General features: G+C 31.6%; 8 protein-coding genes and 4 long non-coding RNA genes across 19 annotated transcripts; 5 read left to right on the top strand and 7 right to left on the bottom strand.

Annotated features, from left to right (window-relative positions):
• Positions 1 to 4,711: 4,711 nt before the first annotated feature.
• On the bottom strand, positions 4,712 to 8,437 carry LOC121124705 (protein regulator of cytokinesis 1). 2 transcript variants are annotated; one of them, XM_040719883.2, is made up of 7 exons: positions 6,948 to 8,437; positions 6,518 to 6,886; positions 6,102 to 6,422; positions 5,886 to 6,044; positions 5,784 to 5,828; positions 5,565 to 5,599; positions 4,712 to 5,386 (listed from the first exon to the last, which is right to left on the bottom strand). In XM_040719883.2, exons 1-6 carry the CDS (start codon positions 7,824 to 7,826, stop codon positions 5,591 to 5,593), a joined length of 1,782 nt encoding a protein of 593 aa, XP_040575817.1. In that variant the 5' UTR covers positions 7,827 to 8,437; the 3' UTR covers positions 4,712 to 5,386; positions 5,565 to 5,590. The 2 variants fall into 2 exon arrangements, with proteins under 2 accessions (XP_040575817.1, XP_040575816.1); XM_040719882.2 differs by lacking the exon at positions 5,565 to 5,599.
• A 720-nt stretch (positions 8,438 to 9,157) lies between these two features.
• On the top strand, positions 9,158 to 12,307 carry LOC121124707 (peroxiredoxin-like 2A). The gene is made up of 6 exons (XM_040719887.2): positions 9,158 to 9,297; positions 9,891 to 10,061; positions 11,058 to 11,220; positions 11,270 to 11,455; positions 11,512 to 11,764; positions 11,822 to 12,307. Exons 2-6 carry the CDS (start codon positions 10,030 to 10,032, stop codon positions 12,241 to 12,243), a joined length of 1,056 nt encoding a protein of 351 aa, XP_040575821.1. The 5' UTR covers positions 9,158 to 9,297; positions 9,891 to 10,029; the 3' UTR covers positions 12,244 to 12,307.
• On the bottom strand, positions 12,272 to 14,476 carry LOC121124706 (uncharacterized). 3 transcript variants are annotated; one of them, XM_071891145.1, is made up of 5 exons: positions 14,347 to 14,467; positions 14,102 to 14,161; positions 13,583 to 14,031; positions 13,419 to 13,521; positions 12,272 to 13,304 (listed from the first exon to the last, which is right to left on the bottom strand). In XM_071891145.1, exons 2-5 carry the CDS (start codon positions 14,109 to 14,111, stop codon positions 12,748 to 12,750), a joined length of 1,119 nt encoding a protein of 372 aa, XP_071747246.1. In that variant the 5' UTR covers positions 14,112 to 14,161; positions 14,347 to 14,467; the 3' UTR covers positions 12,272 to 12,747. The 3 variants fall into 3 exon arrangements, with proteins under 3 accessions (XP_071747246.1, XP_040575818.1, XP_071747245.1); XM_040719884.2 differs by having other exon boundaries at positions 12,272 to 13,521; positions 14,347 to 14,476; XM_071891144.1 differs by having other exon boundaries at positions 12,272 to 13,521; positions 14,355 to 14,432.
• A 1,006-nt stretch (positions 14,477 to 15,482) lies between these two features.
• bor (ATPase family AAA domain containing bor) lies at positions 15,483 to 17,785 on the bottom strand. The gene is made up of 4 exons (XM_040719175.2): positions 17,460 to 17,785; positions 17,185 to 17,394; positions 16,335 to 17,120; positions 15,483 to 16,274 (listed from the first exon to the last, which is right to left on the bottom strand). Exons 1-4 carry the CDS (start codon positions 17,616 to 17,618, stop codon positions 15,675 to 15,677), a joined length of 1,755 nt encoding a protein of 584 aa, XP_040575109.1. The 5' UTR covers positions 17,619 to 17,785; the 3' UTR covers positions 15,483 to 15,674.
• Positions 17,786 to 18,223: 438 nt separating this feature from the next.
• LOC121124522 (uncharacterized) lies at positions 18,224 to 21,289 on the top strand. Of its 2 annotated transcripts, XR_005866324.2 has the most exons (4): positions 18,226 to 18,457; positions 18,526 to 19,653; positions 19,711 to 20,434; positions 20,503 to 21,289. It is a non-coding gene; the product is annotated as an uncharacterized lncRNA (long non-coding RNA). The 2 variants fall into 2 exon arrangements; XR_011781812.1 differs by having other exon boundaries at positions 18,224 to 19,653.
• A 94-nt stretch (positions 21,290 to 21,383) lies between these two features.
• LOC121124521 (uncharacterized) lies at positions 21,384 to 22,668 on the bottom strand. The gene is made up of 3 exons (XR_005866323.2): positions 22,510 to 22,668; positions 22,088 to 22,444; positions 21,384 to 21,941 (listed from the first exon to the last, which is right to left on the bottom strand). It is a non-coding gene; the product is annotated as an uncharacterized lncRNA (long non-coding RNA).
• A 1,388-nt stretch (positions 22,669 to 24,056) lies between these two features.
• LOC121124517 (uncharacterized) lies at positions 24,057 to 26,353 on the top strand. Its single transcript, XM_040719681.2, has one exon. It carries the CDS (start codon positions 24,313 to 24,315, stop codon positions 26,209 to 26,211), a length of 1,899 nt encoding a protein of 632 aa, XP_040575615.1. The 5' UTR covers positions 24,057 to 24,312; the 3' UTR covers positions 26,212 to 26,353.
• A 1,614-nt stretch (positions 26,354 to 27,967) lies between these two features.
• On the top strand, positions 27,968 to 29,590 carry HINT1 (histidine triad nucleotide binding protein 1). Its single transcript, XM_040719684.2, has 3 exons — positions 27,968 to 28,125; positions 28,189 to 28,356; positions 29,277 to 29,590. Exons 1-3 carry the CDS (start codon positions 28,033 to 28,035, stop codon positions 29,439 to 29,441), a joined length of 426 nt encoding a protein of 141 aa, XP_040575618.1. The 5' UTR covers positions 27,968 to 28,032; the 3' UTR covers positions 29,442 to 29,590.
• On the bottom strand, positions 29,494 to 31,272 carry LOC139906339 (uncharacterized). The gene is made up of 2 exons (XR_011781813.1): positions 29,977 to 31,272; positions 29,494 to 29,889 (listed from the first exon to the last, which is right to left on the bottom strand). It is a non-coding gene; the product is annotated as an uncharacterized lncRNA (long non-coding RNA).
• Positions 31,273 to 31,964: 692 nt separating this feature from the next.
• On the bottom strand, positions 31,965 to 35,469 carry LOC121124518 (major facilitator superfamily domain-containing protein 12). Its single transcript, XM_040719682.2, has one exon. It carries the CDS (start codon positions 33,702 to 33,704, stop codon positions 32,247 to 32,249), a length of 1,458 nt encoding a protein of 485 aa, XP_040575616.1. The 5' UTR covers positions 33,705 to 35,469; the 3' UTR covers positions 31,965 to 32,246.
• Positions 35,470 to 37,844: 2,375 nt separating this feature from the next.
• LOC121124768 (uncharacterized) lies at positions 37,845 to 48,774 on the top strand. 4 transcript variants are annotated; one of them, XR_011781663.1, is made up of 6 exons: positions 37,845 to 38,883; positions 39,551 to 39,681; positions 44,714 to 46,003; positions 46,123 to 46,225; positions 46,484 to 46,866; positions 46,925 to 48,774. It is a non-coding gene; the product is annotated as an uncharacterized lncRNA (long non-coding RNA). The 4 variants fall into 4 exon arrangements; XR_011781664.1 differs by having other exon boundaries at positions 44,714 to 44,860; positions 44,957 to 46,003; positions 46,484 to 48,774; XR_011781665.1 differs by having other exon boundaries at positions 44,714 to 44,860; positions 45,819 to 46,003; positions 46,484 to 48,774.
• Positions 48,775 to 51,492: 2,718 nt separating this feature from the next.
• Positions 51,493 to 59,487, bottom strand: Tat (Tyrosine aminotransferase). The gene has a single exon (XM_071890889.1). It carries the CDS (start codon positions 53,157 to 53,159, stop codon positions 51,690 to 51,692), a length of 1,470 nt encoding a protein of 489 aa, XP_071746990.1. The 5' UTR covers positions 53,160 to 59,487; the 3' UTR covers positions 51,493 to 51,689.
• Between the last annotated feature and the right edge of the window lie 11,430 nt (positions 59,488 to 70,917).

Consider the following 70,917-nt stretch of genomic DNA (forward strand, 5'->3'; position numbering starts at 1 on the left):
AATTTTTTTATTCGAGTTCAAGGATGATGATGTTAATTAATGTAAAAATATATACGAGTATTTTATAATTAAACTATGGAGTCCAAGTCAAGTCTCAACTCCAAGTTCCCATTTTTTACAATAATTGACCATTGCGTCTTAAATCATTCATTTATTCTTATACTATTAATTATTATAATTAATAACAATCGATAAATGATAATTTTATTATTGAAAACTTCTCTTTTCTTTGGTGGGATATTCAAAAAAAGGATAAATCAAAGAATAAAATAATTTATTCATTCCCTACAAGAATTTTAGACTCTGAGCCCTATGAGGCGTGCTTCATCATAAATCATAATTAATTCATAATCATCAATCATTCTCTTTATAATATACCAGACTACGTCAGTAAGAAAAATAACAGAGTTGACGTCATATGAAAAGTGAAACCTTGCGAAAAAGTGTTAAAACGCTCCACGATTATATCTCTTCAGGATAATGGTCACTTTCCGTTACTTTGTTTAAAACTAAGTAAATTAATTTTAACCAAATCTGGATAACCATAAGAACTATGAATCCAATACCCAATAACCAAATATAATAAAGCCTTAAAAAAGCGTGAAAAATTAAGTGACTAAAAGCTAACTGAACCCTCTCAAACCTTATAATCCATAATATAATGGCTTCAAGTAGATAAAGCTACTATTTTTTTAATATCCCTCCCAAATATGGCTGCATAACTAGCTATTACTCTTGTTGAGATCCTAACTAACAACCTAAATCTAAATATAGTAACTAATCTATCATAAAACCGAATCAGTAAGTACACCCCTGCGGTAACCAGAGGAGAGGAGTGAACTAAAGAAGGCACGGGGGGTAGTACCAGCTATTGCCCCAGGAAGACAAAAGCTAAATGACAGCTGGGTCCTTTTAGTGCGAGCCAAAAATAATAGTAAGCCAATCCCTCACCGTGCGAGTTTTATATTATGACAATACTATTTGTATCATACAAAAAAATTATAACTAACATTAAGACATTTTCTTGGTGTCTTTAGTTTGATTGAACCAAGTTACAGCTATCTTTTAGTGAAGGAAAGCTTCTATTTGAATTAATTTTTTAGATAAGTTGTAATGATAAAAAAATTATAATTGAGATATGTTACACGTATGTTCGAAAATACCCATCGGCCATCAGATGTACAGATTTACATTAAAAATGTAGAACTACACTTTCAATAAAATAGGACATTAATACAGTAGACTTAGTTAATGTTAAAGGACTCTAGGTCAAGGTTAATAGAAATACAAAGTTATACCAAAATGCGTGTACGACTGATGTTTGACTTCCACCACGCTTTTATTAGTGACGTCATAGTGTATTAGTGCTTGCGTGTTTTCTCAAAATCTGTCATTCTTGCACAGCAGACGGTAGGATAAATTAAATTGAAAATTCTAGCAATAGTGACGTCATAGACTCTGAGTGGTTGCGTGTTTTGTCAATCTACCTATCTTGCCCAGCAGTCGGTACGATACATCAAATTGAAAATTTGAGCAAGCCCGATTACATGACGAGCTAACCTTGTATTTCTACTAACCTTGCTCTAGGCAAAGAGTGGATACTCGAGGCAAGAAAGGTAGGATTTATTAGTTTTCAATTCTGATTGGATTAAAATAATTGGAAACTGCTACATGTTGCTCCAGCTAGGCACGCACCCAGCATGGGGGTGAAGTATTGAGTCTCCCCCTGGTGAAAAGAGAAGAATAGGGGGACTACGTTAGGAACATATTCTTACCTGTGTTTTAGATTGAATTGTTTATTTTTCCCTTGACCGCTATTTGCCTAAAGTCCTTTAGTTAATTTACGAATAAAGGTTTATTTTTGTCCAAAAGAAAACAGAGGAACCAGACACTTGAAGTTGTATTTGCGGGCGCGCTTGTGCAAAGCACGATTCCTCAACCCTAGGTATTGACTATTGTACAAAATACTGAGAGAAAAAAAAACTTGCAGGAGGCGTGCACGAAGTCTTACAGTGTTTTGGGGGATCCCCATAGAAATGTTACATTTTAAATTCCTTAAATGGGATAAATCAATTTGACGTCATTTATATTTAATGTAGATAAATTCTTAATCTTTCAAAAAGTTTTTTGTTTTTTTTTCAATCCGTTGCTTCAGCTAATGGTACCATTCGCTGGAAAATAAGTCATCTCAAGATAGCCTTCAAAATCAAAGATACCGTATAATGGATCGAATAAAAGGTATAATGGACGTTATATCGCTTTCCTTGTAGGAAGTACATAAATTCTAACCCAACATTAGTACCTTCAATCTTTATTATTGGGCAATATGAAAATACTTTGTCTTAATTTTTAACTTCTCTTTTTTTTTCAATAATAATTATCATTTATTGTCTGGAGAGCGTGAGAATATATTTATATACTCGAATTTCATATTATACAATTCTATTGCAGGTATTTAAAAGGGGCATATTTGACACAATACTGTATTTTATAATTCCTGAAAATTTCATTCAATTACGTTGAGGTGAAAGTTGTGTTGTTTTATTGGAATATCATATTTTATTAGATCATTTGTGTTTATATTTATATATTAAACACTTGAAAACGAACTAAAAGGTTATTTCTCAAATTAATTTAACAAACTTATCAAAATAAAAATGTCAAAATAACAAATACGAAACAAAATTTATTTGTGGAAAAATACAATTAAATTTATAGGAAATTAAAATAATAGATTAATAAATCTACTCAATATAACATAAAATTATTTTATTTAAACCACTGCAAGTTTCAGGATTTCACTCCCTCCAAGGCCTCAAAAAGATCCTAAAAGTTCTCAATTATCCAAAATTTTCTTGGTGAAGCTTACAACTCCCCCAGCTGTTATGCTTACATTGCTCGCCAACCACTTATCCTTTTTTTATGTAGCAGCACCCCCATGAATGATCACCATCCGCCACTGAATTAGACTATTCCCATTTTGAATTGGACTAATCAAAATTTTGAATTTCAAAATTCCGAGTTGATTTGAACTATTCTCATTTTAAATTGGAAATAGTAAAGTCACAATGGAAATTTTTAATTTAAAAAATCAAAAGAACGAGGACTTTTTCTCTCAATTAATATCCTCAAATCTATATAATTATAGACCGATACTACACCAGAGAAAACAACAGAGTTCCAATCAATCACAGAAGGAACAAAAAGGGAAAATTCAAGATTTTCAAATGTTGAAATATAAACTTTTATAAACTGATGAAAAAAGAACCAAGTAAAAGAAAAATATCAGTTAGAACCTTAAAAAAACCAAAGCTTATTTAACTGGGGTTAAAACCTGTCAGGGCGGTCCAATCTTTGACGTTCCGCTGCCAAAACCTTAAATGAGTCCCTCATGGTCCTGACTACCATGATATTTCTTTCCCACTACTGAGTCACTTTTGTCATTGGAAAACAAGTGGAAGATGATTCTAGACTCGTAAAGATAATACGCTTCTCTTTTCTCGATATGTTGGTCTGCAAAGCATGTTCTATTCTGATATTACATATAAATAGTTATTTGGAGCTGTTATGTGTTTTACAAATTATTTAGGAAATCTTTTAATTTCTGTTGTCATTTCATCTGAATGTCATTGAAATTTCTAAGCTTATTGAGTCGGGAGTCTTTTTCTAAACAGCTAAATTGATTGTCACCATATTGGAATATTATTCTCGCGAAGATCTAGGATCTCCACACAAATAAATAAATAATTAAATGTTTGCCATACTAGCTGATTATTAGTTGTTATACTGAAAACAATAGTTAAAATGTAACAAAATAATAATACAATTGCTTGAATATTGATTGAAAAAATAATAAGGTATCAATGATATTCCTCAAAATTTACATTCCCTATATATGAGTTCTCTGTTATTTTTGGTTTTTTTTTGTGTTTTATTATAAAAGTCGTGAGTGACTCATCTTGATTAAATCAAAGTAATATGTTCTATAATATTAATATTATTAATCAAGTAATCATCATTCGATCAACCCTTGAATCATCCTCTCTTTCTTTCTTAATTATCTACTAAATATTTACGTTATATATATTTTATACCCTTCACCAAAAAGATGACTCCTTACTTTTACGGATAAAATGTTCGATCTAAACTTTACTTTAGGTTTTTTTTTGTAGTTGACTTGCAGAAAAATGTTAAGGGTAATAATATCTGTATCACTCTCAGATAAAAAACTTACTCTACGCAAGTTTTTTTAATCAAAAGTATTTTTTTATTTTAGTTCAAAAATGTTTTCTTGGTGGAAGATATATTAATTGTAGCATGTGACTTGACATGGATAATATCTGATGCTGTTGAAATAAAAATGGAGTAATATTGTAAGAAGTTAATTATCTTTTGCCATTTGATTTTTCACCATAGAAAATACACATACCCCTACATTATGTTAAGGGATTGAACCTTGATTCACTCCAGATATTATTAGTACCCATTGGTTTTATCGACAGAATATAATTTAAATTGCAATGAAATTGCACACTCATATTGTTTACAATAATGTTGCTTCACGATGATATTATCCACAACGATTTTACCACTATCATTTCTCAGTGAAACCTCTACAGACTTACCATTGTAGTTCAATTTGTGTTGTTATACTTTTGTCATAACGCCTTATTTCCAAAAAAATCTCAAAATAAATCAAAGTACAATCAAGTTAAACCAATAGCTGTATATATTTCATTGAAGGTGCCTTAGCTAACATGAAGACAAATAGTATTGATTATTAAGAATCATATTTTTACGACTTTTCGTCCTCTTAGATTCAACTTAAATCTAATCAGAAGAGCAGGTAATTATTCCAATTTACTTTAACCATATGTATTATTATGTGTCTTTTAAAACATTGCTGAACACTGCCGAAATGATCATATTTTATGTACAATTTTGTGAAACCAGTACATTCCTCCATTTACTATATCCAATTAACCACAGTAATTGCTCTAATTACACTTAGTTATTCTTTTAAAATTAATATTTATATTTGTAAATTCGTACTGAGACGCAACTAGTATATTTTATCTAAATTGTAGATAGTAGGATGAAGCATAATGGAAAGCGTTTTTAAAGTCTTTTCTTTCTATTTACGATTATATCACAGATACATTTAGAGCTTCTTTCTGGCTCTCAGAGTTGAGCTTTTAATTGCTGAGTTAATGGGTGTTAAAACTCTTTTTGAAGATGGAGTTTTAAATAAACTTTTCTTAGCAGTGACGTTGAGTACAGGAGATTTTTTAGAGCTGAGCTGAACAGCAGATCTAGAACGACGATTAAAAGCTCTTCCTCCAGTTGTAAGAGCAGTCCTTGGCGTTTTTTTGATATTATGGGGTGTCTGAAATAATAATAACAAATAATAATCATTTTATTACGGTTGTCAGAGGTAAAATATTAGATAAATAGCTGTCTAAATACTCTACAAGATAAAATAAAGAATTAAACTAATGTAATAATCTGAATTAGGAGTTTTAAAAAATGAGTACTCTACAAAAAATAGACAGATGGATATTCACCACGTATTTTATGTAATTTGTCCAAGTTAACGTATCTAAAAAAACAAAAAAGTTATGTATAAAATAGACTCTCCTAAGTCAATAAATGGCATTTTGAGTACAAACAACGAAAACAAATATATATATTTGTATTGTCTAAAAAAAAAAACACATGAATGAATATTGTAATATAAGAGAACAGCCAATTTGAAAATAACTTTAATTTAACATTTGTCTCACCATCTCTGTTTGTAGGGTGCTGTTAGCATTTATTGCGCGTGGATTCTATTGAAGAATAAGAATTAATATATGAAATGGATAGTTCATTTGAAATACACTTACAAGGAATGGATCTTTATCTCCCAACGAACGCAGCGTCATCTTGAATTCACTAGATCCAACGACAAAAGACGATTGTGGAATATTTAGACGTCTTGATACATTAGACCGCGTAGAATTAGAACGAGCAGATGTTGATCTAGTTAATGTAGACCGTGTAGACTAGAAAGTGTAATTTAATTATGTGTATAATCATTTTATAGAGACAAAACAACTTACAGATCTAGTAGAATTGACGGTACCACGAGTTACATCAGATTTATATTTTTTAGTGACATTATTATCAACAGTATTTGGTGCTTTTCTTTTCGTTGAGTTGAGCTTAGCTGGAGTAGATCCATACCTTGACTCTTGAATCAAAAGTTGTTTCTTAGCGTTTGCTTTTTTAACTTTTTCCCTTTGTATACTATCCTCATGTTCCTTAATTTGAATTTCCATATATGTTTGATAAGGCAATCCTCCAATTAAGAATTCGATTCCATTTTCTAATTTATAATCTTCCATGGCATCTTCTAAACTCTTTTCAATTTTAGGAAGTTGCTGTAAGTTTAATGTATATTATTATTATTAGAAGTATAAATAAAATTATAATACGCTACATCTACTTAATTATTATTATTATTTTGTCTACAAACCTTCTCCACCCGTTTTCGATCTTTTTCCTCTTTAAGAAATTCTGTACTCTTGCAATTAAATCTATTAGGATCTTTAGCTTTTTTCTCCAATTCCAATTTCTTCTCCCACAAGGCGTGTCTCTGCTCAACCATATGAAATAAAGACTCATTATTGTAATAGTATGTTTTAATTTTTTCAATTTCTTCCTCATGTTCCGATAGCAGTTCCTCGGAATAAATAGTGGAATAAAATGGCGAAAAAAGGGACTGTTGTTTTTCATTATAGAAACACTTATTCCACCATTCCCGTAATTCCTTTCGGGAGGAAACAATAAAGCGTTCCATATGCTGCATTTTGAGAAGCTCCAGCTCATCCAATCGAAATTGTAACTAATTGAAAAAGAAAAAAAGAAAGATATCGCTCAATGACTCAATGACATCCTCAACTTACTTCTTTGAGCTCGTTCGGAGAAAAGCCAGCGTATTCGTGCAGAAAGTCTGAAATTTCTCTTTCGTCCAATTCGAGCTTTGTAGCAATATCTCTTATTCTACACCTCAATCTCTCCGCCTCCCTCATGTTTTGTTGGACTTGAGATTCCAGCCTTTGGATCGTGTTAGCCACAGAGGCAAGTCTGGCCAAAGAGAGAGGCAGAAAAGACTCGTCCGTCTCACAGAAGATGGCTCGCTCTAAGGAATTGGCGGGCTCGCTGTCTAATTGCACCATTAAGTGAGCAAAGGACTTTTTGTAGGCCTTGAGGCTGGAGAGACGCTGTTGCTTGAGCTGCGTGAGGTGGAGCACATGCTCCTTCAGAGACACTTCCTCTTCCTTGGAGGGAATGTTTTGGAGCGTCATGGAGTGGGGCTCTTCGGCCAACATGCCAGACAGTTTCACGTCTTGCTTGAGGATGGACGCCAATTGGCTCAGACGCTCCTTCTTCTTCTTCACCAACTTCTCCACTTTGTCCCGCAAGTCCTTTTCCAGGAAAATGATGGACAGATCCGCTGGAGGCTCTTCCAAGGAAATGCCCAACTCCTTGGAGAGGGAATAGAGCTTCTTGTAGTGCTCTTCAATGTTCTTGAACAGTGCGGATCGGTGGCCCTCCTCCTCCTGCATCATGGCTTTGAACTTCTCCTCCAGGCAGTTGTGCACCACCTCCACTCGGTAAGCCCCAGAACTACCACTGCTGCACCCCATCTGCACCCAAAGGTCCCAAAGACTCCCTCCATACTTGAGGCTCAGGGCACTCAAAGAATCCAAGAAACTCTCTTTACTTAGGGAGGAAAAAGAATCACTCAAATCCAGGTTGGACCTTTTTTCCTTCTCGTCCATTCTTCTTCTTCTTCGACTTCTTTTCCTAACTAGATGCAACGCCGCACAACTCACCAAGTACTCCTACTCACTGATTCAAGTCCGCACTTGGCCTCTATACTCTATTCAATCTAGTCATCTACTAGATCACTTGGCCGGCAAGTCACTTCAACCAAGTTTTTCTTTCTTCTTCTCCCCGCCCCTTTTCAAAATTTCAAATTCCATATATCAGCAGAAAAAGAATTAAGAAAAGAAAAAAAGTATAGCAGAATCCAAGGTTGCCATATACTGCTCTAACGGTCTCAACATAGCCTGATAAACTCACGTCAGAATATTATTGTTGACCATATTGGGGGATCTCAAACTTACATCTCCATCTCCACTTCATAATTAATAGTAAACATTGATCGAACGCACAACATCATTTTACATTATAATTACATTTATATTATATCAAAATGTCACTCATATATTTTATTCAATAATATATTGTATATAATTTCAATTTGTTTTGCTCGTTAAATATCCTGTAAGGACACAAAAAGAACTGAACTTGATAGTGGTATGTCGTAAGTCAATAATTTTTGTTTGTCAATCAGAGTTGCGCGATATTAGATGTATTTGTAATCTATGATTCATATTTATTAATATAGGATGACGTCATTCTTTGTCGACATTTAATACCTAGTTACATAAGTCCACTAATATCTGGAGTGGACCGAGAATCAATCACTTAACCTCATGTAGAGGGAAGTGTATTTTCCATGCTTAAAAATCAAATAGCAAAACCTAATTGACTTCATACAATTTTAATCCCATTATATTCCATCAGCATCCGAGAATCTATGTGAAGTCAGGTGCTACAATTGAGATTCTTCCACGAAGACAACATTTTTAACCTGGAATAAAAAAGTTTTTTATTAAAAAAAAAACTTGCGTAGAGAAAATCTGGGATTGCTAAAGATATCACAATTTATTATTGTATTTGTTTAAGATTTACGTTATGCATATTGTACATCTTTTCCAAAGAGATTATTCTTAATTCTAACGGATAAAATGTTCAATCTAAAACTTCATTTTTTGTAATTTTATTGTAATTGACTTGTAGAAAAATGTTAAAAGTAATATCTGTAACAATATCAGGTTGAAAAAATGTTGTTTTCGTGAAAGAATATCAATTGTAGCACGTGACTTCATATAGATTCTCCGATACTGATGAAATAAAAAAGGAGTAATATTGTGCAAAGTCAATTGGGTTTTGCCATTTGATTTTTAAGTAAAAAAGTACAGTTCCCTCTACATCCAGGTTCATAGAAATACACGAGGTTAAGTGATTGACCCTTCATCCACTCCAGATATTGGTCAAACTCATTGGTTGTTTCTTGTACTTGTAAATAAAATCCAAAAACTAAACTGTGGACATCGCCATATTTTCTAATGTGCTCCGAAGCAATGTTACTCCGAAGTTCATTTTAAATTTATTTGTTTGGAGGTAATTTAAATGACTTTTTTGTTTAATGTGATATGCTTTATTAAGATGACCAAAATCATCGTTTCTCTGGATTTTTTCCTTTTTTTACGTTTTGTCTGGGGCGTCCAGGGACTGTTTTATAAAGTTTTATTTAGTTTAGAGGGGGTTATCTGAAAATCAGTTAAAAATCTAAATATTAGAACAACATCTTAATTTTTTATATTAAAAAAACAAACAAGATCCAAAATATTTATATTCAAAATTTATTCATTTCAAAATATTAACACCTAAACCCCACACCCATTGGACAACTCTACATAAATTGGTTATGTTAATTGTACTTCCTTCCCTATTTTTACAGACAAATTAGATAAAAAACTCTTTAATAAATCCATTAAATTCAGTACATCTTACTCTCAAACTTTAAATTGTAGGCCTAATATTAATGAGTGTATTTGAGCCCCACAATTATTAAAATAAATTGTAGATGATTGAACTGCAGGCCTTACGGAGATTAGTAACGAAATGAAAAGCTTAAAAAAACTGTTGTTTTTATATCAAATAGCGTATATTGTGATGTTTTTTTAAACTACATGTTATTACAATCATTTCAGTTTATCCATCACCAGCCTAAATTGGATGTTTAAAGGAATTCCTACAAAATTAAAGTACCATCTCTGTCCCGAAAACTTGACCGACCAATTTTCAATCACTAAAATAAATGTTCTTTGAGAAACTTTTGATGATAACCTAATGTTTCTGGACATTTTAATCAAACTTGTAAGGTATGAGCGTTTTTCTAAAAGAATAGGTATTATATTTGGTTATATTTATTGAAGCTGTAAATTAAATACTTTGTATGAATAGTTTCAGTCAAATTGTATCAAATGCTGTCAAACTAAAAGTAGTCACAACTCACGGTTAACGAACATGAGGAACATAAAAAAAAATATTTTATTCACGGTATGGATTGTTGGGTGTATGTCGGTAACTTCAATTTGAATTCTCCTTAGAATGGCTATAAACACCTTAGAAGTTATAATTATTACTAAGTTATTGGTTAGGGTAATTAGTAATTACATACTTGAATTTTTCCAATATTTATTTATGCGCTAGCAAATTATTAGCGCAAAGGTAAATACTGGAAATAATTCAAGTATATAATCAATAATGCTGACATCCCATGAAAGCCCTCTAAAGTTACAAAGCAAATTTTTAATTTTATTTTGATAAAATGTGTCTTACACAATACACATAGAGGATAATGTAAATTTGTTTTAATATTTAAATATCGGTGATAATTAGAAAATGTTGATTGATTAGTGATTCATCTTAGGTTTTTATCTCTACTTACACATTATTTAAAATCTGCCCTTTTCTTCCAATTTTTCTACTTGGAAAACTATTATTATATAATTCATATGTGTATGAGTGTGCAGGTTATTATTATTATTTTATTTTTTTGAGAGGGCATTGAATAGAGCATGAGTGATTGAAAATATGAACATAATAGGCCTAGATAATTTTTATCTGTTAGTACCTGTACAACTGACATTTTTTTTACTGTGTATGAGGAAGGTATATAAATAGCTCAGCTTACATAGTTACTAATGCTTACAATTACATTTATCTCCTGTGAAGGTAGCTCACTTTTCTTCAGATTTCTTCATTTTAAAAATTTTATTTATTTGTTTTGTCAAAACAATACGTGTTGAGCTGAAGTAGTTTTTAAACAATAACTTAATTATTATCTTTTTTTTCATATAATACTTACTATTTAGGCATAAGTTCCCTAAAACTCCCGTAATTTCTACTCAGAAGCTCCTGTACAAATTAGACGGCAAGGAAAAAATATTTTTGATTGATTGTAGATCAAAAGACGAGTTTGCTGTTTCTCGTATTCCTGGTGCTATTCATTTGGAATTCAACGCTCCGTTCCATAAGGTGAATACAATTTTAACAACATAAATTTTCAGTTAACATATTTATTTAGATCAAGGCGCTCCTTACTTCTCATGAGACTAAATCCTTCATAGTTCCTTATTGTTCAATCGGGTATCGTTCATCCATTCTCACTAACAGAATTAACTCTTATAATTCAAATCGAGCCTTAAATTTAGAAGGCAGTATATTCAAGTGGGTTAAAGAAGATAAACCATTAGTTGATTCCAAGAATCAAGTAACTAATTTCGTTCACCCATTTAATATATTTTTTGGGTTGGGTGTTACTTTTAGGAATTGGAAGTGGGATCCATAGATATGTTTAATTTAACTTGGTTTGTTGGTGGAGCCATCACAGCTTTTCTAGTGTATTGTAATTTACCTCCAGAATGGCTATTACCGCCTAAAAATGCATCCCTTAAGTACCTCAAAGATACTCAACTTCGCAAACTTACAGATAGCTTGTATGGGAAAAAAGGGACTATAGTAAAAGCGGAGGACTTGTGGGCAAAAAAAGGAGCCGTAATAATGGTAGTTCGAAGACCAGGTGAGATAAATGTAATGTCAAAATAAACCTTGATTCTAGTTATATTTCTTTGAACAGGTTGCATTCTTTGTCGAGAGGAAGCTTTGGAATTCATGAAGATTAAGTCAGATCTTTCAGCGTTAGACATACCACTAGTAGGGATTGTTCATGAAGAAGAAGGTGCTGAAGAATTTGCTAGTAATTTTTTCACCAGCTCAGATGTCTACTTTGACATTAATAAAAAATTCTTTGGGCCCAAAGAGCGAAGAATTATGCTGACTGGATTACTCAATTTTAGATTCATCTTAAAAACATTTGGCGCCTGGAAAAAGGGTGTATCTGGTAACTTGGAAGGAGATGGATCCCTCCTTGGTGGGACTTTTGTAATGGGACCTGGTAGCGAGGGTGTTTTGTATGAACATAGAGAAACTTACTTCGGAGATCATGTCAACATGACAGAGGTTCTATCCATCGCTAAATCGCTAAAGAAAACTCAGTAAAAATAGATTTATACTTGACACACTGTTATAAAAATTCAGAAATATATTTATTGGAACAATGTAACTTTTTAACCTTGTCTTAGGTTCGAAGATCCATTATAGACATATTTTTATGCATATAATTACAAATAATAAGTCATAGCCGATCTTTTTTCGACTTTAGCACAATTTTTCATATTTAATAAGTCAGACCTGAGCAAATCATATTCATAAATAGATTGTATCTACAAATACTTATTATTTTTTATCGTTTTTTCTGGTAAGCTAAATACTGTAAAATAGAAAGTTCATTCGGTACAAGACTTACGATAGAGTACCTCAAAACTGAAATACAGATATCCATAATAATATATAATAAATATCCACTTAAAGCAGGTTACTATAATTATAAAGAGACATATAACCAATCGGTTAATATGTACGTAGATTCAGCATTTGAATATTTTTTGTTAACATTCAAAAAGATAAATAATTTTTATTGAACGGAAACGGCTCAATGGCGCTTCATCTTTTACTATAAGAAACTCCTGCAGCAATAATGAACTCATGGAAGCGCTCCTCAATTTTAGGCAACTTCTTTTCATACAGATTGTAAATTAATTTTTCGGGTGAGTACAACTTTTTTCCCATAAATAGTTGGCGCAAAGTATTACAGTCACTTGTATCAAAGTCTATCGTTTCTGAACTACACGAACTATTTTCGGATTCTAAAACGAACCCATGTTCTTCAAAATCTATTTGAGGATTAAATGAATCAGATATTATCTGAGTGCCTCGATTAATCCAAGAAGCCATAATTTGAAATAAGAACTTCTTAGTTAGGTTCGAAACTGTAACCATGAAAGAACGCTTAGATTGTACTTCAATTCCTCCAATAACCCATAATTTATTGGAAGCACTTATGTGTACTTTTGTGACAATCATTTCAACTGTGATACCAGATCCACCAATACGCTGACTTGATCGTTTAAAGAAATCAATGACGACATTCTGACAAGCTTCATACCAATCGCAATTATTATGTATCTTGACTCGTTGCTTCACCTGGATGGATGGAACTCCTGACACATATAAAAAACATATCAATATGATTTTTTTCGCCTTATTTGTGCCGCAATCAAACCACGAATCTTTAAATGCGGTTTGTGAAAAGCAGACAATTTGACGTTTTTTACTTTTTATTGAATTTTGTTTTCGACAAAAAAATCTTCCATATTTTATTTTTAATTGATCCCCACAATTTGGGCATACCTTCTCCCTCGAAAAGTGTCCGTGAACCTATCAACAAGTATTTTATGAATCATCTTAATAAATCAAATAATAGTTCCTAAATACTCACTTCAAAAAAGTTATACAAAGAGTCAAGAGAAATAGCGGGAAGTTGTTGAACAACCCGTATGCAATCTAAATTACATTTATTATTGTGATCAAAAGAAATATTATTGTATGGAACTTGGAATTCTTGATCTTGCTCAATAATATTGTTTTTTTCCAACATCTCATCCTCGATATCATCGTTGGGGAAAGCCTCAAGGATCGTAGCAATATCATCAGATGTAACTTTTGATGGAAAGGAATGTTTATAAGAATAAAATGATAATAGATTTTCTTTGGCTTTGATGTTCACTGCAGAGTTCCCTTCGAATGTAATGACTATTTTTGTATCTGTAACCTCGACATATTCAGTATTAGAAATACTGATGGTGGATTCCAAAGGTTTCTTAAATTTAAGACACATTCGATCCTCATGATTGGATTGAGAAACAGATGGCGGAAGATCCAAGTACACTGAAAAAGATAGTAGAATGGCATCATAGGAATCACTATTCAAGGATCTTCGTCAGAGTGATGGACATACCTTTCGTCATGTCGAATCACTCATCCATTGGAATTAATCAGATTTGAGACAGAGTTAATGCTAGAGTAAGGGATCATATATCAATGATTCAATAGTTTTGGCGGGTGCGTATTAATAACAAATAGTTCTAACAACTAATAACTTAAATAATTAGTAATCAAAGACAATAAGACAGGTGCTCTTCCTCCTTTAACCAAAAATATCTTTGAGTCTCTTAGAAAACAAGAAAAATAATCCCTTCTCACTTGTTAACCTTAATCAGCGGAAAGTTCCTTCGGGACAAGTAAGCAGTGTAGCCAGGACCCCTGCTACTCTTAAGAGATCCTCGATTAATTTGATTTTAGTCGCACTGTGACGTCATGATATACGCTAACCGAGCGGGCAGCTGTAATGTATTTATTATTTATTATGCAATGATGAGTTATTAAAATATAATATTTTTTATCTCTTGATATGGATCTATGCAATCATCTAATACTTAATTTGAGTTGATATTTGAAAGACGAAATTATAATTTTTGAACAATTACGTTAGAAAATATGCAATCAGTCCATCGTTTTTGATAAGAGAATAATTTTTAGGGATTTCAAATATTATCCTAAATTGAAAAGAGTTAATTAAAATACCATGTGATGTTCATATAAACATATAGCTAAAAGAACTAGTTTTAAGCTATAATGCTCATTTATGTAAAAACAACACAATTCCTTCTAGCAATTTCATATTATAATATTTTATGTTTTGTATGTTAAAACTTTTTTTTAAAACTCATTGACATTGGAATATTCTTATATTAAGTAATAAGGAACTCACTAAATCAACATGAACCTGGCATATTCAATTGGTACAAATACAGAATTGAGAATACCTCATTTTTTTTTTTTTTTTATAAATAATATGTTTAAGCAAGAGATAAAATACATTTTTACATAAGATAGAAGAACAAATTAGCATGATGTATTTCCTATTTAAAAAACAAAAAAAAAAACATACCATGGTGTATTTAAACTAGATGTTATTGATGAACATTTAATCGAATGTCATACCGTACATGGTCAACATACAGTATTAATTTTTAATATAGTAATAAATATTTTTTTTTTTAAAGGGACAATTTCTTAGATATTTTCTATGAAAAACTTGGACAATAATAGGTTAAAAAATGTAGTATACTTGGTTGCTCTATACCAAGGCTAATCAACTCTTATTACTGAGCAAGGCCAAGCTATACAAGTTACAATGTACCCTTAAGGTCCAAGTACAACACTCAAAAGAACCAGATTCCGACTTCAAACTGTTAGTTGAGCAGCCATTCTCTATACAAACAACATATATACATATGATAATATGTATATATGTAAGAAAATGAAATAAAGGACAATTTTAGAGGTAAATTCGTTTTTTCTTTCAATAAATAAAGAACTTATTTAATCAGTATATCACAGGGCAGGAAAATATAAAATGCCAAAACATGATAATATAATAATAGTAACATTGTTTCCAAAAAACGACCCAAAGGATGGAATCTCAACAGTAACTGTATGAATTATGAAAAATTGCAAGGGGGAGTATTTTAGTCAAATTTCTTATACGAAACTTCGCTATTTTCTCGACTTTCTTCTTCAGACAACCACCTTATTTTTTGTTTGTGACTTTTCAGAGCATCTTGGACATTTTCCATGATCATTTTACGACTTAAAACACCATCTTCAGAAGCATAACCTGATGCCTGCCATGCAATTCCAAGTTTAGCAATTTCTCTTCCACTCATACCCTTTGTAATTGAGGCAATTTCAGAACAAAGAGCTCCATAATCCATCTCTTCCACTTTGAGTTTTCTACCTCTTTTTGGTCCTTCACCGGCTGCTGGTTGGAGAACATAGGTATCAAAATATAAACGAACCAAGCGTTCTCTTTCATCATCCCCCGGTAATTGGAACTGAATAACTTCATCTAATCTATCATTAACTGCATAGTCCAACTGTTCGGGAGCATTAGATGCCAATACCAACATGAATTTGTCACTTTGCGTTCCCGTTCTATACAAAAATGCATTTAAGGAAGATCTCAAATCTTCACTGATTTTTTCAGAGCTTCTCTTTCTAAGAAATGCATCTGCTTCATCGACAAATAAAATCAGACCTTTTCTTGACGTTTCTGCCCAATCAAATACCTAAAAACAAATAAAGAGATAATTAAAAATCATCCAAGTACTTTTGAAATTTTAATCAACCTTGTGAATGGCAGTAACTCCGTCTCTTCCCATTGGACTTATGTCACCCCCCGTAAGTATGGCGTAGTCCATATTACTATGAGATGATAACTTTTTGGCAAACATTGTTTTACCAGTTCCAGGAGGACCATAAAATAATAAATTACGAAACATTCCCTGATTCAATTTAGTGTTTTTAGTAGCAATAGCGACATCTCTCAAGCGCGCTTCTAAATTAGGATTAAGTACGACTCCAGTGAGTGCGTCCGTTGACTTATTTGCCCAACGTTTTTTCCAAAAGGAAATAGGATGTTTTGCAAATTCAAACGCAGAGAAACGAGATGTGTCCCGAACCAGAGATGGCTTCCCGAGACGGGCTTGAATATAGGAGGCTGCCACTCCGGTTGCTCGCTTCGAAGTATAAACTCCGAATGCAAGCAAAGAAATACCCGCGGCAGCAGCAGTTACTTTATCCCAATCCTTTAAAAAGGCATTCATACCCGCTCCCAAAACGGAGCCAGCAGTTTGAATCCCCTCCATAATTGTAGAGCGAGATTCTGTTGCTTTGAGTCTTATTTGCTCCAAATATAAATCCTGATTGTCCCTTTCCATTTTCCCACGGGCATCCATTTCTGAGGCAATGCGCTTTTGATCCGCCTTGGCTCTCATTTCCATTTCATGCTCAAGAGTTGCCTTTCTCATAGCTTCTTGCTTTGCAACAGACTCTTCCTCTTTCCGTAAGTTTTCTTCTTTCAATCTTTGTTGCCGAATTAACTGATCCTCGTGTCTTTGACGAGCCAATTGATCCTTGAAAAGTTAAAAAAGAATTCAAGGTTAGGAGCATTACTCCTAAGTTAGTTCCTTCACTTACTTGATATTCCGCCTTGTGCTTTGCAATTTTGGCCTCTTCTTGAAGCATTTTTTGCCTGTTGTCCGCCTCCACCTTCTTTCCTTCAACTTTCACTTGCTCCACGGCCACTTCATACTCCTTTATCTTCACCATCTGCTCTTTCTGCTTCGTTTCCTCTTGCATTTTGGACAATTCCAGGGCTTGGGTCGAGAATTTAGACTTCTCCAACTCCTAGAAAACGATTCACGAATCTTATTATGCTTCATTCAATATATACACGCTTTTAGGATAATGACCTTTGCCGCTTTCGCAGCTCTTTCCAGCGCCGTGGAATCGAAAGAGTAGGCTTCCGATCGGTGACCTTCCTTTCCACCTCCGTCAGATGAGGCTGGAGGAGGATCCACGGAAACTGGAACCTCTGGGGCATTCCCACGACTACCAAAGAGCCAAGACATGACTTCAAGCTAGGAAAAGATGGACGAAGCGTGGGAAAGAGACAAGAGTTGATTTCTAAACTAAGGCTGTTATTGATGTACAACAATTATCAAGCCATCATGCTAAAATCAACAATGACGACAATAAAGTAACTAAAAATTTCAGAGTTTTGCCAGTACCTATACATAGCTCAAAATTTAAAATAAAGAACTTTTTTGTACAAGTACCAGGGCTCCCAGTGGTTGAGTTTTACAGTATTCTCTTGGGTTATTGCCTATTAAGTTTTAGATTAGAAAGTGTATAGAGTCTTTGTTTTTTATAATATTATAAGCTAATAAAGAACAATTTCTATATTATTTTATTTGTAAATATATATAATTTAAGCGTATAATTCATAGAGGCGACAAGGAATTTCTCTTGGCAGTTTGGCATAGTAAGGCAGTAGTAGATTGAAATCTTCGGTTTGTAGGAATAAACATTAACTGAAGAGGGGGTATGTTATTTTCAACGTCAGCTAAAAGAAATAGATAGATTGGTCAACTTTTTTTATGTCGTCAGATTTGAATATAATTATTCAAGTTGGTATTGGAGATTCTCAAAAAATATGAGGTTCTCAACCTGTTAATCTAAGAATTATTTTATTCAGATGTAATTCATTTTTAATGCCATAGATTAGAATTTTATTACTAGATTCATGGGAGTGTAATTTCAAAGACGTATTCTGTAATTGTTAATAAAAGATAATTGTAGACGAAAATTTTACAAAAATGGTTAAATATTGTTCTGCTGACGGTTGCTCCAATTTGGATAAGGGTTTTTTCATCTGGACGTAGTTTTCATAGGTTTTCTAGAGGTCCAGGTAAAGCTTAGGTTATAAAACATATCGCCCGATTCAATTTTACGTTTCGTTTTCTTGTATGGTAATAGAAATTCGGGATGAATGGGTTAAGACTGTCCGTCTAAATGACTTCACGCCATCTTCTCATTCTTTATTATGCTCTGATCACTTTTTGCCGGAGGACTATTTAAGCAACCATGTTTCTGTGAGAGCCATAAGGAAATTAAAATACAACAGCGTTCCTACCAAATTTAATGACTGTTCAAATACTAATAGTCAACCTCCAGGGGATAAAGCGTCCACTTTCAACTTGCCAAACTGAGGATGAGGACCATTTCGTTAATAATAATATTCTCATTATTCCAATGGAAACCGAAAATGAGATCGATTACAATCGAATAAAAAGCATAAACCATACATATGCATAATTTACAATCACTATTAGACTAAAGCCATGACCGTGAAAAAAAAACTGATTGGGAACTTCGTCAGGCAAAGTAGTTGAAGGTAGCTGCAGCAGCTACATTTAAGTTGAACTAGATTCTAGATGCAATCCGTGAGAAAGGTTTGTTAACTCCACAAAGTATTTCTGTTTTTGAAGACCTTTTCACGGATGTTCAATTACGGACAATTAATAGATTGGTGGAGAGTAAGAGCAAAACTACTCCTTTCTCTCAAGAATTTAGGAACTTCGCGATAAGTCTACATTACTACAGTCCAAAGGCGTTCAAATACGTATCTCAATTTCTGAATCTTCCAAATCAACGGTCCATTCAGAGGTATGTTGGGAACATAGACTGCTACCCTGGGTTTCAAGTCCCTGCATTCGAAGAATTGAAACGTCGGAGTGTGGACCCAAATTTTCAAGAAGCCAGTATATGTTTGGATGGGATGTTCATTAAGGAAATGATGGAATTCGATGAGACTAGGAAAGTGTTTTGGTTACGTTGATTATGGAGGACAAATCAGTAGTGGGGAAGAAATAGCAGGGAATGGATACTTAGTGGTTATGCTTGTCGGTTTAAAAAAGCTTTTGGAAAATACCTGTTGCATACTTCCTTATTAAGGGAATCCAATCACAAATTATTGCAGGAATTATACGCGAAATAATAACCTTTAGCTTTGAATCAAGCGTTCTGATAAGGGCTGTCTACATGAATGGTGTTACATATTATATATCAGCATTCAATGCACTTAGCTGCAATCTTCAACCAAAGGTAAATTTTAAAAATTTAAGTCTCAAACGTTTATCGAAATTTTTATAATATTTTCAGAATATCAAAGGCATGACAACAATATTTCCTCATCCTTGCACAAATTCCGCCGTAGTCGCTATTTGTGATTCCCCTCACATGGCTAAAAATGTAAAGAATTTTTTTGCTGAATACAAAAATATTGTTTGTCCCAATAAAGGAATTATAAGATGGTCATACCTGGAGGATCTTCATCTTCTCCAAACCAAACATGACCTTGACTTGGGAATAAATTGACTGGATCTCATATTTCTTTTCATAAACGGAAAATGAGAGTAAAACTCGCCGTCCAGTCAATGTCAGATTCAGTTGCGAGGTCATTAAAGTGGACTCATGATAATTTAATTTATGGATTCAAAAGTGAGGACATTCTAGTTTAAACAGAATTTTTAGAGCTACACGTCAAAAATTTTGATATGATTAACAGCCGCATTAGGCAGCATTATCTCCGACTAATATATCAAGTGAAGAAGAAAAAATTTCATAGATTCATTGAGAGGTATGAGGTGCTTGAGAGGAGTGATGGTATGAGAGTTATTGATTCCAGGCCTCGTACTTGTCCTTTAGGTCTCATCTCCTATATCTATTCTCTCAGGCATCTCATGAAATCTGGAGGTATAAAATTGGAGTACATTTGCTGCTATAAATTACAACAGGATCACCTTGAGCACCTTTTTGCTGCAATTAGACAAAGAAAGGTTTGGTGCTATAATCCTAGTCCTCAACAATTTCGTTTTGCATTCAGGTAATAATAAATGTAATATTATTTACCTGTATATAAATCATACAAATGATATTTGTATCATTTTTTAGAAAGATTCTATGCCACGCTGGAAAGGAGATGATACATAATATAAACAACAACTGTGTACATCAAGATGATACATTGTTATGGCCAATTTCTAATAGGAATAACTAACGCCACCAACTAGTTGCTTCTTATGAACAAAAAGACGTCAGTGAGACACATTTTGTGATTGCTAATTAAGATACACTTATCAAGTCATTTCATCTTAAAGGATGTTTATTGTCTGACTATTGATTTTGTGTCGCCACAATTTCATATATTGCAGGATATTGTGTCTTCATCCTACAATGAAATGTGGAATTTGTAAGGCAGCATTGTTTAACAGTGAGGATGATTTCAAATTTAATATCGTATAAGAATTAATGCCCTGACAATCCATGAAAAAGGCCTAATAGTGCCGTCTTCTCCTCCTTTGCGAGAGGATATTTAGGACATACAGTGTCTCACTTTCCAGCATCGATGTCCACAAAAAACTCATAATTGAAGTCCTAACGAATATCGATATGAACAAAATATTCGGAAAGTTTTCGACTTATGGCCTGGAAACTTCAGAAGGTGTCGATAATCACTACCTTACATTGGTACATTTGATTTCAAAAAATATCTGATCTTTTGTACCAAGAAAGTTGTAAAAGACTTGGTAATTAGGCGTAAAATTGGAGAAGATGGGAGTGCACTTCATAGATCCAGAAGGTTTCAAAATATATAATACTTATTATAAATTCATGTTATTTTTTATAAATCATATGATCGAACAGTTAGTAAATACAGGTGAAAAAAATTATTATTTAACTAGCGATCTTAATTATTTAACAGTAAGATTTTAGTAAGACGACCAAGAATGCAAATTCTATGAAACCTTTAATTATTGCTCAAGATAAAAGAATAAAAGTAACCAATTTATTTTCTTCAATTTAAATAAATTACACCTATATCTTCATTCAGCGGGCATTCTGCCCTACTAGAAATATATTATAAAATTCATATAATATATGAATAAGGTCATATCGCTGGACTAGGTATATAACAGAGCTGCGGAGTCTGTAAATAAAATGACCGACTCCGACTCCAGTATTTTGAATATCTCCGACTCCAACACACAATTTAGACTTCAGATAAACCAAATGTTGCAAACGTCGGATAAACGACTCAAGATATTTGAGGAACAAATATGACTCACTTCGATATTAGATAAAGGGGAAAACCATTGGCGAAAATAGAGTAAGAAGAATCATTTTCCACTTTCTAGCCATATAAAATGGTAGAAAAAATATCTTAAGATAGAGCAAAATAAATTGTGTATTCTTCATTCGATATTTCATGAATGCCTTCCGGAAAGCATGATCTATCCAGCTTCTCCTTAATATCCTTGATTTTTGTGATAACGTCTTATTTTAAAAATTGGCGAATTTGATTATTAAGTCGACTTTTATCTCGTTCAAATCTGTAAAAAAAAAAGTATTAATGGTAATCATATTTGTGTAGTTTCTGAAATTTCAACGAATCCTAATAAGTCCTAGTAAGTAGTATATTACTATTTTTCTTTCTAATGTACATAAAATAAATTGAAAAATTGTTTAAAGAAATTACCTAATAGTTGAAGAAACTAATTTAGTCGGTCCCTCAGGAACTTTCTGGAACCCTAGAACATCGGAAAATATTGTTGGAATAGAATCTGCTTTGAGTCTTCTTCTTTGGTTTCGAAAAGAATTAGTATCTGTTCTTTCATTCATAAAATCTTTCTCCGTAACATGCATACTACAAATTCTTGAATTATGGTATGGCTCCTAATTTTGGCTTCTAATTGCTATAATTCATTACATTAAAAGTTCAAGATCTTTAGAAAATTTATGGAGAGAACGACTTTCCCTCTTTGATCCTCAAGTTTCTTTTTCTTCGACTTGGGAAAACCAGTCCTGCAGCCGGGACAACAGCAAATCATTCTATCTGAAATAAGAAAATATGAGTTATAAATATAAAATATATTGGATTATACTAATTATGTTTCTTACATTTCCTTTTAGACTCACTTCGAGTTCGAGACGATCGGTTACACCTTCCACTTGTACACACTTTAAAAAAAAAACATACATAAGTAAAATCTTGTTTATAATTTTTCTCACTGATTATATTATTCAAAAACAAATGTGACGTCATTCCTTTGAACGTACCCCTTTTGTAAGCTGGAGTATATTAGTCACTCTTTTGCGCACCTTTGTCGCCTCTATGTATTTCTTTCTCCGTGGTATAAATTGGCCGTATAATATATTGGATACAATATTGAGCACTATTACTGTCTTGAAAAGGTTTCAAACGAGTATGTTTTTAAATATTTGGAACATATTTAAACATTCAATGAAACTTTTCCACCTGTAGTGACTCTATGCTTACAATGCCGCCACACTTATGCCATTATCATATTATGATTGTTCATCATTCATTGGGATAAACTAATAAATAAATCCATCAAATTTGTCACGTTCAATTTATGCAATACTTAAACTCATTAATATGACTGATCAAAACTGACTTCTTCAATGAAAAGAAAGTTTTTATCTTAAATAACACTACATATATGTGGTGTTATTTATGATAAAAACGATGCTGATTCTTGTTTTATTAAGTGTTCTGCTGTTCTCAAAAACTCGAATAGGTCCATGGTTATGAAACATAAAAATTCTGTAAAGCATTAAAAATTCTTATATTAGTTTACTAACTAACTCAAATATAACTGAATTTATAACCATAAAATCAACCTAAGCTAACAAACTGCAAATGGTGAACAAAATATTCCATTTGATATAATTCATTGATCAACTTCTACCACTTTGGGAAGAATATTTATATTAAATATATTTATAGTAAATATATATTTATATTCTTGTAGCCTTGGGTTTTATAGCTACGTCTGGTGTTTTGTTGAAAATTTCACTGGCAGCCCTGTGTAAAACTGATAACAAATAAATAACAATATATGACGTCAGAGTATTAGCTCTATAGGGAAAGATATCTTTTACTGGCGTGCACTTATTTTGACTGAAGTGCAAAATAACCCTCATACTAATAAAGTAAATATTGTAGTAAATTAAAAATTAAATACAAATAATTAACAATTCCATCAAACTTTTGGAAAATAAATTAGCAGTTGAATAATTTTTTCCAACACTTTTCCTATTTTTATTTGATTGAAGTTGACTGTTCGCTTCATAAACAGAAATTTTTAGCTTAAATATTGTAGAACGTTCTAAGTAGGGGGTTAATATTCCTTATAGAGGATTTTTGAAGCAATTATGTTACTTTGATAGGAAATTGATTAGTTCTCTCAATTTTGTAGAAATTGGGTAAGATACGTATTGTGTAATAGTGTAGAGTGTTTAATTATAAAACTTGGGTTAAATTAAAAATATATACACATATATTCCATTTCATGGAAATGATAATTGTTTAATGATTGAACTTTATATAAATGAAATACATTTTTTGAAATGGAGTGGATTTACTTTATTGAAATAAGAACATTACTTGGCACTCTCGTCAAGCACAAAAAAGAGCGCGTTTCATTTCAGTGTTCTCTAAGCTGCTTATACATAGAAAATAGGTACATAATTTATAAACATTAATCCTCAATAATAATCAAGTAAAATCCCGCGAAATCTCCTCGGCTCAAGTGATCTTAAGCAAGATACCTCCAATTGGGAGCATTCCGTGTATAAAGTGAAGTTTGTGAATTAATGTGAATGTCTTTATTTGGAAGTTGAAGGGCGAAGGAGGAAGGTTTGGACGCATTGCCAATGATCTAAAGGGCGATCTTAGAGATGTCTTCGTCCAATCCACGTTCCTTAGCCACAGGAGGATCTGAATCATTCTGTATTTGGGACACAAGCACGAGTTATGAGAAGTCTTATAGCCATTGTCCATCCAGTGCAGTTGTGGCTCAGTCCTGGTCCAATGATGGCTCCTGTTTGGCATCCCTCCCTAGGGATTCAAATACAATTTTGATGACGTATTCCGTGAAAAACATGCTGCGGACATCAGAACTCTCTCTTGGAGGACCTGTTCGAGCCATGTCCTTTCCAAGATCTTCAAGTATGAAATCTATTTGGGTTTCTTATGGCTCCAATATCTCTCAAGTCAAGATTAAGACTCCTGAAACTCCCTATAAGGATTTCCCTCTCACCGGTCTGAGTTCCTCGGAAAGTGTTTCATGCCTTGCACTGAATGTGCGAGACGATCATGCAGTCTTGGGTACCAATAGAGGGAGGCTCAAGTTGGTTAATTTGCTCAGTGGTTATGAGTCTTCTCTTTCCTCTCCGGATGAAATGAACGTCAATGATGTAAAATACAATAATGTGAGACATGCTCTTTTGGGATTAGCATCAGACTCTGGAGCTGTTTCATTTTGGGATGTGCATGCTCGAAAAAAACTTTCTACTTTTAAAAAACATGCTTCACCGGCTTCTGGAATTACTTTCAGCCCTGTAAATGAAATGCTCGTTCTGAGTGCTGGTTTAGATAAAAAATGCATTTGCTATGACACAAAAGAAAAGAAACCTGTTAGCACGATTAATACAGATTACTCTCTGACTTGTGTCGACTTTCAACATGATGGATTTATTCTTGCATTGGGTACATCCAGAGGACGAGTTCTTATTTATGATTTAAGATCCTACGACTCTCCAATACATGATTTTGAAGCTCATGGCACATTTGTCCATTCTATCAAATATGCAATATATTCAGATAACAATAGAGGATCTGCTGTTAAACTGCCTCTTAAGGATGTTGTGACCAAAAACAAAGTTGAGCTATCTCCCATTCTACAAACGAAAGATGATTCCTTCAAAAACGATGATTCCCTTGGTAGTGCGCAAGTTTTTTCGCCTCTTCGGAGAGATTATACTTCATCACCACTGGATTTATCTTCAAACGAACGTCACCTTCCCCTTCCGTCCACTAATACATCAACAGATAGTTTTTTTTCTCCATATAAAGATGGATTACACACAAGTAATACTACGATTCCATCCATCGCTGAGAAAGGAAATTCCTTCAGTTCTCCTTTGAGCCTCATCAAAGAAGAAATTCCTCTAAGCCCCGAGAGAACCCCAATGTCTAAGTCCAATTCTCGCACTGATATTTTATCTAAAACTAAAAACATTAAAGCTATAGTTGCTAAAACAGCTTCCATGATTAAGCATGATCTGAAACCATATTCATCGCCGAAATTCAGCAAGGAAGAAAATAAAGAAAACGAAAATGACTTAACAACTCTTGTGAATAATAACAATAAAGAGAGTGAACAAATAGATGAGGGTTTGATTCAAAATGAAAAGGCTGAAGAACCTGATATACGCCATGTCTTAACTGCTTTTCCATCTTGTTTATCTATTTCTGACCCTTTGGACAGAATAGAGGAAGCTGTTGCTTCACTTCAAGCCTCTGATCATAATAATCCTTCGACTTTGCAATTGCCTTCTCAGTCTGGAGCATTTCAGCAAGCATATATAGGAAATATTGTGAAGGAGTCCATGCAAGATTTTTCAAGAGAACTTAGATCACTGATTTGGGCTGCAAGATATGACTCAATAAAAATGTTTTATGAATTAAATGATAAAATTGAGGACACCATTTTAGAAGCCTCTCCTAGCGCCGAACTCATTGAAGAAAACAGAAAGCTTAAACAAGAAATTGAAACACTCAAAAGTTTTTATTAAACTATAATAATTATTAGCTAGTTAATTATGACATATCAATTCAAAATGATACTAACATTTCTCATTTGCATTTAAATGTTAAACGAATTAGTCACTCGATAATGAATGTAGATTGAATGAAATATACTGAATTTTATCATAATTGATATTTGATGCATTTTACTTAATGCAGGTGCATATTAATTAACTAGAAAGATTCTGTGCTTCCGTCTGGATAGTTTAAATTGTGTTTGGGGGCGTTTTTAACTTATGACGTGAAGTATTAATATAAAAATGGGAACGGTGGATAATTAATTATATAGGTAAACAGCAGGATTACATATATATGTGTAATTTTTTTGGGGGGGAGAGGGGTGTTCTTGGTTTTTTTGATTTTTTTTTTTAAATATTAAAAGTTAAATTTTTTGGAAAAAAAATCAAATATCAAATTTTTTGAAAAATAATTTAAAAATTGACGGCTATTCATAAAAAATTCTAAAAACTATAGGTATTCTCAAAAAATGAAATTATTTTAAAATATCACAGCTGTTTACAAAAAAAAAAATTTAATTTTTTGGAAAATATTTCAAAAATCGAAAGTTGTTCAAAAAAAAGTAGTTTAAAAATTTAATTTTTAGGGGACAAAATTGAAATATTCAATTTTATGGAAAAAAAATTCTAAAATCCATAGCTATTCTCATAAATTAAATTTTTTTCCAAAAAATTAAATTTCTAATTTTTTGAAAAATAACTTAAAAATTGACAGCTATTCATAGAAAATTAAATATTTGTTAATAAATTTCAAAAATCGACAGTTGTTCTCAAAAAAGTAAGTTTTAAAATTAAATTTTTGGACAAAAAATTAAAATATATTTGTTTTTGTGGAAAAAAGTTTCCAGAATCCATAGCTACTCTCAAAACTTTTTGAAAAATAATTTAAAAATTGATAGCTATTCTTAAAAAATTAAATTTTTGGGGAAAAAATTGAAAATATTTAATCTGTGGAAAAAAGAAAAAAATCCTTAATTTGGGGGAGGAGGTAAGCCCCTCCACCCACTCCCTGCGGACGCCCCTGGTAAATGTATTACTCCCTAAAAATTCGAGTATTTTTATACATTTTTAAGTAACCGGACTCTGAAAGATGTTGTAAACAATAATGCACATTGTTTTCCTATACTTCTTTTAAACTTGAAGTTCTAATTATGCATATGTAATTAGAAGGAGGGAGGTGATTTTTTCACGATCCTAATAATGTTTTATGATTTTCAAAGTTTTGTTATCACTCCTTTGTCTAATGAACTATTTTATAAGAAAAAAACTAGTTCCCATGTAATTATTGGGTAAAATATTCAATGAATTGATGGGATAATTTGTTTCACTTCATAAATCATATTTGGTTTTTCAACATAAACACAATCCCGAAAAAAATCAAGGAAAAGAGAAATCCCAATTAATCTTTTTACTTTATAAATACATACAGCCCAACATTTAAGACATATTTGAGTCAATTAAAGGTTTTATATTTAAGATACCCTAGAGCTTTAGATATAATTAATAACTTATACTTGATTCTCTCTAAAATGGCCTTCCAAATAAAATCTTTCAATTTCTTATTCTTTTATTATGACGATCAATTTTGTCTACTTTAAGTGCAATTTGTGATAGAAATTGACAATCATTAGTCGAAAAATACAAATACAATTTTGAAAAAAAACACCTTTTGGCTAGCTTTTGTGTTGACAGACCACATATTCACAACATGAATGGGGCTATTTTCTGATTCCAGGCCTAGAGTTTTAGCAAGTTACGTCATTAGCTTCTTTCAGTGTTGCCAATTTCAATATGAGACTAATGCACCTACGTTCATCCAACATTCTATTTTCCAAACTTTCCGGCAGAACGTTGTTTAATTCTATTTGCAGAAACATGTCCGAGGTAATTATATTGATTAATTATTACATTACTTATGTTTTACATTATTCCTTACCACTCTATTAGGGTAAGAATATTTTCGAGAAGATTATTGATCGTGAGATTCCAGCCAGTTTCCTTCACGAGGATGAGGAGTCCGTTGTTTTCAAAGATATTAATCCTCAAGCACCCGTCCATTTCCTTGTCGTTCCAAAAAAATGCTACCCCAAACTTGAGGTCATGGATGATCCCGGGGTAAATACGTATTTGCTAATTGTCAAATAACTGACATTATTACCTGTTTGCTTCAATTTTTTAAGTAATTTAATTTGGATTTTCCTTAACTTTACTAAAAAAAGAAGTTTCTTTTATTCCAACATATTACTGATTTGTTACTAATTGTATTCAAGCTATGCTAAGGATACATAATATATATCCATCCTAAATCAATCTTGTAGCTATAATTGCTACTCGCTCAGGAAACGCATAGAGAGCTTAATTGATCATTTTCTCACGTTTGGATATGAATGTATTTATTGCAGTGTTGTCTACAACGAATCTCTAGTAATGATATGTGTGTATGTTACGAAAATGTTCAAATATGAATGCACTTTTTATTGCTAATTACGTATGCGGCGCGTCAACACAAAAGACAGCTAGGCTTATTTTTCTCCAAATTATGTCTGGATTACACTTGTATTCTTGGACAAGTTGTCGTCGATTTTTATCAATAAATTACTCTTGTTAATTGTTCGGGTGTGCCGCAAATTGAACTTAAAGTAGCCAAAATTGATCTTCACGATAAAAAATTGGGAAGTTGACAGATTTTATTTGAAAGTATCCATATAAGGGCCAATATAAGCCTCATAATTCAATAAAAAGTGAATTAATTTTAGATATAGTTAAGAAACTATATCTAAAATTCATGGATATCTTTGCTCATCTCACAAATTTGTATACAAGCCCTATTATTTACTCAAATATGCCTATTAAATATTGGTTTGCATGTATGTATGAAGTATACAAATAGATTTGGATTTTCTCTTTTTCTTAAAGATTGCTTTTATATTGACACACCTACTGGAATATTTGAAGGAACTTTTACTCAGCATATACTATTTGTAGTCAATTTAATCCATTTGAGTAATTATTTAAATCATTTATTATTTATACAGCTTATGGGACGCTTAATGATGGTAGCCAACAAAGTAGCTAAAGAACAAGGATTGGTTAAAGGATATCGAGTTGTGATCAACAATGGGGATGAAGGTGGTCAAGAAGTGCCACACTTGCACATTCATGTACTAGGTGGGAAACAACTTAAGTGGCCTCCATGTTAAGAGCTCTATGTATTTATCAATTATTCATATCCCTTAGAATAAATAATCTGAATTACGTCAAAAATCCATGTATATTTCAATGTTTAATTTATCATTTTATCAAATTTATGAATATACTTATTGCAAAGTTGTTTATTATGAAGTCTAAACAGCATATTCTTCACACATTTCATTTCTAGTTTTGTTCCAGATTTTTTTGTATTTGATAGCATTTGAACTGACGATCTCTTCTTTCTTCTACAAATTGCTCCACACTCCTCAATATTGACTGGTTTTGTCTTACCCTCGCATTTAGGAATGCTTTCAAAGTCTGAATATTCAATACAAAACTTTTTCCATGGATAAATTCCGAAGGGATCCGTTCCAAAAATCTTTTCAAGGGGGCATCCCGGAACAAACCACCAAACCATACATCCTGGATGTTTTTCTTTTGCTATAGTATTGGAAACTAGAATGATACTGAGCGTTATTCGTAGTAGTAGAGACATATTATTGAATACTAAGTTATTTTTAGAGGTATAGTTTCTATTTATACCAGAAGTTATGTAGCCACTGATTTCTACAACTCAGAGCGCTCAGATATGATTTCTTTGTTAACAATAGAAATTGGTATTTGTTGGTATTTTGAAAAATATATGATGAGTATCTTTTTCCTTTAGTAAAGAGAAAAAATATTTGTTCAGATGTTTTCAAATTTGAGGATCAATTAATGAAAATAAGTCATTCTCGTTTCGGACGGGCCATAGATTACTTAATACATTAAGTAATCTATGGACGGGCCTGGTATATCTAACATATTTGAATAAATTGTGAAAAGTCTCTGACTATGATTAAAGTTATATTTTAATAATTCTTTTATATATAATTTGGCTAAATACTCAATTACTGTTACCCAAAAATTATTCTAATACCTTTAACTAAGAATAAAGTGTTTCTAAATTATTCCTAAATTTAGACTAGGCAGATCTGTTGTAATAAGTCCCTGATCATTGCTATAGCCAATCACATCTATTTTTTTAGATGGCGGTGTTATGATAGTTTGTGATAGTTAACGGTAATTGAGTAGTATAAGCCCTAATAGATTTTTAATGATATTTAGTATGTTAAGATATCTCGCTCATGCCTAATTATTATATAAATATGTATTTAGAGCCTCTATCTATGCATATATTATTTTGGATATTGATACATAAATAATATAATATAGACCATATATTTTATTTCATTGCAAATTCCTCACACAACCTCTTCGACTATTGTATTGTTATGACTTCAGTTTATGATGAATATTCAGGCAATATTATCAAAACTAAGCTGCGCGTAAAATTAATGATTGCTAAGTAAAGTAATAAGTAATAGGAATCGAGGCAATACGCTTTTTATCGTTCTTATGACTAACAAGATAAAATTCATTACGCACAACAATCAATATCGATATGGGTGATTTCAATTTGCTTTTCTTGGATCAGAGTTTACTGGAGTCCATTCTTTCATTACTTAACTATAAGGATCTGTTATCACTTCGAACTACTTGCAAGGGAATTAAAGAGCGGATAAATGAATTTCTCCGTCATTTCACATCAATTATAAGGCGAAAGTGCAAAGAGCCGAACTTCTTTAAGGAGACGTCAATACGTCACTGCTGGGAAACCGAATTATTTGAACAACTTGGAAAACCCAATTCAGACATATTTTTCTATAAATACAAGGATATCTTCAAGGTATTTATACAAATATATTAATCCGCTTAAAAATGGGTCAATAAAATACCTATTTTTTTACTGAATTTTTATCCTTTTCAAATATCCTAATTTTATATTACAACTGCGTCTTCATATATGTACCTTTTAGATGTAACTAAATGTATATTTTCTTCACTTAGGATACATTTCTCCGAAAATCCGTTTGCGATGCGGATGACTTTCCTCATTTAGGAAATAATTCATACATACAATCCTTAACCGATCCACATCTTCAGCGTAGTATCGTTCATCTTTCAACCGTTTGTTGGTTATATTGTTCGATTCATTTTAAAAATGTAAAGCCTGGAAAATATAAGCCCTCAATAGTTCTAAGGCTGGACCGTGAGTCTTTCAATTATCCCTCTGCATTTTTTGAAAGCACTCCTGACATTTTCGTGGAAATAAAGTCGCTGGAAGATTCAAATCTCTATAGTGAAGGAAGGATTGCTGTTAAGGATCTTCGAAAATGGGTCCATAAAAACAAAAGAACTCAATATCCCATGCTTGAGGATGTGCCTTTATGTAGTTCTTGTCCTTTTAAAGAGAAAAAAAAATGGAGATTTGTGGTTTTATTATCATTTACCAGAATTTCACTTAAAAGAAGCTAAAACTCTTAATTTTATTTTTCATGATACGCAGAATAGTAATTGGAAAAACGGCATAGAATGGGACTTTTTTCAATTAAGAAAAATCAATTAAATATCGCATAATTGTCACTAATAATTAGTAATAATATACGAGTTGTACATTATTGGCTTTAGATTGATTTTCAAGGAGATTATTTCCCAATATAAAAATAGTATTTATTTAATTTAATTATGATGATTCATTATTCATTCCTATGAATCTGTCGATACATAAAAATATGTTTAATAAATATGAGCTTTGATTTTTTGAATAAATTTTACCCTTATCACTTATCAGGGCAACACATAATAGGTATATTTGTGATAAAAAAATATATCATGAAGGGAAATTTATAGGAATATTACAATTTATAAATATATAATATCAATATGTATGTATATTTTAACAAAGTAATTAAAGCGTTTTAAAATAGAAACTAACAATTAATAACATCATGATCTGAGATATGTTGTGAGTCTTCAACAGGTTGCTTTCGCCGCCTACTAAGAGTGAATGGAGCAAGAAGTAATAATGCAATACCGGCTGATAAAGCTGATCCACCTCCAACAAAGGTTAAAACTGTCCTATAAAAATCTTTTGAGCTAATAAGGTTTAATGGATCAGGTACATAGGTTTGTATCATGACAACAGCAAGACCATTGCTTAACTTATCGGTTAAACTCATAGCACCAAAAACAAAGGCTGCAGATTCAATATTTGCACCTATTAATTCGCTGGTCAGCGATAAACTAGTAATGAGCAGAACGGATGCTCCAGCTCCTATTAATATAGCAACTGCATAGATTCCATAGTTGATGAAGAAATTTGTACCACCTCCATCAAAGTAGGCCATGACACACCCCACTAATCCTATGATGCTCCCAATGATAAAAGTGGGTTTCCTTCCAATTCGATTATTTGTGCACTTCATGATAAACGAAACAAAGAATCCAGAAACGAACATCACCAAAGGGATTATGGCTATGTTAACGGCAGGCAAAATAAGAGTTTCAGATAAATAAAAGGGTATATACGCTTGAGTTAAATTAACAAAGAGACGAGTAAACATATACATGACTCCAACTAAGTAAAAAGTCGGCTCTTTAACCCAATCACGAATACCCATTGGTACGAAAGGTACTTCTTTGACTATTTCTTGATCATTTTGTTCTGTAACAAATGCTGAATCGTCATTCAAAATTGGTGGGTCTTCACTAAATCTGCGAACTAATATATGAAATAAAAGGGATGCTACAATCCCTATACTAACGACGACAATGAGTATATCATTAAATGCATCCTCATGAGAAGGATTCAAAGCGGTTCCGTCAGTTGATATACCTAAAAATATCCAGGTAATAACTGACACTGTGATGTTAGAAATGACAGTAGCACCATAACGAATTGCAGTGAGTCCAGTTCTTTCGTGAATTGATGGACTTAATTCCGGAATCATTGCTAAATGAGATATTTGGACAGCTGCCCATCCAAATTGAAACACGACGACGAAACAGGCATAGTACAAAATTTGGGCCCATAGATGAGTATCAAAACTTTCAGGGATGGGAAGCCAAATAAATGGAAAGGAAAGAGTAACACATATAGTGCCGATGAGATGCCATGCCCGACGACTTCCAATACGTGCACAAAGGAAAGAGCTGTTGCTTCCTCTATCACAAAAAATCCCGACGAGAGGTGTTGAAATCCCATCTGCTAGTTGCCCAATGAAGAGTACCACTCCGGCTGAAGTATTATCAAAGAGTAGAACTTTATTGAAGAACACTAAAAGATAAGTGAACCACATAGACGCATAAAGATCATTTTGAACATGTCCTAAACTATAGCTGAACTTCAGAAACCATCCCAAGTGGCTTCCTGTGGCAGAAGTAGACATTTCCTCTTCACTTCACTTCATGGAATGCAAAATGTTAATCCGTATTGAGTGAAGTAATGTCAAATTCAATACGGGAGTGAGAGAACACGACAACTAAAGCGATACAATATGTATATATAATATTGTAAATGTACATATTCCGCAGATAAGAGTGTTGGGTGAGAAAAAATTACACCTTCTATTAATTTTAATAATTAACTACGTCCCGCAAACTACTTAGTACTTTCTTCTCTTATAATACCCAACGTACTTTAACATTTCCTTATTTCTTTTACGTACAACTGCCAGTGATCATCATCGCAGCAGGTATAGAGGACGAAGAATAATAAAGCCGATTGCACCATATCCTCAGTTTTAATTATTAAAGCATTCTTCGTATAATCACTATCCACCAAAAATGAGTATTACCAAATATAGATGCATTACAAAGGGACAAAAATTGGGATGACGATGATTCACGTAATTTTGTTAGAAACACTTGTGACTTTATCAATATTGCGTAAATAAAGTAAGTCAGCAGTCTTCTTGTTTAAAGATGAAACAAAAAAATGACAAAAATTGATGTAAACATATAATATTAGGTGTAGTAAAAAGAAGTCCATTACTATTGAGTGAAACTAAATTACTTTTAAAATGACTGCAAGTTGTCAAACAAAGCGGTGCAAATTTAACTTAAATCGGATGATTATAATTTATAACCTCTTAATTATAGAACGTTTTCACTAATGTTATAAATTGGATCCTAATTGAAGGACTCGCCATGTCATAGTTGATATTTTTACTATATAAAATGGATAAATTCCCAAGAAATCTCGATGGAAATTCATCAATTGGCTTTAAGAATTTAAAAAGACTTAACATCTGTATAGAATACTACTTGATGCAAATGATTAACATTGATATTGGAATCAAATCAAAGTAATATGTACTTAAATCCCTACAAATTTGTAGATTTTTTTTTTTTTTGAAAAATGTCTAATTATTTCTATTGTAATATCCTTAAAAAATCTTATTTCCGTTTTGTAAATAAAATTAACTAAGATATTTTAACATAACATTTTGATAGACAGTAAGGGTTATGAACTTTTATTTCTTGGTCCCATTTTGGCATTCAATAGTACACATTTTTTCTTAATTTTCATGAGAAATAGGGTTTTATACTTTTTTTAAAACTTGGCTGTTTAGACCCCTAAAATGACTGACACCAACATTGTTAACGTCAAGTGAAAACGCTCTATCCCACTTTTATAAAAAAATCGTTGTCTCATTTGGCAAAAAACTAGGAGAGTTGATTTTCACAAGCTTCTATTTAGTATAATTTTTCACCTGCAGAATCATTCGACATAAACAAGATAATAGTACCAGTATAAGATGGTTGCACAAGAGCCTTCAGAACAAGCTCTCCGAGCTTTTAAAGAACCACTATGGATGTGTAATCTGATGGAACAGATTTTAACTTGTGTGGCAACCATGCATCAAACTTCTTTTTGAATCTATATATACTCAATGGCTTCAAAACAGATTTTTGAGCAATTTTAAGCTCTTGAACAATTGAAACAGTGTTTGGACTCCAGAATTTTCATAATTTTATCGAGATTCTCGACAGTCGGCCTTCCAATGGAGGCTGTATCTTTTACTTCCAAATTATAAGAACGGAATTGACGAAAATAAAACTGTATCAGAACTATATATATCACATTTTCAGCTGCCTGGCTTGTATTTTTGTAATTTAAAATAAAAACTGTAAAATATAGTGTATTGCTGATGTGAGCTCCAAAAATTATTATTGAAATAATCTATTTATTACACCCAATACTATAACGTGTAACCCATAATTTAGATTGTGACGGTTTGAGTGGTTTAAGGGGAGGGAGATTTAATATTTTGTCATTAGTAAATTTAAAAATACCTATAATATTACTAAACTTAAAATTTTGATTCTTGTTTATTTTGAAACTTGTTCTTTTTTTTTTAAATATACTTTTATTTTGTTCTTTTATAATTTTTAATTTGACTTTTGTTATAAGTCGAATGAAATAAACAAAACCTCTTGATTTTGATATGAAGATTTTTTGAGGTTTGAATTATGTTCAGGATATACTTAACCTCGAACAAAAAATATAGAATATAAATGCCCTTCGTAGGCTTTTTTATTTTTGTTTTAAAATAACTTTTATACATTTTTTTGTAGCCTAATTATGATTATGGAGAAAGTGGTAGGAAAAATGACAACTGAAATAGCATGATAAAATGTAAATTTTTATCTTTGTGGGGTAACGTCATGTGGAGCGTGGTTCAACGTTTTTTGTAAATTAAAAAACATGGATCAAAGAATTTGCATCAAATTTTATGAAAAAATAAAATTAACTGCTCCAAAACATTTATAATGTTGACAATGACATACGGGCAACATTTTTGAGTAAAAAAAATGTTTACAGATGGTACAAACTTTTTCAAGATGGCCAGAAAGATGCCAATGACGAGCCTCACTCTGAACGTCTAAGCATATTTGGTTTGCTCGTGGCATAAATTTTTTTCGAACGTTTTGGGCATGAGACGAGTGTCAGTGAAGTTTGTTCTGAAACTACTCTTTGGTTAAAAACAACACCACAATCATGCCTCAGCCACAATATTCACCGGATTTTGCACCATCTGACTTTTTCTCATTCCCAAAACTGAAGAGACCTATGAAAGGACAGAGATGCACGCTGAAAGAGCTCAAGGCTATACAAAAAAATGTTCTGATGAGAAGTGGTTGGAGGGTTGAAAAAAGCTTTGTATATTGTATTGTATCTGAGGTCAATTATTTTGAAGGGGACGACATCAACATTGATAAATAAATAAATATTTTTTCCTAAAAATACAATGGCAACTTATTTTTTGAACAATAATTATCAACTATAGTTATTATTATTTTTGGGGAGAAAATGAATTACTGCTATAAAGAGGAGAACCGTCTACATTTACAATGTCAATAGCATTAGTGTAGTGAAAATATTGTTATTATTTTTACATTCATTTATATTTATTTTATTATGCATTTTTAAATCAATATATACCAGAGATAGGGGAGGATTCTTCTTTTTGAGAGAGATCTCATTACACCCACGATCATAAAATATTGAATAAAAAGAAGAATGCACACACACATCAACTATTCTAATCACTATACTTATTTTTTTCTTTTGATACATCCTATCCGTATACAATTTTACAAACTTGTTTGATCGCCCAAGGGATGCAACAACACAAGTTCCCAAAAATAAAACCAAGAAAACTCAGATTAAATGCATGAAGTAGGCTGAAGCTCCGTTTCACAGTCAATAATGTCCATTTTTTGTGGGGATTTTCTATCTAGGAAACAATCTCTGATTATTTTCCTTCTTTTATCAAGTGTATTTTCGCAGTTAAATGATAAAATAATATACTGTGTACTACAGTCACTCTGACCCCGGTGGGCTATTTGCCTATTGATAGGACACATCCTTGACAATTATTACTTGAAATAGATATTTAAAGTTAAATTTTATATATTTATCTATCTAAAATGAGTATAAAAATTTATCCTTTCATATGTAAAAAGAATGTATTTAAATATATGAAATGTGTGATTTTTTAATTGATTTATGTATAATTAAATGTCAAATTACGGATTTTTGTATGGCACTCCTCAGATGTTCAGGGAACATTCCAATGTGCTGGAGCACCCACTTTGAGAAATGCCGGTCTCGACCGATTCTATACTTGAATGGCTGATGACGTCAGTTGTGAATCCAATTTATGAACATCGAACATTGAATGACGTCATATGAAGTTTGATATAATGTTATTATAACAAGGTTAGACAGTAACGATTTTCAGTTCTCCTCGAAAATTAACTAGCATAACGGAGGAAATCATTGGGATCGATCCCAAATACAGGAATAGGACTATAGAGAATAATTTAAGAAAACCTAAATATAGTGTAAATAAATAAGAAATCAATGGAAAAAACAAATTTAAAATAATACATTTAGTCAAAGAAATGCGCATAGTGACGTCACCAGAAATAGAAAGAAATTGATTTACTTACTATATCTGCTGCGTTTACCTTACAGTTTTCTTTATGCCTCACCATTTTTAACTAGCATTAAGCCTGTTGCTTACGTAGAGTAAAATAAAGGTAAATTTTTTGAAGCTGAAAGTTAGTTGACCAAATCAATAGAAAATATAGTTGCTTATACTTCAATCACTACAGATCTTATATGGAATTATCCTTTACCTCTATAAAAACGGAACAGTACCTTAAAGAAAAAAATATAATCAAATACAGTGAGAATCGAGCATCAAAATATTTCTAGCGTCATCTATGTTGTTAACAGACACTTATTTATTACCACACTGCAATTTGAATGTTTTGGTCAACTACACCTGCATCAATTTCTTCTTCATGTCATCACTCTATGTTTTTTATTTCTATGACAATTATATTTCTATTTCTACAATGACATCATATGAAGCTGAATCTGTTGCATAAATCATATTTGTAAATCTCATAAATGGAACGGATAGGGGATACGACGTTACCTCGTATTTGTTGTTAGCGAGATATTTTGTTGTCAACTCTCAATTTCATCGTCTCATTTGATGCGTCATGGCTATTTTATAATTATTTTTGATAAATAAACGAAGTAATAAGTTATATTGAATTCTTATGAACTGTTTCCAGAAGGACAGGAATGCAATAAAATAGTAATCGTATTGTATTTATATATATTGGCCATTTTATTATTCCTATGAATTTTTTTGGCTATCATATACAAATATCAATGTATAGCTATGCTTATAATAAAATATTACTAAGTAATATTATAATACAGTATCGAATAAAATACTGTGTTGGATGTTAATATTATTAAGGTATATATGAGTAATTCATTTTTAATATTGTGGAAAATAACAAGACAATTAAGATCTGGAAGTAGTGGACGTGGAGATAAAATCGTTCCATAGATGTAGAGATCGAAAAAATCTGTCCACTATTTGAAAACGATGTAATTTCTGTTTACAGACTGAGATCCTGGTCAGGACAGAAATATTGGTTCAAATCACTTGAGTCCGAATTCGAGAACTTAATTCATCTCAGACCAAGTCTCAACATTAACGATTGTCCTATAGATTCCTTAAATGATTCTAGAAGGTATTAGACTATCAAAAATTATGACAAACAATGCGTAGACATTACGAGGTTACATATTTGAATATTGTGTGTCTGTAAAATAGAAATGAATAAACCAAAAGAAAACTGAATTGACGGACAAGTCTCAAAGTCTTTCTATTTTGCAACATAGCTATTTACAAACACTGAAGGAAAAATAGATCTTAATTCCTTGGAATTTGTCCAAAACTATATTTGTTAATTCTTAACATTAATTCATAGTTTGAATAAAAATCATCCTATAAAACATTCTAGGTTAATGTGGGGTCAGAACTTTCTAATTTTTTGAAATTAGAATCACTGTTCTTTTAAAATGTGTTGTTTATTTAAAAATTGGGGTCAAATAAACATATATTTATTTTATTTTATTTTAATATATAATTTGGAGCTTTTCATTAGAAATTAGGAATATTTTTATTTTTAGAGTAACTGACTAACTCTTCTTGCTCGTGTTTTTAAAAACGAATCAACACAAATGTACCTTATACCTTTGTTGTCAGGTGTCGATTCCCTTGATCCCATGTCTATTACATAATTTATTATTTTTGATTATCAAACAAAGTTATATCCTATGAGTTATGACTTATGATTGATGAATTATGGCAAATGATTTTAAATAGCACGATTACTTATCCTTTCTTTTCATTAGGAAAGGGAAATTATTTTTTTTATCCTTCTTCTTGATTACCTTTATTGTATCACGCAAGCTAACCTCCGTATAAGAAACACAAAAAAGGCCCAAAATTATCTGGTACCTAGCCATCAATTGTTACTTTCCTCGTAAGTACACCTCATTGTCTATCCTTATTTCTCCGCAATTTTTAAAGTGAATTGCGTTAATATAAAATAGTATTTCATAAAAATTTTATTTTTTAATTTATTTCCAAAAATTTAATATTTGAAGTTTTTTTTACAAAAAATTTCATTTTTTGTTAATAACTTCATGTTTTTGAACTTTGCTCCCAAAAAATTTCACTTTTCGTTAACAACTATGGATTTTTGAACTTTTTTCTCAAAAAATTTAATATTTGAAGTTTTTTTTACAAAAAATTTCATTTTTTGTTAATAACTTCATGTTTTTGAACTTTGCTCCCAAAAAATTTCACTTTTCGTTAACAACTATGGATTTTTGAACTTTTTTCTCAAAAAATTTAATATTTGAAGTTTTTTTTTCCAAAAAATTTCATTTTTTGTGAGCAGCTGGGAATTTTCATTTATTTTCAAAAAAATTTAATATTTGAAATTTTTTTTCTTGAAAATTTTATTCGAAATTTTGTCCAAAAAATATAATTTTCAAATATTATTCCAACAAATTTCATTTTTTGTAGACAGCTGTGGATTTTGAAATTTTTCAAAAAAATTTATTGTGTGATTTTTTTTTTCCAAAAACACCCTTGCATTTTTCCAAACTGTGAGATCATTTTTGTGGGGAAGGGGGAGGGAAGAAGGGCTGAAGTAAAGAGTTTCTAATATTATTTTTCTTTAAACCATGATTTTTAACATTAGTACGCTAATGAATTATCCCTAAATTACGTGATTATTTTTTGGTACTCACATACAATCATATAAAGTATGTATTTCACTCACTTCATATTATTATTAGAGTCCAATAACACATTTATTATTTTCTTAATTGTTAATATTGAATTATCGAACAATAGGGTTTTTGTACATCTAAACTCAAATCAAACACTCTGCAATTTGCTACTCATAAAATTAATTAATTTCCTATATGTGACAGTATACATAAAACGGAAACTCTTGAATCTAAAAAAATATTATATATGGGGTCAAATGACTGACGACTGCCTTCATATGAAATAAGTTTTGTGGTTTATATTTCCATTTTTCAAATCCTCTATTCGTGATGTCTTGCCGTTTATACTTCCAAGAGAAAGAGTGCCGGTACTGACTCTATACTTGAGCTGGTATAAAAAGAAATTCATCAAAATCACTCATCAGACTCCCTTATAACTGTGTGGCAGTGATTTTCATGCCCTTCCAGCTGTATTTCTATCTATTTCAGGGATGCCGCAGGATTTTTTTTTTTTTTTGGGGGAGGAGGGGCTTGGTTTTTGGAATATTTTTGAAAAAATTCAAGAATAAAAATTTGTTTGGAAAATTAAACTTTTTTGAAAAAAAAATTCGGAAATCCGCAGACATTCACAAAAAAAAAATTCAAAAATCCATAGCTGTTCAGAAAAAAATAAATTTTTTAGTCAAAAGCAAAAATTCCTTAATTTTTTAATATTGATTTCAAAAATTTAATTGGCTATCGACATATAAGTATTTATATGTGCAAGACATTAACAACGATATCAAAAATTGCTTTGTCCTACAAATAGGGCTTGACCGTTGTATACTTGTATTAGTTTGCTTACAAAATGATTAAGAGTGGCACGGTCTGGAGGTAAAATAGTAAAACTTCCTAAATGATAATGTTTTTTAACACTAGTTGTAGTATACGGCATTGTCTTAGCTTTTTAGGGGGCAAAAAACAGACACATTTTGCTTTAATTATATAAATGATAACTCCCCAAAAAATCCACAGTTTTACTTTTCTTTTTTCATGCGAATATTCACATGTAATTGCTTCGTATTATTATTAAAGAAGTTTATTTTAGGAAATTTGTTTTCATTTAATCTGGGCTTGAAAATTTATCAATTTGTTTTTTTGCTTTCATAATTTTTACAATATAAAATCACTGTGGGCTCTTCAAAAATCTTAATGGACCTAACATTAAATTTTCATTTTTTAATTTTTATTTTGAAAAGTTGTTTTCCTTTTGTAATCGCTAAACCGTCTGTACAAATTTCCAATCCCTATTCAAAGGCACTAAATGCTTTTAGTGAGAAAATTATTTGAATTGTAATTTGTTATAATGAGATGCTGTTGAGGTTACTACTCCAGAATTCCTTGATAAAATTCATAATATGGTGATGGATGACAGAAGAGTGAAAGTACGTGAGATTGCTAGTACTATTTGGCATCTCGAGTTGGAACCTTATTTCCCTTAATTTTGCAACCACAACTGCTTATGTTTGAACCTGTACATTGTCGTGATGGAAAATGAATTTTTTATGGGCTCATTTTTAAATGGTCTAATAACGATAAATGATATACACTTGTAATAGTTTTACCCTTTTCCAGATGTCGATGAGGATTATTCCTTATGAATCCAAAAAATAGTAGCCATAATTTTTCCAACCGACTCCTCGATTCAAACGAATGTTAACAGAAAGAAATATACCGATCAGGCTTAAAGTTGTTGTGTGTTCTTTCAAGAGATGCTACTAACTAAACGTAACTTCTATACGCGGCTGTAGTGCCATATCTCAGACTTTACATCGAATTTTCAAACGATCCTTGTATATTTAGGACGAAGGATCAACAAATAATTGTATGCCTGTCCTTTTAAAAACGGAGCTTAAATGAAGCTTATTACTTCGTTTATTTATCAAATAGAATAAATTATTAAAAAGACATGATGTATCATTTATCAAATGATAGAAGGGAATCCAAAGCTGTTAGGAGGTTAGGCCCTGAAAAAAAGATGTAAGTAAGACAAGTTGAGAATAAGCTTGATCTAAATTTCTGTTGTTAACAAACAAGGGCATATTAGAAAAGATACGAAGAAAAATAATATTTGAAAAAAAGAAGACGATCATTGTATTAATGAGTTAATCATCCTGATTCGAAGTTAAATTTTTTATTCCTCTTATCGGTAATATTGTTGAGGCCGATCATTTCAGTAATTGAATAAAATCAGCTGCTGTAAAAAAACAACAATGAAGTATGCATATAATTTTAAATGGTCTAAACTTGTTCTTCAAACGAATGACATCCCAACCCAATCTCTTTCTATTGCAGCTTAATTCTTCTGCATCAGCTGTATATTCAAAAGACTCAAAATACCAAACTGCCATTATCAACAACTTGTCTCTAATTATTTATATCGCTTCGTTATCACATTTAAAGAAAAAATGAAACACTTAATTTACACCCCATGGTCAAGATGAACAAAAATTTAAACTTTCTATGTGTGGTTTTACTATTAGTGGATTAAATTTTAGATCAATACTTTACCTAAGTCATTAAAAGCATAAAGTAAAAATAAAGTCGTTGAAGAAACATCTTTTAAAGATAAATCTTATCTTAAAAAAATGTTCTTACAAAAAAAATGCCATTATAGAAACGTCCTTTTAAAAAAAGCCATCAAGTTTTATAAAATTGCTATTCACAAATTTGTATTGAATTAGTTATTAATTTTCGTATAAACTTAAAGTTCACATAGGCTCTATTTTGTTTAATCATGATTTGAAAGACTCTTGAATATCCATAGTTTTTCTATTAATACAAACCATGAGAGCTATTTCGTCCAATGTGGAGTAAATGTCAGGTATTTCCCTAATAAATTTGTTTTTACATACATTTATTGCTTACAAAAACAATTTTATCTATATTTAGATGTGTTTTTTTGTCTGAACTCCTATAAACGTTGAAAATAATAATAATTCAATTGAGCACAAAAGGAAAAAATAGTAAGAAATATTTCAACCTGTCCTCTGAAATGGAAAATTCCATAAACCATCCACAATATATAAAGTTGATTAACACCATAATCATAATCGTTGAGGTGGCCTACGATCAATAGCAATCATAGTAACCACATCCACTCTTCTTCATTAGGGGAGTAGATTCAAAAATTATTTTTTTCCCTCCAACTCCCGGCTATCAGGTGATCCATTAAAATCTGAAAACTTTTAATGTTTAAACTTCAATAAAAATAATTTATTAACTAAGAAATGAATTTCAACAAAATTAAAAATATAAATAGATGTGTGTCTGAGCTCTCTTAATCATTAATTTACCCGCCCTTATCGACAATGATGCCTTCCGGGCGGAGGGGGAAGGCCGGGTACCCGCTACGGATATAGTTCCCTGTCATAGCTTCCCAGTGCTGGGTGACTGTGGCTTTGAAGGCCTCGGCGTTTTAATGAAAAACGCTGTCGCCCTTCCCTCGACATGAACCCAAAAGATGTAGTCGAGGGGGTTAGCATCAGGGCTGTAGGGGGGATGTAAGTGTAAAGACCTAGGCCACTTGAAATTGGCAGTCTGACACGGTGTTGTTACCTTACCTTTTTTTTTGTTGTCACTTGTCAATATTTCCGCTTCTTTTCTTCTAATCCGTGTTTTAAACGTTAATTGGTTGTATTTGAGTAAGCTCTTGACAACCTGTGAACGATTCTCAACAATTATTAAATAATAATAAGAAGAGGAATTGTCTAATTACTATCGACTGATTTTGGGTTTAAATAAAGATATCAATGTTCTCAACAGTTTTTATTTTCAATTCGGGGATAATTACTTTTTCATTCATGAGGTCAGAAAATCTAAGTATAAACACAGGGCAGGATTATATATATATAAATATTTATTTTTTTGTTGGAGGGGGGTTTTGGATTTTTTTTTGGAAAAAAAACAAAAAACATTAGTAGTAAAATTTCAAAAAAAAAAAAAAAATCAAAATCAAATATTACATTTTTTCATAAAAAATTGATGCGTTAAATATTTGTATTAAATTGTAGCTAAATTGTAAAAAATTTCAAAAAAGTTAATTTTATGAAGTATTTTTTTTTCCAAAATACACAGCTGCTCACCGAAAAATTAAATTTTGGGGAAAAAATCTCAAAAATAAAATTTTAAATATTACAAAAATACAGTTTTATTCTAAGAAAATTATTTTTTTGGAAAAAAAAAAAAAAAAAAATTTACAGCTTTTAACTAAAACAATTTTTTTTCTTCTTTTAGCTTTAAAGTAAAACATCCTTAATTTCGGGACTTCCTTGTTGGTCTCAAAGTAGAATTGAGGATCGATATCGGAGTAATTCCTGCGTATATTCTCACTAAGTGGCATTTGTGAATATTTCTTTCCTCTCAGAGCTTCTCGCAGATAAAGTAATAAAACGTCATGAGATCTAAGTTTCTCTTCTCCTAAATATTCTTTAAATTATCAGGGTTACCATATCCTTTTTCCATCTCTTATTTTTTTAGGTAACGGACAGGTCATATATTCTTAAACTCCAGCCTTGCCTATTACAAATAAAATAAAATAAACCAATTCAATAAAATTATACTCTCCTGTTTTTGATTGCACATACTAAAGTTCGAACTCTAAAGTCTGGCATATATTCCAGCCAAGGAAAAAAAAAATGTTTTTTTTTTCCTTTCAATTTTAAACCTAAGATAATTTTTATTGGAATTAGTTGTTGAAGAAAATGCAATCAATGTCTTGTGGCTGATAAACGCGGAAATTAAAAAATTATTACCCTTTTTTAGGGAACACTGAAATCATTTCAGTGTTTTTTCTTTGTTGTCTAATGGTTTGAATTTCTTTCATTAATATTGATTTTGTAATGAGTAAGAAATTAATGTGAACACAAAGTTTACGGGATACTAATTTTACAGGTTATTACTCAAATAGTTGATGAATAAGGAATTACCGGTTGAAACAGGGACTCAAGGCTACTTATACTACAAATATATATTATTATTTTACTGTTATGTCAACGCCCAAAAAAATAAATCTGGAGATGGAACATGAATCTAGTCTTAATGGCTATTTAGAAAATTGATACACTAACATGATTTTCTATAATGCCAATCTAAGTCGTATTGATATTTTTTTACTTTGAAAAAAACAACAAAAAAACAAACTTTTTATGTCATTAGAGCCTAATTCCCACATGTTGATTGAAGATTGATTATAATATGAAAAATCATAGCACATGACTATTTTGACAAATTTTGAAAATTAATAAATATTTTTTGTCATGATAATTAATGTCATTGGGGATGCTTTTGGGGATTGGGGAAAATATTTTTATGAAATGAAGGTACATATTTTAAATGCTAGATGCTCTGAGACGAAAAGACGATAACGGTTCGCTCTGGAGGCCATCACATACTCTGTAATATGTGAAAAACACTTCAAGGCAGAAGATTTTTGTTTGTCAAGGCAAACTCTAGCTTCCGTGGGAGGAAAAGCATATCTGCATTTGAGACGGGGAGCAGTCCCATCGCTTTCTTCCTTGGTCACAAGTAAGTAAAAATCCAGTTGAAGTAAAATTTTCGTTTGATCAACATTGAAAATGGGAGAAGTTCAAGGTCTTTTAATCTTTCCAAGAAATTTTAATTTATAAACCCATACTTTTTTATAGAATGTTAACATAATTAGTATCGATGACAACAGCATGATAATAACTCCTGATCAATACTTGGATGTATTTGTTGTGGAGGTACAGACTGAGAACATCAACTAAGGTATTTTAACTCCAACACAAGACGAAGTTGACCTGTCAGATCCGTTTAAAACAAAAGATCCTTTTAATTTAATTATCACTTAATAAAATCACTTTCATAAAGTATCAAATAACAGTCGATTAGTAATAAGATTAAAGGACTTTTGTCAACAGGTTACTCAACTTCGTCTGAAGTCTTTTTCCAGCCAGGAGCTAGTATTCTTTGGCAGGGTAATGATAATTATTATTCAGGGAGGTTTATTATTTTTCTGCAATGTAGCGCTACTCACTGGTGATGTGTTTACATGTAAACAACACACATGTCCTATTCCTCGAACTCTGGGACTCAGTGACTCACGTTTTTCACGTTAAGAGGGAATTAGGTAATTATGAGACAACATCAATGCTGGCCGATGTCAAATGGCACCAAGACAATTTGGGCAACTTCATCTATTCGGAATTTTGCCCACCAAACTCGCCAGAACTGAATCTTATGATTTGCATGGAGTGCAATCGAACGAAAAACCGACATAGCCCCCCACAACACCAAAAACGAACTCATCTGTTGGATGAAGAAAGAATTCCAGGAATTTCCAAGGGACCAAGTGGCGAAGGCCTGCTCACGCTTTTGCCCAAGTATAGAAACTGTAATTGAGGCTAGAGGTGATTGTAAAATAGCTTAAATTCCCTCGAACATTCATAATATTTTATTATTTTTAAGTCTGACAACTGTTTGGAGAGAATATTTAAAAAAAAAAAAAAGCCCCACCTTTTTGTGGAATAAATAGGGTGAACACTCTGTATATCTATTTCCCTCTTGAGTTCGATAGTAGTCAATAGTGATTACATATTTCCATTTATTGCTTAATAAAGTACTATTCGAGTAGGAATGTAGAACAAAAATGTATTGACCTAATCTATATGATGATTCTATTTATATTTTCATTCAATCCCATTGGAATCCCTATTATGAATCACTCATACCTACGTAATAACCTGTCTCTATTTTCCCTTGTACATACTTTGTTGCAGATCTGCATCCCAAAAAAACAGATCTTAAAAAAGTACGAATGTACAATACTATCTTCCAGAATTCCCTGTCCTTCATCCTGAGTCAGACTCCTAGAACCAGGCATGACAAAACTTTTTATGAAGTAGGGGAGATATATAAGTAAAAGGAAGGACATAAATAGAATGGTAAATTCTAATTATTTTATGACGTTTGACAATCAGAGCAGTGTTTTCATTTTCCAAAACGGCTGTTATTATTATTATTTAGTTCTTGAGGAGATAACATCTAAGTATAAAGTTGTATACTGATGTGTTCTTTCATGAATGACAGATTATATCGCTGTGGGTGTGTTGGGGAGTTAATTTTTATAAGTGTGTGTCCTTACTCATTGACTAAAAAGTATCGGATTATACACATAGATGCCCTTATTTTTTTTATAAAATTAACATCATTTTAAGTTAGTACCAACGAGCGTTGAGACTTGGTCCAGCACTGATTTTTTTGAGAGCCCATTTGTTTTCTAGATCAACTGTCATTCAATTATTTCAAAATAATCTCAAATTGCACTATAAGTTATAGAATAAATACGGTATACATATAAGAGACGGCGGAATCAAAATTGATCCGAGTTATCTTTGTTTAAACTTCTTATAACGTCAAGGTATACAAATGATGTATTGTTATAAACAATTTATCTGAGCAATTTCTTGGGATCGAACTAAACCCATTTTTTCCTTTGGACCGATCTAGACCAAATTTTTATTTGATACCGAATTTTTATATGAGACCGGTCCAGATCGAGCTTTTTTTGTTGGAGCGAACTAATTCGGTCCAAAAAAAAAAAAAAAAAAAGTAACGATCTGCGATCGGTCCAGACCGAAACCCAACACTAGTACCAACCTTCAAAAGATAGCGGTCAAAATTTCATGAGAATCTGTACTTTAGTACTTTTGCTATTCTATGTCAAGTGTGCCCAATTTTTTGAAATTTTTTACATGGTAACAGCCGATTTCGATTAGACTTTAGACTTGTGGAGGCACGAGGGCCCGCTTAAGAGTCTTTAAAAGTTTGGCCCTCTTAGATCTTGAGTAAGCCATAACTCAATTTACAATAAACCGATTCATTTTGTTTTTTTTTCAATTAAAATACTTTTAAGAGAACACGCTTCAATTCATATAGTCTAAAAAATTGGTATGTGTACAAAAATATTATGAAACATTATTAAAAAATAGCACCTCAGTCATGCTACAAAATTTATATGACCATTTTTTGTAAGAACTTTGATCTACTCATATTCTATAGGTGTAAAAAACATTAGAGTGGAGTCTAAATGGGATCATCTTTATTTAGGCCTCTAACTGGAAAGGGTCATAATCGCCATAACATTAAATTCTGTTTTTTATTTAAGAGCATATATAATTCGTTGTTATTCTTCCTTTCTATCCCCCCCTAATTTTAAATATTCATAATCTTGTCATGAATGTATTTGAATTAATTTCATATTTATCAAAATAAAATAATTTATTATATCAATAGAATAAAATATAAGTTTTGCTCAATGTATAAAATTATTTAAAGCAGATTTTTAATTTGTTTTATCCAAAGTAGTGTTCAGTATAAACCACTGATTCCACTTTCAACTCGGCTACGTCGCCGTATTCCCGAATTTATAGGGATGTATCCACTTCAGGCATAAATTCTTGAAGCTTCTGGGACCCTTGTTATGGTTTTTGCATTGTTCAACCAGTTCTTTAAAAATCCGCTCATTTTTGTGGTCAGCATACGTACAAAAAACACACTTCATTGATTTTAAAGGGTTAGAAACAAACCCAAACAACTGAATCGGTATCGTGATTTGATTCTCGTATGGGTGGCCAAGACTCTCATTGGTGGCTTTTTTGTTAATTGTCCCTCGGACTCCATCCTTTGCTATGACTAGTGGCGAAAAAATGCTGGTAATTTAATTTTACCAGTATGTTTCCGTACAACGACGCAGTCTTTTGTAGCAGGTAATTCATCCAAAGAGTAAAATTCAACTAACTTATTAACTACTTCAATGGGTATTTCCTTTCCCTTTATATCAGTGATCACCAAACTACGGCTCTCAGGCCAGATCAGACCCACAACGTCAGTTCATCAGGCACACCAACTGTATTTGAATTTGATGATTTGAAATACGAAACTTTGTAATTAAATTAATTTTTTTTTCTCTACACACATCACTTCATGTCATATTATACAAGACATACATAGAATAATATAATATTTTGAGACTCTTTTTATCTTTTCTTATGAAGATTACTCCGACACCTAATAATAATTGTGTATCGAGCTCCAGCTGATATTGAGATAGTCCTTATATTTCTTCGGTCAATCACCCAATCTCCTATGAGCTGTTGAACAATAAACACTTTAGAGTTACTGATAGTCGTAACAATTGGGGTTTCCCCATCTGAACTCTACTTCATGTTAGACGACGGAATACCAAATAGCACAAACGCTTCCCAATATCTTGGCTCAAAATCTAAAATATACCTGGAATTAAGTAATATAAAATCTTTTATAATTTTAAGAACTGGACAGCAAACAAAAGCGTGTTTGATATCGTTATATATTCGTCCCCAGTCTTTACAATATAGTGAAAAATTATTCAAACTAGTCGATATCTGAAATTGGGAGATGAATTCTGGCCATCATGGATTCCTTTCAAAGACTTTATTTTTGCCAACGCTGCTTCATTGGTAGCTTTTTAGAAAATAAACATGTTGGTTGTTTTTTGTACATAACACACTACTCACCTATGATTCACATGGAATGCTAAGTTTAGTTTTTCGTCTTCTTTCACAGAGCTTTCGTTCTGGCTTACAAGTATTGAACAGAGGGATCTAGGTGGCCGTGCTCGTTGTTCTTCCAGTTATCAAGCCCGCAGTAAAAAAGTTTGAGGACCCTTGCCTTTATATAAATCTCTATAATACTGTACTTTATTATTAAGTGTCTAAGACGAATGAGTCTATATGTAATCTACAAAAATGCAAATAAATATAACCAAGAAGTACTCTATTATTTTCAACCCATGTGTTCCAATAAATTATGAAATTCCCTCTATACATCCAACCAGATTATGATCAAACAGGATAGAACCAGGAATATCTAATCAAATACGTGTATACATTACAATAATACAAGTAAGAGAAGTGCAATAGAGTTATATGTATTACAAAAACTTGTACAAATTAATATATTTATATCATTTTTTTAGTAAATAAGACAGAATAAGAATCAAAATCGTGATGCTAATGGCAGAAGGGTGTGTGCACTTGGCATGGAATGCCCCTTTAGTTATTTCCAAAACAATGCATGAAAAAAAAAAAAAAATGGTGTTTTAATTTTACACTTCTTCTTGATGTAAAAAATACGATTCAAGTTAAGCAATCCCTTGAACATTGCTATGGGAAGGACTCTGCTCATTTACACGAATACTAAAACAAGTCAATTTTGAAGGAAATAAACGTATTTTATTTGTTAAGTCCGGGAGCTTTCATCACATGTGTTTGTTAGACGCAGGGTAGAATTGAGTATCGACAACGGAGTAATTCTTGCCCACGTCATTGTTAGATAAGGAGTGGGATTTGGGTAGACGTCTTTTCTCTCATAGCTCCTGATTGGAGTTAATCCAATGAAACGTAATGTCGTCATATAAGCTATTTCCTAAAGCTATTTGTAGTTAATCGAATACAACTTAGTGACAGCTAAGCTGATCTCCTATCAAACATCCTTTAAATTGTTAGATCTCCTATATGTATTGTCGCTTTCTTTTATAGTCACTTACTCAAAGTTATTATAATTTACAGCTCTAGGCTTATTTTCAACTATAAGTTACATATGTATAACTATAAAATTTTGCTTCATTAATTTCATCAAACAAAATCAGGTCACAAAAAAAATGTTTAGAAGAAACGTTGTGGTCTCGTTTTTTTGGCACATTAGTAATATTGATCACGTAACAATCCTCTGTACTGTGTCAATAACTATTGGGAGTTTACTTTAGATAAGAAAAATCTCTTCTCTAATCAGCATTAAAATTATCTAATCTATAATTTATTATGTTTTTTCACTTAAATTAATTTTGATTGTGCTTAATTTGTATACCCGCTTAGCTAAACAAAGTGGATTATACTTATTTTCACTTTGAATAGTTTGATTAAAAAAAATAATAATGTATGTATATTATTAATATATTCCAAAGAGCAATAAATATCTTTAGGGAAATGAGTAAATATTTTCAAAAATAATTTATTATACATTTTTCACTATAATTTGACAAAATATGAATTGATTCAAAGTAATAAAATCAATTTCAAGAAATATAAAAAATACTCGTAATATTTAAGCAGAGATAAAAAAAATTATAAAAAAGACATTTCTCAGGTACATTTAAGTAAAAATAACAAAATAAAGATATGAAATGAACGGTTTAGGCTTCCCTTGAAACCACAGATCTTTTCTTAAACATGGACATTTGGTTGACGGAGCTCACATTTTTCTTCAATTTGATTCCTTCATCCTCTGATGCTTCAGATTGTCTGTGGAATTCCTCCGTGTCTGGTTGATAGAAGGATGACATAGACAAAGTTGAGTCGAATCCTCCATCAAACTCCAGCTTTAATGATTTTGAAGGGACTCTGTGACGATTGCAGAACTGCTCTAGTCTCTCAAATGCCGTTTCAAACAAACTTGCAGGAGTTGTGAGCACAATACGGAAAAAGTTGGGACAGTTGAAGCATTTACCAGGGAGAGGGAAAACGGATTCTTCCTCAATGAGTTTCTTCACAAACTCCATGTCTGAGGAAAACTGGGGAAAGTATTGTGAGTCAATATGAACCATCATGTACATAGCTCCACTAGGCATAATGGGATTGAGGCCCTGAATGCCCTCCAATTTACGGAAAACCATCTCTGCCGTGCTTTTAACAACACTAATTGTGTTAGAATGAAACTCCTTTGGGGTTTCTTTGAGGATGGCTGGAAGAGCTCCTTGAACAACCGTATTGGGTCCAATTTGTCTTTGTGTTAGTCTTTCCAGAGCATTTGTTATCCCGGAGTTAAGGAAAAGGTTATTCCTATCATAAATTACGAGCCATCCTAGTCTCCATCCAGGTACAAGAAATCTCTTTGTCAATCCACCACAGCTGAGAATGGGGACTTCCGAAGTCAGACTTGCCATGGGTACAAATTCAAAATCGTCAGAGAAGGTAAAATAATCGTAGATCTCATCTGCAATTATTGGGATTTTGTGTAACTCTGCAATTCTAATTACATCCTTGAGATGTTTTGGACTAAAAGCTGCTCCACAAGGGTTTGATGGGTTATTGACCACAATTGCTGCAGTGTTTTCATCAATGGCATCTTCTAGACTCTGTAAATCGATTTCCCAGTTTCTCTCAGGGATACAAGAATATTCCTTCGATTCAATTCCAAATCCATCAGCAAGTGTCTTGTAAAGAGGAAATGCAGGCCTTGGAACTAGGATATTCTGTCCTTTACCAGCCAATACGGTAATGCAATGATCAAGAGCAGTGGAGCAACCTGATGTCAATATAACATCATCTGCTGTTACTTCAGCTCCAGGGATAGACACATGCTCTGCTACAGCTTTTCGGGCAATAGCATGCCCTGTTGAAGGTCCATATCCATTGTATTTGCCAGAGCGAAGTGAGTCCTCAAAGGCTTTGATGATATTCTCATGTGGCTTAAGATTACCAAAGACTGTTGGATCACCAAGAGATAAGTCTATTAGATCCTTGGATGGATTAGCATTCCCTTTCAAGGTTTTAAGAAGACTTCGAATGGGATTAAACGTATTTTTAGCAAAGTCAGACTCTTGGATTTTCCATTGTTTCGCCATGGATTGTGATGCAATGATGTTTGATGAAATGGGTGACATCTTTATATCCTCAAAAAGTTAAAAAAACAACAGTTATAAAATTCAAATAAACTACTATTAGATGCAAGATGTAAATCAAGATGATGTACAAGTATTGGTATGTTTTCTCTTGTATTGGTACAAATGATATTTTGTGAACATTCAGTTTAATTCTGATAGCAATACATCCTATAACTCTCATATTTATACTTTTGTAGTCATGCTATTAAACGTAATATGAGGGGCTATGAAAAATAGGTATGACCATCGAGCCTCCTTTTTTTGATTGGTTAAAATTGGGGGACAAGTTTTTTCCATACAAGGCTTCTGATTCGTTGAGCAAAGAGGCTTGTGATAATGAGGGGTCGTTGAAAAAAGAAATAATAATAATAAAACCAGTCACACATCTCATGATTTTTTTAACCACTATTCGAGAATAACTTGTTTTGATGTATTTTTTCTAGTGAAAATTGGTTCGACAGAATTAAGTAAGAAAAAAAATCATGTGACGGATCTTTTCTGGGGAAACAAATTAAATTATGCGAAATAATATTTAGGCTATTACTTTTAAAACGTATACAAGAACAACGCAAAAAGATATATTCTTTATTTGTGTGTGTGGTTTTTTACAGGTAAAAATCTGTATAGATAAAAAATATTGAAATACAAAAACTATTTATAACCTAACTGCAATTTTTTTAAAGAATAAAAAAAAGCGATTAATAATTATGAATTATGTGGCCCATCAATACAGAAGCAAGCTAGAATGATTTTTCTCAAAATTGATCGCAGCACATTTAAAAAATTAAAAAGTTGACAGATGTATTTGAAAATAACAATATCGGGGCCAATATAAGTCTCTTAAATAAAATAAAGATAATAAATCATGGTTAAAAGTATTGGCTATCCCAACTCATGTCAGAAATTTGAATAATAATCCTATAATAGACTGCATTATGTCTATAAAAAACTGGTAAAAAATAAATTGGGATTTTCTCTTTTTCTTGATTTTGTTCAAGATTGTTTTTATGTTGACGCAGCACCTTTATGAACTATTGAATTGGATAAATCCCAAATAAATATATAATATAGAACTATTACTTGGATCACTTATACTATTAGCGTATGTAATATAATATACTTGTCTAAATTGTTGATGAAATTGACCTCTTTAGATACATAATTTTATATATACATATATTAAAAAAAACAACTTTAAACCAGTTCATGGTTTAATTTGAATTGCGTTGTGTATTTACTTTTAAAATATTTGAAGGTTTTTTTGTGTTATTCTCTATAATAACACAAATATTTTAAATTATTATTGGACTCCCCCTTAAAAATCGGCATGCTAATAAATGAATTTGTGAAATAGTTCCATCATCACATTGTCATTAATATACGCATTTATTATACGCATTGGATAGAGTCCCACTCTTTTCCAAGAAAGTAAGGCGTAGACATTAGTGTGGGGCTTCGGTTTGAAAGTTTGATACCGTTATCATTTTTAACCGACCGAACTAATTCCATCTTTTAAAGAATTTTAGATTGGACGCATTTAAAAAAAAAAATTAACTTTGGATTGGTTTAATTTAAAATTCGGTTTAGAGCGATTCGACGTCAATTGTGTCACAAAATTGTGAACATCGGTACAATGATATTATATGAAGTTAAATGTCTTGCAAATATCGGGGGGTGTAGTTAAAATCTAGACAATTATATAAAAACACACGAGATAAATGTATAATAATTCTTCCCATCGTCTCACAAAGAAGGCAGACGGTTTACAAAGTCAAGAAGACTATTTATGAAGGTATTGACATCGAGACAAGCTTCAATAAGATGGTGTACAGACACACATATAAATGATTACACAGTCCTTGTTGAAGACCAAAAAAATTTATCCGCCGTTCTCGTCTGATGTCAAACCACTCGACTTTTCCTTCTACTCACATGTCAAGGCATGCCGGACAAAGGAACATCATATTCAAGCACTCAAAGCTTCTTTTGATGAGCATTGGAACTCTATGATTCCTAATTGCATTATTACCACCTCTTAGCGCTTCTAGCGGCACATCAAGGTCCTTATCAAAGTCAATGGAACCTACTTTCAATATTATTAATGGCAACAACCTCTGTACAAAGCTTAGTTAATCCAGCTAACCTTAGTTTCCGAAATTACACTTGCTAAAAATTCCAGATTCAAAATGTTTATTTTTCCATAATGCACCCGGTATTATCTTTTTACAATTCGAAAACCAGGGTTGGGGAGAAAAACAGTTTACGATACTTAAACAATTAAGCTTCAACCTACGGTCTGAGATCACCGTTTGGATCGAAATATCGGTCTAAAAAAAAAAAAAAAAAAAATTAAGACTGTATCAAAAGATAAAATAAAAATTTGCCTCGGACCGAGTCTCAACAACACTAATAGACACTATTATCAAATTATATGATGTCGAATAAATGAATCAATCATGTCCACAGCACAAAATAATGACTCTGGGAGACAACAAACAGTATTATTAACTTATATAGATATGAATTACGTAAATGTATAGATTTTGAAGAATACACTCTGTTAACAGCTTTACCTAGAACTGAGAAAATGTACTACTTCGACTCAAATATTTGTTATTTTGAACAAGAACAAAAATAGGGATGAAAAGTGGCTTTCAAAAAACATTTGAAAATGATATATATTTACTCGTCTCTTCATGACCCTTCATACATGGACAGTCTTTAAAAAAATATAGTTAGTATTTGAGACATTTTTTAGTTCTTTTAAACATTTGCTCCGTCAATACAAAAACAATTTAGAATATTTTTTTTTCACAATTAAGTCTGAATTACTTACATTTGTATTCACCAACAAATTATTTTTATCAGAATTAAAAATATTATCATATATGGGATGAAGGCTTCAGACTCTAGCGAATATTTCTAGGTATTTCCAACCATTCTATAAATTATGTTTCAGAGCTCATAAACAGGGGAGTCCGATGGATTGTATTTTGGGGAGGGAATTGGAATTTTTTGAAAAAAGATACTAAAAGTAATTTTTTGGAAAAAAAATTCATATCTACAACTCTTTACCAAAAATTAAATAAATCCACAGCTATTAAAAAAATATTAAATTTTTCGAAAAAAAAATTCAAATATTAAATTTCAAATATTAATTTTCCTAGTAAAAAGGGCAATTTTTTTGGGAGTAGGGAAGGGCTACATCCCCTCCAGTCGACCCCTGCGGACGCCCCTGATAAATGACAGGAATAAGTCAATTAAATAACAGGGCGTATATATTTATGAAAGGAAACAATACATAAGGAATTTCTTCATTTTTTTATTTTGTTGCATTTTGTTGAAACGCCCCATATGAAATCTTATATAGGTTGCCCGTCATCATAAGAACAAGGTAGAATAATTTTTGTCAAAATAGAGAAATGGCATGAAAACCAAATTGTCGTAAGTCAAATATTTACTTTACATAATTAAATTTGGAAACTCAATTTTTTCATTATGAATCAAATTGCTCTGCAATTTGTACAATAAAACGAGCCTCGGTAATTCATTTTAAACTACTGAATTTACCTTTTTTAAGTACAAATATCAAATATTATACTTTTAGTTCTGGATTGATCCAAAAAAATAAAAAAGGCTGTAGTCATATATGTCCGCTGCTAATAAAATTTGTCAGTCCTAGAACCGGTCCTTATCGGTCTTTCATGGAAACTAAAAAGAGAGTTAAATGACGTAGTTTTCTTGTAATTACGTCATTTAAGTCACTCAAGTTTCATCATAATTTATAATCTCTTTCAAAGAGACAAGATACCTGAAATTAAAAGTAGGAATTGTTTAACTAGAACGTATTATTATACCTTCTAACTATTATTCATTATTTTATTAGTGTTTATATTCTTCAATCCTAGGTAGAAGTAAAGAAAATAAAAAGATAACTAGGATCATAGGACTAAAAGACCGATGTATCGGTCCTGAGGACTGATCCATTGTAAAAAAGATCAGAAAGATTAAAAAAAAAAAAAAAAGACTGAAAAGGGAGGGAAAACAATCCTATGATTTATCCAACACTACATATAGGCAATAAAACAAATATTTGTTTTTTTTGAGTTACAAGAATTTTGCCCGAAACCCTCAATTTGTACTCTACGACGAATTATTATCAATGCCTATCTTCCAATTATTTTGGATTGAGGGACCATATCGAGGCCAATATAAGCCTCCTTAAATCCAGTAAAGGTTCTAAACTATTGTTACAATTCTTAGGTGTCCTAACCAAGGCTGTACCCTTAGCGGTCTGAGTTCCAAATAGCTAAAGACTTGTTATGGATCTGAAAAAGTGGTTTAAGGCACCAGATGGTGTAAATAAAAAATGGAAGGGGGGTAGATTATGGATACAGATCCGATACTAAGCTTGTCTGGCACTATAATATGGTAACTATAATATTTCTTAAGCCAGGGTTTCCCAAACTTTACTATGCCAAGTCCCCCCTACACGAATACATTTTGAGCTGAGGCCTCTTCATACGAAACGTTTGTACTATGTATGTGTAGACTGAAAGCAATCCTCAATTATCCACCTTCCTGCCCCCCTAGCCTCCTACACGGTTCCCACTTTGAAAACCATTGTCTTAAGCAACTTTAATATCCGGTGCCTCTGTTGGAACTTGGGTCACTACGCACTCTGCGTAACAGCTAGCTGCAGTCCTGTTTGTATCTAATATCATTTCCTGGGGCCGAATTTTCTAGCTATGTCCCTTGTTTTAAATGCCTGTTACCAAATTGATCACATTTTAAAAAGAACCGAGATCGAGATCGAAACCGTTGAAATGAAAGAACTGAGACCAACAGAACTGCTGAGCCTGAACCAGGCCCTACCTTGGTCCTAACATATCCCACAAATTTGAATAAAACGCCTATAATTGACTCAAATATGAAGTTTAAAAAAATTGGCATTTTCTCCGTTTCTTAATTTTTGTGCAAGATTATTTTTATGTTAACACACCACATATGTGACTATCCATTATTTTTCAAGATCCAAAAAAATGAATACATATTTTACGTCATATCTTTTGTTCAATTCTATTTTCTAAAATACGAAAAATATATCTTGTCAAATGAATCTCCAAAACGTTAAATATAAATCAATAATCCCTATTGATTTATTTCTATGAAAGGATATTTTTAGATTCTTATTAGACGGGAAATGATTAATTATGTAGCATTTGCAACAAAAGATCATTAATATTTAGCAAATTGTAGCTGTGTGGATGCAGAATTCTCAAATAAATCTTTTTCGACAAAAAAAAAAAAAAAAAAAAATCCCCATTTGACTCAATCTATCTCTATTGATGCCCCGATAATCTTTTGCTATTAATGTTTTGTTCATAATAAGAAGCTTTTATTTAAATATAGTAAAAAATCAATATTTGACGAAAATATTTTTTATATTTCAAAAGTAGGACTTAAAGCTCTGTTTGACTTAAATAACAACAAAATGAATGAGTATGGCTAATAGTATGTCAAACGATTCCACAAATGATAATATGAAGGCCTTAAAGGACCAAAATAAGTCAATGAAATACTGGGGCGGTTATTAAATAAAACAATTAATTGAGAAGGTCTCAATTTTTAATTTTTTTATTGAAGATTGCTTTAGTATTGACACAGCACATATGAGCTCTTGTACATATGGCCTGTCAACATAAACGCAAACTAAAATGATTTTTCTTCCTTGCACTCTACTAACAATTATCATCAGTTTCTATCAAAAAATATTCTTATTAACCAATTGGAGGTGTGACAAATACAAGAATAAAAAACGGATGGATTTTATTTTAAAGAGGTCATATCAGGGCCAATCTCTTAAGTCATATGTATAACTCTTAAGTATCTTAACTCATGAATAATAAGCCTCTAATTGACACAAATATGTCTATGAAATATTGGGCTGTATCTTTATAACAAATTGACATTTTTTGCTTTTTGTTCAAGATTGTTTTTATGTTGACGTATCACACAACCGTAGATTGTACGTAAAATAGAGGATATTTTATTGCTATGAGTATTTAACTTTTGTACAAGTGGAACATGAACAAAACACTAAATAAAAACTAAATCTTGTTTTTGAAGCCCCCCCTCCTCAATTTGAGACAATTATAAATCATCCTAATTAATCAGAGTAATTACTGCTCTCAATTCAAATATAAATACTGGCTACAAATCAATTAACTCAAATTATAATTGTATACATGGAGTTCCACTTACCTATACCTATATTCGAAATGAACTTCTTGATCTCCAATATCAAAATGGATAGAGGGGACTTCAAGCATTGATTTTTTATATGTTTGGATTTACTTTAAGTTTTGTTTGTTTGTTTGTTATTATACATATGATACAACATAGTAACTTACGCGTAAAGTGTGAGAATAATGACAATACCATCAAAGCCATTATTATGTATGTACACTGTAAAACCAATCAAAAATGGCACCTGAAGCTACTAACACGCAGTGTTAGTAGGGTAGTCATTGAGAATCAATTTTTTACTTGGCTTCTTCCTACATCCCCCCTTTCATAATAAAACTTTATTGTGCAAAAGTTTTTTAATTTTACTTACTAAACATTCTACTACTGGGACAAACGTTTTTATATACTCATCTCTATAATGTAAATTTTGAGAGGTTAAAAGTTATTTTTCCCACAATTTTTCTATGAGCAATGTTATAGACGACATAATTAGCTTAGGTCAATTGCTAAGAAAAACATTGTCTTAGTCATCATGAGGATGATGATGTCATGGGGACATTGAAAATGGTCTACCTCGAGGCACTAGTATGTTCTACAATAGCAATTCTGGGGTAAACCTACGCGGAGGAGCTCTGCTATCTCAATCCTCTTCTCGTACTCTATGCTCACAGTGGCGACTAGGACTTTGCACCTAAATGTTTTGCCCTATTTTCAAAAATGCGCATCTCCTTTTGCTTCTAATAAAATCAAGTTACCAAATCAATTTTTTCTATAACCATAAATAAATTGATCAAATATTTGTTACACATTTCTATTCTCGGTAGTGGATAGATTTATATTAATTCTAAGTTCATTTGTGTTACTAAATGTTGAAGTAAATTTACAAATTACTTCAAAAGTCGACCTGGACCACCACCCCCTTTGAATTCGCTCAAATTTAATAACTTTTGGCACTAGAATATGTGTTCTCTATTATAAACGTTTGAGAGTATGGAATAGTGTACTTAAAACACTGATTTTTTTAAGTATACAATAAGAACCACCCTAATGTGTTATATATTATTATATAAATGACTGTGATACGAAGAAGTGACATTTAAACTTTCATCGATTTGAATGATGTATATGGCGTGTAGATGAGATTGAATCCATCTACAATACACGATCATCCTTTGCAATATTATGAAGCAAATACGTTCATTTTTTTTTACAGTGTTTAATGAGTCTTTGAATGCCAAATTGATTGTATTTATTTGACTATGTGTTTTTTACTATTGTTAAAGCGTAGTATAAGCATCGTAGAAGTAGCTTATATAAGTTACTTAAATTACATATAAAATTGGAAGTGATAAAGGGAGTTTTCCATTTTATGACTCGTAAAAAGAAGATAGGAGTTTCTTAGAAAATCCGTTTCCATCAAAGGTACTTTTTAATATATATTGTATATATATTACTATTGAGAGTACATTATTTGTTCATATATTTACATACACTCAATCATCACAGGATTTCAACACGGAACAAATCATAGCTAATCTCACAGTTAAAGTTGTTGTTTCATGATATGTGACAATGTAAAATTATTTAAATATCACTGGTCACATTTTGAATGGGATTCGTATACATTGAATGATTCGTATATTAGTTTTGAGACTCGGTAGAAGATCGAATTTTTTCCCCTCTTTCTTAAATAATTTTCAGACTGAATAACAGAATGAAATTGTTTTCAAATTGTGGACCCATTTTTTGGGTCTCAATCTGTGGACCGATTGCTTCCCCTATATTAATTTATAAATTGTACGAATATGATTTATGCAGTAAATTTAACTTAATATGACGTTGTTGTAGGTCCGTGTTCACAGTTTTAAAACTCAACTGACGTCATCAACAATTCATTTTTAGAATCTATATAGACCAGGGATCGGTAATCCACGTCTCCGGAGCCATATGCGGCTCTTTATCCTGATGTTGTAGCTCTGGAATGGGGTACAGGGATTTAAAAAAGTTTTTATGGAATATGAAAATATAATATTTCAACTATAATGATGCCCACTAACAGAGGGATAATTGGCTCAAAATATGTGTCTATACAATATTGGGATGTATGTTGTATATGAAGGAAAAAAATACATGTGTATTTTTTTTAATTTTTGCAATTCTTGTTCAAAATTGTTTTTATGTTGACATACCACGCTTATGACAATATGGACGTTCAAGGGTTAAATAAGACAAAAAAAACAAAAAAAAAAAACAAGTACTAGCCGCTGTTCGCGAGTTTCTTTCAAACACGAGTCCTGATGGAGTCCGGAGTCTTTTGATAGTACGAGTCCGAATAATAAGATAAAAATAAGGCAATTGAAACCAAATAATAATGACATGATTTTATTCATTCCAATTATACAATTGTCTCAATTACAGAGAAGGTCAATTAATGTACAACACGATACATTATCAATTATTAGCGTTTGATACTGATTAAAATTGTCACAGAAATAGTCACTTTTAAGCCTCATGCATCTACAGCAGGGTATTAAATATCAACGTTTTGCTCTTGTTTATATCACGCATCCATTTTATTTCCTTCATTATAAAACTTCCATGTACAAAAATACTTATGACGTTATGGGACATTAGCGTTGTTTACTTAGATATATTAGTTTGTAAATAAAGCAGCAGATTGTTTTTTTATGGCGGTAAAATAATACAATTTTTTTATATGTTATCAAAGCTGAAAGATTATTCCCTTATCGAAGAAGATCGTCCAAGAAGAAAACTGTCCTGTTCTGTAGGGAACTGTAAATTTTTACCAAGACACCTTTCAATGGTGTATATCCATCCTCCCATGGTCAGTTCAAGAGTGTAAAAAGTATACCCATTGTTTTAATTAGGGAGCTCCAATATTTGAGTAAACATTAGTGTATTTTTTATAATTGAAGATATCTCATAGTTGAAATGATTCAAGAGGATTCTGGATTATATTACTCAAAGTCAGCCCAGGTTTTGAGGGTTGTTATTCTTTTTATAGAAATATTTCAATTGGATTGAAGTTCTAGGAATTTCCTCAATGTTCCATCTACATATATCTGAGCATACATCCTAGTCAAACATGCATATTCATAAAATAGTAGTTACTTTTGAAACTATAAATATATGAGTTCAAAAATTGTACTCGCTCCCATCCATGAAAGTTGAGAGACTTAATTAGGTTTTGCATCCTCCCTGAATGATATTTAAATAAATAAAAAATAGGTACGTTACTCACATAGTGGACGCTGTGAAAAATTTATGTTACGTCCCTAAGCGATAAATAAAAACGTCAGCAAATGATGATAAATTTATAATTGACATGTAAAGTTGAAAAACCAAAAAAGACCTATGAATGTCGCTCCGATGTTACAACTTTTGGGAAAGGAATGAATATAATTGCACTATTAGAACCGATTGGGAGGGTGATCGAAATAATGAAAATGAACATTGATTTTGTAAGTACACAATACGAGCAACCCTTAATCTAAAGTAGGCAGTTTTTTGTAAAAAATTAAATCGATTACAATGCCAATTGGTTTTATCCTTAATGAGTTTAAACAATGATTTACTTCAAAGTACATTTTTCTTTACTTTCAAAATACTTCCTTTACAAATTATATAAGTCAAATCATTATCAACTATTTCATTATATAATGTATTATTATGTACAACTGATAACAGATTGTACAATGTTGTTCATAGCTAGGGTTGAGTAGTTTGTAATGAAAAAAAGAGGGTGAGATGAAAGGAAAAGTGAAACTTTAGGAACACCTATATTAAGACCCTTTTTAATATTACATGAAAATGAATTACTGCTATAAAGAGGAGAACCGTCTACATTTAAAAGTGCATTAGTGCAGGAAAATTATGGTAATTATATTTAAGTTCATACATATTTATTTTATTGAGCATTTTTAAAACAATTCACACCCAAGATAGGCGAGAATTCTTCTTTGAAAGGGAGAAGTTGATACCACGACACAAATGAAATAATGAACAAAAAATAATTCTTCTTCAACAAATATAATTTATTATTAAATAATGTAAATAGTTGCAAACAAATTAATACTATAATTAGATATGCGTCTGAGCTCTCTTAATCATTAATGTAGCCACCCTTAGCAGAATTATGCCTTCCAGGTGGCAGTGGAAGGCCGGACGCCCTCTGCTGATGTGTATTCCTCTGTCATGGCGTTCCAATGTTGGATGACAAAGGATTTGAGGGCTTTTGGATGAGGTAGACTTTAAGCCTTTTCCTCAACATGTACCCAAAAGGTGTAGCCGAGGGGGTTGGCATTAGGGCTATAATGTGCCAAAAGTATCAAAAAATAGTACAAAATTTCTTTCATTGCTGGTGTCAAAAGTGGCCTCTCCACCCTCACAAGGCTCTGACAACCCACTTTTTGATAGCTCTCTGGACAGCCGGTTGGGAAATCCCAAGACCTCTTGCCTGGCCCTTCACTAACTTGAGGGGATTGGTCTGGCTGTTTTCTTTAATTCTTCCGGATCCAGTTTGGCCTTTTTGACATTGCTTTTCTTTTTAACAACGTTTTGGACATTGGAATGAATCGTCGATCACGTTCAAGTGTCATTTTCTCAACTTGTTCGTAATTTAGGGAGCTCATGTTTATTTTGTTCGTAACTAATTGCTTATGCTTTAATCTATCGAAATATGAATTAATTTCGATCACTTAGCCTTCATTTATTTATGAAGTGTTCAGATTTCAATGAAAAGCCCAGTAAATCGAGGAAATTGTAAGTTTAACAGCTCATATTTTACCCATTTTTCAAAATAATTAAATTTCTTTTAATAGAAAGTTTAACCATATTCAATTTTTCCTTTCTGTGATTTAAATTACGAGTTGTATTTTTTTACATCAATCCAATTATATAATGAATCGCAGACGATTATATTGTGTACTGTAGTCAGTACTGTTGAGTATAAATGCAAATAACACATGTCATATATTATAGGATTTTTTTTAGGAACTTTCATTTTTGTAATTATTTTATTGATATTATATAATAGATATACAAAACGTTTATATCCTTATCACATGGAAAATCAACATTGGTACATGTATGATGATGCAAGTATCAAGTGGCTGATATTACAAAATATATATTGAAGGTGCGTTATTTGTTTGTCCAAACAGATTAATTTTCCAATTTCAGATCGAATAAAAAAAAATCCTTTAATATGTATAACAATTGTTAAACTAACACAAACATAATTATTTTAGTCATAGCTATTTTTGTATTAAGACATAAGCATTGAGCTTTTATTGTGGTCATTAAATAAAGCAATGTTTTTATTCTCTCAACCTCTCAAACAGTTCTTATGTGAAAATTTATTCAACTGGCAAAAATTGTAACATTTGAGAAACGTTTCAAGGTGTGTCCCCGTTTAGCTCTTAAACTTTTGACGTAAATGTAAACTTTTCAACATTTGATAACGTCCTAAATACTCCAAATATGGGTCTGTTTTGTCTATATATAAAATACTTTGTATTACAAAAAATATTAAGTAATCTAATAATTGATCTTCTTCAAAAAAACCAACAACTTAATTAATAAAGCTATTGGTATTGACATCGAATATATTTATGCCTACCGACAATGTTGGTATTATCACTTTATGCTCTTAAATAAATTTAGAGTTATCGAACTTTTTTTCGGCTAATTTTTTAATAGACGTCAAAACATTTAGAAGCAATGTCTTACATAAAATATTAATTATTGTCAAAAATATTTTGCATTTAAAATTTTTATTATTTGGTGACAAAATAAGAGGGTGAAACAAGTCATAGTAAAACATTCCTAAATAGAGCCACCGATCATATTATACTGGGTTGGGATTTTCAATCCAGAGCAAGTTTAGAACTCAATATCTTGGCAACCATGATAGCCATGTTTAGAAAGTTTACTCATCAGAATAAGGTGACAAATTTAAAATCCCCATAATGTGTATATTAAATTTAAAAAAAAATTAAATCTCTTTTTTGATAGGATTGGGACGAATCAGTATCAAAACGTCATTCAGTACAACATCCAAGATGTATTGATGCGGTACAGTATTTTAATACTTGATACTAATAGTTATTAAAATATTATGACCAGTATTATATTGGTCCTTATTTATCAGCTCTGGTCCGGTCTAGTCTTAGGACCAGTCCTATGGGTCCCTAAAACTGTCGATCATTGGACCGGTCTTTAAGACTGTCGGTCCTTGGAATCGTTCCTTAACTATTGGTGTTGGAATTTTTCTTAAAAATATGAATGGTTTATTAAGCCAAATAAGATATATGAAATAGGTATTACGATTATTGCACATGTTTTGCAAAAACTATTATTTTTTTCATTAATATACAATATAATATACGAACATATTTTATTGTTACTTAGTTATATAGATTATTCTATTATGTAACGGAATAAAAAAAGAAGAAGAAAAAACACCCTCAATGACGTCACGAGGGATAGATTTATCTTCTTTAAGGTCTAACAAGTGGTACTGGACGAAACCACGGTCCTCGGTCCTAAATGAGGATCAACACAGCACTAATTGTGACAGTTATTTAGTAGATGATGTAGTTTTAATCATTTTTTTACGGAAAAATTCGAAACCTTATAAGTCAAAGTCTTTAAATTTTTGATAATAATAGAGTTTTTGTAGGTAAAGGTTATTTTGAAAGACCAACTATTCCATTCATTTTGCATACGTACATATCAATTAAAAAGCTAAAAATACTTCAAATGACATGGGAAAAAAATAAATCCTTATTTTAAAATAATGTCAACATATAATGCAAATATGTAAGTTTCAAGTTTCCACCCAGTATTATCAAATTAGTTATATTGATTTTTGTTATTTTAAAGATAACAAAAGTTTTATTTTTTTCTTCAATATTTTTTATTAAATTAGTTTTAATAATTCATTTTTTGATTGTTTCTCCCATAAAACGAGACATTTCATAAAAACATCTTCGGACGAGCCGAAAGGGATATAAAAAAATATATCAATACACACTTTTTTAGAGTGTCCACAATTACATATACTGAGATGATTTATTAGTTTAAACCTGAAGGGTCTGGAGGTCAATAAAGTTAATATAATAACGGTGATAATTCTATTCGGCATGTCCTCAAAAAGGAAAGAAAGTACTCCTAAAGCTAGGTCGATAGGGAATGCTTTATTCAATGCAAAGAGTTCCCTAGCTAAGAATATAACTGTAGGAGAACCCGTGGTTGTGGAGCTCATTCGTACTATTTTAATTTCGGCGGTGGCAAGATACGGAGAGTTCGAGCTGAAGATACCTAGGGCTATCAAGGGTACTTGGGACTGGGCCTATGATATCATTAGATATCATTCATCAAACGCATCAAAATTTTTCGGACTTTACAGAAGATACTCAAACTTTTTAGAAAGAGCAAAAAAAACAAACAAAAAAAACGAGGTAGTCGTTGGTTTAAAAGCAAATTTGCTATTAATATTTTATGTTTGTATTTTATTGATTTTAGATGCTAATGTTTTTAATTGAGATATATGAATATGTTATGTTTGAAGGCTTTAATCTGGTTAATAAATTTTAAGCTATAATGTTTAAAGATATTTTTGTAAATGTATCTTCACGAGAAAATTTTAGATAACTATAATTTTATATCAATTATTTTCTGTTAAATAAAGGTTAAAAAAAAAAAAAAATATTGTTTTTAAATTTGTAGAGCAGTTCTCTACGAACTACTTATAATAGATCCGTGAATAACTTTTCGGTGTCGACCCACATATTGAAAAAGTTTCTTCAAAGGAGAGTAATAATATTCTCTACTTTAAAAAAAATTAGATTATATTTGCAATGTATGTATATATATACATATATTTGTGTTGAGTAAATTATTGCTTTATATAATCGAGTACAGAAAATTGTAGTTACAAAACTATAATCCTAGAATGGGCACTTGGTAGAGCACAAATCTCTGCTAACAAAATTATTTTGGCTTTTTAGCGTTTTTTGTAACCTTGACCTTTTGAAATTCAATTTGATTGATGTATCTCAGTTTGTTTCAAAAGTTATGATTAATTTAGTATTGTTAACATTTTGTGTTTCCTTAAACATTGACTTTGATCTACCATAACTTTTTCAGTAATCCTTCTAAAATAATAAAGAAACAATCCTCTTTGTTACCGGAGCTAAAAATTTAAATATATGCATATAATGTATTTACAAATTTAATCAAATAATTCTATGTACCTTTATAGACTCATTCGTTTGTCCACTTACGATAAGCCGTTACGTAAGTAATATTTATTCAAATTGAAGGCTTGCCACGATCAAAACTGCGTTTTGCCACTGATAGCCCAGGATACAAAGCATTTTCTAGAGTGATCAACTGTTTTCTTTTAACATAAAAATATAAATTGATTAAATGTCTGGTGATTTTATGGAAGAATCAGTAGAAAATCGACTTAAAATATAAATTAAATAATAAGTAATAAAAAAAAAAAAACATAAATAAGAAATGTTAAATATAATTAATTCAAAATATTCCCCAACTCCCTTCTAAAACTAAAACCCATTGGACCAAGCGTACTTCAAGATCAAAATTTATTCGTTAATAAAAGGATTTTTCACTTTTTTTATGTCTTTTTTCACTAGTGTAGAAAATTGTAGCTAAAAATGCCATAAATCACTTTATTTTATAAGATAACGAAAGGGGCCATGTAAAAAGTATGTACGTCTGTTCATGACATTTTTCGAACACTTCTCCCATGTGGATATGTAAATAAATACATAGCTAATTACCTCCACCATCGAAGTTGAACGAAGGTTATGTTTTCGCTTTGGCTTGTTTGTAAATCTGTTTGTTAGCGGGATTACAGGAAAAGTTAGGAACCAATTTTGATAAAACTTTTGAGGAAAACTTATATATGTTAACAGTAAGATGCTATTAAATTTTGAGGATCAAAATAAAAGATCAAGGTGATTTTTTTACCTAATTTTAAGGAGGATTACAAAAAAAGTTACCAACCGATTTTGATAAAACTTTGTAAGAAGATATATGTTCTCGGTAAGAGACTATTAAATTTTGAGAATTCAAGTGAAAAAGTCAAGTTAATTTAATGTCTGCAGTTAGAGGCCATAAAAATTTAGAAGGTCAAGTTCATTTCTTTGTCCATTTGTAAGCAAATGTTACAGCCCGATTTCGGTACATCTTTGTAAGAAGATGATGTATATTAACAGTAAGAGGCCACACAAAACGTTTAAAACGCATCATTGACTATAATTTTTGAAGTAATTGATATAAGTAACTGAAAAAAGTGTCATTTTGTAAGTATAATAACGTTATTTCATATATAGCATGAAGTCAAATTGTCACATAAAAGGTAGAACAAAATTTCACTTTTGCAATTTTTTACTATCTGCAAACATGATTATTAATTTTTTAAGGATAAATTATTTTAGGCGGAGGTTTGCAATCTACGAATACTCATTCTAGTTAATATTATTTTTGATGTTGACATTATTTTGCATTTTCTTAATACAAATGCTAAATCAATGCCAAAGAAGTCTCATAACTACTTTGTGCATGTTTTTTTTTTTTTGCATTATGATGTTTTTTACCTTCAGTATTTTTATGAATATTAATAAATTAATGTGAGCATTTTCAAAAATAATATCAGATTTCAATTTCCAAAGAAAACATAATTTTTAAACTTCAACTATTAACATTCATATCCTTCATAATTATTAACAATTTAGTTTTATTCTCTAATCGTATTATGAAAATGAAAATAGCCTTTACATATGTGATGAGTTAGCACGAAAATTATACCGTCCCTAATTTGTCCTTTTAAATAAAATGTATCTATTTCTCTTTCTTTTAAAGTGACGATCAACTAATATAATTCACACTCAATATTGAGAAAAATCCTTCTAGCTTGCTTCTTTGTTGACAGGCCACATTGTACAATTAATTTTTTTGTATCATATATTTTATATACCGATTTAGGTCAATTATAGGCGGACTTGTAAGCGTCCTGCTTTTTCGTCGTTCATTTCAACTTTTTTTTCTTCGTTCAGCGTTCAGTCATTATTTTCGTTCCACGTTCCAACCATAATCATTGTACGACAGCAAATCGCGACTTACACTTTGAAAGCCTCAGGAAGGCTGTATTTGAGAACTAGGTTACCAGATTTTTAATAAAATAATCTGGAGAATATTAGCGTTCAAATATCGGTTCATTCATTGTTGAGATGGAGGCCAAAAGGCAAAATATAGTCGACTTGATTCTCGTCTAGCACAGCAACAAGGCAAGAAAAACTGGACCGTGGGCGAGTTGAGGAACTCCAAGGGCGACCACTTCCTCGTCTACGTGGTGTGTGAGTTTCCCCCGGTCAACCAGACTACCTTTTACCTTTACGATTATGCTGAAAATCATGGCATCAGACAGGAAGAAGATGCCCAGATTGGTTTTCGAAAAGCCTCAAAATCGGGCTCAAGGAGTACCAAGACGTCGTCAAGGAGGTGGTATTGCACTGGGTGAAGCCCAACTACTCAGAGAGAAACTATGTATTCCAGCAGGGCTATACTGCGGCACTCGTAACACAAAAGAGCAGAATTTTTTATTTGTAGTGATCCATTTGATTATATTTACGGCCAAATGATAAGCCTCGGCCCCATGATTCAGAATTATTGAACTGGTCAAGTTCATAATTTCGAGTTAAGACGAAGTATTATAAACTTTCTTGTTCATGCCACAAAATAAGTCTATCAAGCGTTTGTCTTTGCTTTATCCTCAATTTAAAGCATATTTAAAAAACTAAAAAAATATATATACACATTGATTTCTTGAATTTGTGTTTTGTAAGTACTATTGGAACGGAACGCTAAAATCTCATTTTTAGCGTTCAACATACAGAAAAAAAAATGTTTGTTCAGTGTTCCGTTCATTGGATGTACGTTCCATGGAATACCATTCAATTTTGAGCTGTGTTTACAAGTCTGATTATAGGCTTTGTATTCAAATTTCTAGAATGGGTTGATATGCCCAATAATCTTAACTAAAGTTACAAACCTTTGGTTGACTAATAAGACTTAATTTAACCCCAAAATGACCTTTCAAATAAAATCGATCAATTTATAATTCTTTCATTGTGAAATTTTAGACACAATTTCTGGGCCTCCATTTGATGAATACAAATATATTTAAATAATAATGAACAATCGATTATCGAATTCAGACACAATTTTGAGAAAAATAACATATTTTTTCTTTTTTGTTATATACGTAATATTTGTATAAAATATAACACATATTTGATTAAATGCCATTGTTCTTTTAGTAAATTGTAAGCAAACGGCATTTTGGCATTCATAAACGATTGCATACTGCAACAAGATAGACGTTGGTTTAATAAATTCAATACAGTTCATAATTGCCCAAGGTTACATGGAACACTAATAAGTCGATACATTTATT

The sequence above is a fragment of the Lepeophtheirus salmonis genome, chromosome 9, assembly GCF_016086655.4.
Source record: "Lepeophtheirus salmonis chromosome 9, UVic_Lsal_1.4, whole genome shotgun sequence".
Classification (NCBI taxonomy): domain Eukaryota; kingdom Metazoa; phylum Arthropoda; class Copepoda; order Siphonostomatoida; family Caligidae; genus Lepeophtheirus; species Lepeophtheirus salmonis.

Bases quoted from the DNA above. Each gene is read 5' to 3' on its own strand.
- HINT1 (XM_040719684.2), top strand. From the start codon at position 28,033: ATGAGACTAATGCACCTACGTTCATCCAACATTCTATTTTCCAAACTT. The intron at 28,126-28,188 runs GTAATTATATTG...CCACTCTATTAG, and splicing joins TTTGCAGAAACATGTCCGAG to GGTAAGAATATTTTCGAGAA. The intron at 28,357-29,276 runs GTAAATACGTAT...TTATTTATACAG, and splicing joins AGGTCATGGATGATCCCGGG to CTTATGGGACGCTTAATGAT.
- bor (XM_040719175.2), bottom strand. From the start codon at position 17,618: ATGTCTTGGCTCTTTGGTAGTCGTGGGAATGCCCCAGAGGTTCCAGTT. The intron at 17,395-17,459 runs GTCATTATCCTA...ATCGTTTTCTAG, and splicing joins GAGCTGCGAAAGCGGCAAAG to GAGTTGGAGAAGTCTAAATT. The intron at 16,275-16,334 runs GTTGATTAAAAT...ATTTGTTTTTAG, and splicing joins GAGTTACTGCCATTCACAAG to GTATTTGATTGGGCAGAAAC.
- LOC121124518 (XM_040719682.2), bottom strand. From the start codon at position 33,704: ATGTCTACTTCTGCCACAGGAAGCCACTTGGGATGGTTTCTGAAGTTC.
- LOC121124517 (XM_040719681.2), top strand. From the start codon at position 24,313: ATGTCTTCGTCCAATCCACGTTCCTTAGCCACAGGAGGATCTGAATCA.
- LOC121124707 (XM_040719887.2), top strand. From the start codon at position 10,030: ATGTTTCTGGACATTTTAATCAAACTTGTAAG. The intron at 10,062-11,057 runs GTATGAGCGTTT...CTTACTATTTAG, and splicing joins ATTTTAATCAAACTTGTAAG to GCATAAGTTCCCTAAAACTC. The intron at 11,221-11,269 runs GTGAATACAATT...ATATTTATTTAG, and splicing joins TCAACGCTCCGTTCCATAAG to ATCAAGGCGCTCCTTACTTC.
- Tat (XM_071890889.1), bottom strand. From the start codon at position 53,159: ATGTCACCCATTTCATCAAACATCATTGCATCACAATCCATGGCGAAA.
- LOC121124706 (XM_040719884.2), bottom strand. The intron at 13,522-13,582 runs GTGAGTATTTAG...ACTTGTTGATAG, and splicing joins CTTTGTATAACTTTTTTGAA to GTTCACGGACACTTTTCGAG.
- LOC121124705 (XM_040719882.2), bottom strand. From the start codon at position 7,826: ATGGACGAGAAGGAAAAAAGGTCCAACCTGGATTTGAGTGATTCTTTT. The intron at 5,829-5,885 runs GTAAGTGTATTT...ATTCTTCAATAG, and splicing joins GAGATAAAGATCCATTCCTT to AATCCACGCGCAATAAATGC. The intron at 5,387-5,783 runs GTGAGACAAATG...TTATTATTTCAG, and splicing joins GCACCCTACAAACAGAGATG to ACACCCCATAATATCAAAAA.